The 72,089-nt window shown below is 43.6% G+C and overlaps 3 protein-coding genes across 3 annotated transcripts; 1 reads left to right on the forward strand and 2 right to left on the reverse strand.

Moving 5' to 3' along the window:
- Positions 1 to 1,322: 1,322 nt before the first annotated feature.
- LOC310953443 (uncharacterized protein) lies at positions 1,323 to 13,927 on the reverse strand (the record flags this gene model as incomplete). The annotated part of the gene is made up of 11 exons (XM_083922481.1): positions 13,619 to 13,927; positions 12,858 to 13,085; positions 12,296 to 12,778; positions 11,637 to 12,216; positions 10,896 to 11,134; positions 4,447 to 4,674; positions 3,836 to 4,367; positions 3,100 to 3,338; positions 1,797 to 2,048; positions 1,623 to 1,692; positions 1,323 to 1,525 (listed from the first exon to the last, which is right to left on the reverse strand). The coding sequence occupies exons 1-11, from the start codon at positions 13,622 to 13,624 to the stop codon at positions 1,323 to 1,325; spliced, it is 3,060 nt and encodes a 1,019-aa protein (XP_083778607.1). The 5' UTR covers positions 13,625 to 13,927.
- A 21,052-nt stretch (positions 13,928 to 34,979) lies between these two features.
- On the reverse strand, positions 34,980 to 37,934 carry LOC310953444 (uncharacterized protein; the record flags this gene model as incomplete). Its single annotated transcript, XM_083922482.1, has 6 exons — positions 34,980 to 35,254; positions 35,587 to 35,825; positions 36,328 to 36,835; positions 36,915 to 37,397; positions 37,477 to 37,704; positions 37,929 to 37,934. 6 exons carry the CDS (start codon positions 37,932 to 37,934, stop codon positions 35,249 to 35,251), a joined length of 1,470 nt encoding a protein of 489 aa, XP_083778608.1. The 3' UTR covers positions 34,980 to 35,248.
- A 2,380-nt stretch (positions 37,935 to 40,314) lies between these two features.
- On the forward strand, positions 40,315 to 47,626 carry LOC310953445 (zinc finger protein SNAI3-like; the record flags this gene model as incomplete). The annotated part of the gene is made up of 3 exons (XM_083922483.1): positions 40,315 to 40,393; positions 45,613 to 46,167; positions 47,448 to 47,626. The coding sequence occupies 3 exons, from the start codon at positions 40,315 to 40,317 to the stop codon at positions 47,624 to 47,626; spliced, it is 813 nt and encodes a 270-aa protein (XP_083778609.1).
- Between the last annotated feature and the right edge of the window lie 24,463 nt (positions 47,627 to 72,089).

The raw sequence follows: 72,089 nt of genomic DNA on the forward strand, positions 1-72,089 counted from the left end.
TTTATAGCCCGACGTTTGGCCTTCGCCAATAGCCCCGACAAGCGCTTCCCCTGTGGCTTGAGCATTATATTATTGAATGAAAATGGAAGAAAGAACACAGGTTATGTTTTGCACCGATTTGTATCGTACCGGTCTATGGCCATGGGTAGCGATGAGGTGCTTATCCAGCCGGACATATGCTTTCTGGCCCTGGCACCCCTCGATGGGACAACGGAGCTTCCCTCCGTATCGCAGTGTTCTCAAGCTGATTATTAGCCGGCGCTGTTCAGAGTCCTGGACCCCGTGTTGGTCACGGATGTGCCGGGAGAGGCTGGCATACCGGTTGCGGGAAGAGAAATTAAATTAATATTCCGGAAAACAACAAATAATTCAAACCATTAAAAAGTATTCCTACGTTCCGGAAAAAATACGTCTAATTCCATGAATTTAACACGTTGAAAACAACAAATAATTGATATCATTAAAAAGTATTCCTACGTTCCGGAAAAAATACGTCCGATTCCAGGAATTAAAATTGTACCTGAGAGAAAGAGTGTTGTGTCTCACCTTCATCGTCGCTAGATTGTGACATACAGATTTGGCGATAACCCAACCCTCTTATACCCTTGTAGTAAAAAAAAAAAAAAAGAGGCCACTCCCTCTCATTAATTATGCATCAGCAAGGTCATATTCCGGAAAAATTACCTATGATTCCAGGAATTAAACCCGTTAAAATCAATTCCTTTACATTAAGTATAATTTTAGGAAGGGGACCACCGTACGGTAAATATCTAGGACACATGCCTGGGGACAGGTGCATGAGTCGGGGGAAGGTCTCAATGAACACCAAGGGTAAAGTATAACTCCTGGTAGTGGACCACTACACGGTACATACCTCAGACATGTGCCCGCGGACAGGTGCTTGACTCAGGGGAAGGTTGAGATGAGAACCGGGGGTAAAGTATAATTCCTGGAAGTGGACCTCCATAGGGTACATACCTCAGACACATGCCCGGGAACAGGCGCTACACTGGGGGGAAGGTTTCAATGAGAACCGGGGGTAAAGTATAACTCCTGGAAGTGGACCTCCATAGGGTACATACCTCAGACACATGCCCGGGAACAGGCGCTACACTGGGGGGAAGGTTTCAATGAGAACCGGGGGTAAAGTATAACACCTGGAAGTCGAACTCCATGATAATGAATGAAACATTATTGTTTAAACAGTCTTTTATTTGCATAATTACAGAACTTAGATTAAATACAAATAATTTTCAACAAGACTTATTAGACAATCATTATTACACACTATTATTACACACTATTCACATATTTTTCAAATATTATTCGTCATTGGATTTGGACGACGACGACGATGTTCCCGAAGATGCCGACGAGGTGGAGGAGTCCGAGTCCAAGTCCAAGTCCGAATCAGTGAGCGTCGAAATTTTGGAACGCCCAGGTTGTGGCTCTGGCTCTACCTCTATCGCCTCTGCCGGAGCCTGGCTCTCCTCCTTCTCCTCCTCCCGCATTGCCTGGCTCTCCTCTTTATTATGATTTTAGAAGAAATGGATTTGGGTTAGGGCTGGAAAACAAGAATGTGCATTGGCTACAGAGCTGTCATTACACATTGAAAGGCTCACCAGTATTTCCATCAGGATCCGTCCAGTCCAGGCGGCCACGCATGATGGAGAGTCGGACCATTCTGTCCGCCTGTAGGAGAGTAGGTGAACATTTTTTCATTTTATGCATATGACGGTACATTATAGCCTCACGTCGTTATTCCGGAATAGACACTATTGATAAGACTGACATACGGCCACGGACGTGCGGATGTCCCGCAGCTTGGGGGCTCCTGGCAGCCTAAGGTCGGTCCAGCTGCGGGTGAAGTACTCCCCCAGCTGGTGCATCTCTGCCCCGTCCCGGTTAAAGAAGAAGGTTTCTGGCTGCATGTAGAAGCCGGGGAGGAACTTCCTCAGTTTTGAGAACCGGAGGAGCTGCAACATTTCCTTCTCCGAAATCGCGACCACGGCCGGCCGGAACGCCCCGACGGTCTTGTGTTCCATGAGCTGGGAAAGTAAGAAGCAGAACAATTTTACTGTAAAGCAAGTTACGGTAGATTGACTTCCAGGAATAGTACCACCATGCGGTAAGTATCTAAGAGCGTGATCACACTATCCTTTTGGCCGCGGCCAAAACCGGTTTTTCAGCTAAAGTCTAGTACCTTTAAGTAGTGTGAGCGCACCCGCTCCGCGCTCAACTGGGGCCAGCTGGCCCTCCACGGCCCGCTTGAAATAGGTGGGCTTTAGCGGAGCCGTTTGCACATGTACGAGCACGAGCGTGCGCACGTGTACGCGCACGAGCACGAGCCCTACGGCAGTAGCGTTATGTCCGCCTGTTCGGACATGTAAATAGAAGGACGGACCATGCGCGGACATTTAACAACAACAACAATGGCGGTGAAAGGTTCATGTTGGTGTGATGCGGAGGTGGAGTGTTTACTGCAGATTTGGTCGGATGAAAATATTCAAAAACAGTCGACAAGACGCACAAAAACTCCGAGGTCTATGGAAAGATTTGTAAACAAAGCCACACACACGCGATCAATGCGTGTGACGTGTTACGGCTTGAAGGCGTATGGACAGCAAGAAGTATTGGCCGAGGCCCTGGTAGTGTGAGTACAAACGGGGCTGGGGCGCGGGGGGGAGAGGGAGGGGGGACAAGTACCCTAAAGTCCGGGTCTCGGTCCGGGAGGATAGTGTGAGCGCGACCTAAGATAAATGCCTGGAATATGTGCTTCTATGCCCGCTATGTTTTTAGAGTGAACCGTGGATGTGATCACCTTCCAGGAATAATACCACTATGCGTTAAGTATCTAAGATAAATGCCCGGGATAGGTGCATGACCTGGGGGAAAGAGTTTGACCTCCATGCAAAGTTAAATTCTAGGAATTAGACCCCCATGCGATACTTACCAGAACCACATGCCGAGAACAGTCGCCTGACTGAGGACAAAGATTGTGAGTGAACAGTGGGTAAGTTCAAGTTCCGGAAAAGGGACTATGGATTCCAGGTATTCTACTTCACCAAACTGTCATCATCAATAACTAAACAAACTCACCCTGATTGTGTACGTCTTCCCGTACAGCCGGGCCTGCCGGACCTCCTCTTCCGTCATTGAAAGGAACACGCCCTTCCGGCAGCCCGTCGACACCGTCATCATGCCGACCATCATCCCTACCACTGCGCCCAGCTTGGCGGAGCTGTTATAGTTCCCCTCCAAGGCGGTGAAGGCCTTCGGGATTCTCTTCCTGGCCGCCCTGAGGTATGCCAGGATTTGGCCATGTGTCACCAGAGAATCTTTAGGGGAAAAAAACACCACATAAATGACACAGTGACAACAGAATTATCAGAGTATCAACCTTTGAAACCTGCATTGGAACGCACCTGATTTTCTACGTTTGTATTCCAACCTTTGGACTACAACCTGCACACCCAACCCCTTTTTCCACCTCCGCAACCTCTCTAGAATCGAGCCGAGGATTTTGCCAGTTACGCGAACCTTAAGTATGGAGGAGGCCATGATAAACCTCAGAAACGCTTTTATGTCAATGAGGACATGTTTCTGGCTCGAGGGCTTCAATTTTGTCCTCAGGTGATTTAAGTAGCTGATGGTCGAAAAAATGGAAGTCATGAGCAAATATGGAAATGAATTCCATCACTTGGATTTGGAAAAGAAAAGAAAAGAAAATTCCGGAAAAACAACGTCATATTCCTGGCAGAGTATGCATTTGTCCAGGAATTGAACAATTTCATATTACGGACAAACATCATCTGATTCCAGGAATTCAACTCACCCAGGTTGGGGCTGAGGCTGCCGGACTTGGAGGAGGAGGAACCAGGTAGGGGAGTTGATGCTGCTGCGGGTGGGGATGAGACTCTGCGGGTAGGAGAATCCTCTGGACTGGCAACAGGAGGTGGGGGAGGAAACCCTGGGCTCTCAGGAGCAGAAGGCGGAGGAGACTCTGGGCTCTCAGGAGAAGGGGGCGGAGGAGGAGGTGCTGGACCGGCGGGATGAGTACTAGTAGACACTGGAGAGGGAGAAGGAGGTGCAGGCGCTCCTGGAGGAGGGAGACGGGGCAGGTTTTTGACCATACCCTGCACTATGTCCATCTCCCCCACAAGCAACCCCATGACCATCTTTGCCCTCTCCAGGCGTATTACGATTTCCTCCGCCGATGGAGACGCCGGGGTGTGCGTTGGTGGAGCCGCCACCGGCGGTGTCGCCGGGACCGCCGGGGGTGGTGTCGGCGCGGCCGCCTTCTCACTGAGGTTATCATTTATAGCCCGACGTTTGGCCTTCGCCAATAGCCCCGACAAGCGCTTCCCCTGTGGGTTGAGCATTATATTATTGAATGAAAATGGAAGAAAGAACACAGGTTATGTTTTGCACCGATTTGTATCATACCGGTCTATGGCCATGGGTAGCGATGAGGTGCTTATCCAGCCGGACATATGCTTTCCGGCCCTGGCACCCCTCGATGGGACAACGGAGCTTCCCTCCGTATCGCAGTGTCCTCTGGCTGATTATTAGCCGGCGCTGTTCAGAGTCCTGGACCCCGTGTTGGTCACGGATGTGCCGGGAGAGGCTGGCATACCGGTTGCCGCATACGGGGCACTTTTTCTTCTTTTGTTTCTAAGGCAGAGAAATAAAATCAATATTCCGGAAAAAATACGTCTAATTCCATGAATTTAACACGTTGAAAACAACAAATAATTGATATCATTAAAAAGTATTCCTACGTTCCGGAAAAAATACGTCCGATTCCAGGAATTAAAATTGTACCTGAAAGAAAGAGTGTTGTGTCTCACCTTCATCGTCGCTAGATAGTGACATACAGATTTGGCGATAACCCAACCCTCTTATACCCTTGTAGTAAAAAAAAAAAAAAGAGGCCACTCCCTCTCATTAATTATGCATTAGCAAGGTCATATTCCGGAAAAATGACCTATGATTCCAGGGAATTAAACCCGAAGTCGAACTCCATGATAATGAATGAAACTACCGAACTGCTGCATCTCTTGGATCCCGCCTCCTGCTCTGGTACGTGCTGACGTGTTACGGTGACGTATTACGTTATTTCCGGTGCTTGTGTGTTGGTCACTCGTTGTTGTTTCACTGTCAGCTGCTCTCGCTAAATTCAACTGTTTTTGCTATAATATTCACCACAGCGGCTAACTACCGCTTAACATTTAAACATCCACTAGTTCTACACAAGCACTCACAGCTCTCCTTCTTTCAGCCGCTTTCTGGCTAATTAATCGTTACACGCTGTTAGCCACTTTAGCTTAGCAGTTAGCTTCACGGCTGGTGATGGCTTCCCCCGCTCTCTCTCCTGCTCTCTCTTGCTCGGAGTGTCGTATGTTTAGCTACTCCTCTGCCTCCTTTAGTGATAATGGTAAGTGTAATAGGTGTAGTGTATTTGTAGTGCTGGAGGCGAGGCTCAGTGAGTTAGAGGCACGGCTCTGCACCATGGAAGCTCAGTCTTACGCTACAGTAGCTAGCCAGCCACCTACAACTTTAGCCGGTGCGAAGCCACATAGTGTAGCGTTAGCTCCTGCTTGCCCTCCCCCGGCAATCCCTGAGCAGCCAGGGTCCTCCTGGGTGACTGTGAGAGGAAAGCATAGTTCTAAATCGAAGCCCATGGTTAACCATCCGCCCGTTCACGTTTCAAACAAGTTTTCTCCACTCAGTGACACGCCTGCTGAGAAAACAACACTGGTTATTGGCAGCTCCATTTTGAGAAACGTGAACTTAGTGACACCAGGGACAATAGTAAAATGCATCCCAGGGGCCAGAGCGGGCGACATTGAATCCTATTTGAAACTTCTGGCTAGGGATAAACGTAAATATGGTAGGATTGTTATTCACGTCGGCGGTAATGACACCCGATTACGTCAATCGGAGGTCACTAAAATTAATGTGGAGTCGGTGTGTGCTTATGCAAAAACTATGTCGGACTCCGTAATTTTCTCTGGTCCCCTGCCCAACTTGACTTGCGATGACATGTATAGCCGCATGTCATCATTCCGTCGCTGGCTGTCTGGATGGTGCCCGGTAAATAATGTGGGCTTCGTAGATAATTGGCAGTCTTTCTGGGGAAAACCTGGTCTTATTAGGAGAGATGGTATTCATCCTACTTTGGAGGGTGCTGCTCTCATATCTAAGAACCTGGACGCAGTTGTTAGCGGTCTAAAACCATGACAACCCAGTGTTGGGATCAGGAAGCAGAGTCGCAGTTTAATACACCTCTCTGCGCTGCCCTTATCGCAGGTGCCCAGGAAGCAGAGTGGCAGTCTTACACACCTCTCTGCGCTCCCTGTGAAGCATTTTCCAGCTCAGTTTAGTATACAAACACTGTCTGCCCCACGATCATTTAAATTAAACAGATCAAAAATGAACAGAAGAGGAGCTATAAAGAAAAACTTGATACAAATCAACGCAAAATCTGCGACAATGCAACAATATCAGAAAATAAAATGTGGACTTTTAAACATTAGATCTCTCTCATCTAAAGCTGTATTAGTAAACGATCTGATATCAGACAACCATATTGATTTACTCTGTCTGACCGAAACCTGGCTGCGTCCCGAAGAATATGTTAGCCTAAATGAATCCACTCCTCCCAGTCATATTAATACTCATATTTCTCGAGGCAGTGGTCGAGGAGGAGGCGTTGCAGCTATTTATAATTCAGGCCTATTAATAAACCCTAAACCTAAACTAAATTATAATTCATTTGAAAGTCTTGTTCTTAGTCTTTCACATTCAACCTGGAAAACTGTGCAGCCAATTATATTTGTTATAGTGTACCGTGCTCCTGGTCCGTACTCTGAATTTCTGTCCGAATTCTCAGAGTTTCTGTCAAATTTAGTCCTTAAATCCGACAAAGTAATAATTGTAGGTGATTTTAATATTCACGTGGACAGCGATAATAATAGTCTCAGTATCGCGTTTATCTCTCTATTAGATTCGATTGGTTTTAGTCAGAGTGTACATAAACCTACTCACTGTTTTAATCACACCCTCGACCTTGTTTTGGTTTATGGTGTGGAAATTGATGACTTAATAGTCTTTCCACAGAATCCTATTTTATCAGACCATTATTTAATAACTTTTGAATTCATATTACAGGACTACTCACCACTGGGTAAAAGTGTCTACACCAGATGTTTATCTGATAGTGCTATAACTAAATTTAAGGAAGCGATTCCATCTGCATTTACTTTAATGCCTTATCCTAATATTCAAGATTCCTGCACTAACGTTAGTTTCTCTGAAATTGATCACCTTGTTGAAAGTGTTGCAGGCTCTCTAAGAACAACACTTGACTCTGTTGCTCCTTTAAAAAAGAAGATAATGAAACAGAGGAAGTTAGCTCCGTGGTATAACTCACAAACCCGTGAATTAAAACAAATATCGCGAAAGTTGGAAAGTAAATGGCGCTCCACTAAACTGGAGGAATCTCACTTAGTTTGGCAAGAAAGTCTTAAAACCTATAGGAAGGACCTCCGTAATGCCAGAGCAGCATATTACTCATCTTTAATAGAGGAGAATAAGAACAATCCTAGATTTCTTTTCAGCACTGTAGCCAGGCTGACAGAGAGCCACAGCTCTATTGAGCCATGTATTCCTATAACCCTCAGTAGTAACGACTTCATGACCTTCTTTAATGACAAAATTATAACTATTCGAGACAAAATCAACTCGCTTGGCACTATTTTTTCATCAAACCCAGGAACCTTACAAACTGTACGACCTGATATATTCTTGGACTGCTTTTCTACAGTCGACCTTAACAAATTAACCTCTACTATTTCAGCATCAAAACCTTCTACTTGTCTTCTAGACTCTATTCCAACTAGGTTACTCAAAGAAGTGTTACCTTTAGTTGACACTCCTGTATTAGATAAGATTAACATGTCTTTATCAGCAGGTTATGTACCAATGTCTTTTAAAGTAGCTGTAATTAAACCTCTTCTTAAAAAGCCCAGTCTTGATCCTGAGGTACTAGCCAACTATAGACCTATATCTAACCTTCCTTTTCTCTCTTAGATCCTCGAGAAATTAGTTGCCAATCAGTTGTGTGACTTTTTACATAATAATGAGTCATTTGAGGATTTCCAGTCAGGATTTAGAGCAAATCATAGCACTGAGACAGCACTGGTGAAAATTACTAACGACCTTCTAATAGCTTCAGACAAAGGACTTGTCTCTGTACTTGTCTTACTAGATCTTAGTGCTGCCTTCGACACTATTGACCATCACATCCTGCTACACAGACTAGAGCATCTGATCGGCATTAAAGGAACCGCACTGAGCTGGTTTAAGTCATATTTATCAGATAGATCTCAGTTTGTACATGTTAATGACAAATCCTCCATGCACACTAAAGTTAGTCACGGAGTCCCACAGGGTTCTGTCCTTGGACCGATTCTTTTCACCTTATATATGCTTCCCTTAGGAAATATTATAAGGAAGCACTCCATAAATTTTCATTGTTATGCTGATGATACACAATTATATTTGTCGATCAAACCAGAAGAAACCCATCAGTTAGATAAACTTCAAATGTGCATTAAGGAAATAAAAAGCTGGATGACCTGCAATTTCCTGATGTTAAACTCAGACAAAACTGAAATTATTGTACTTGGCCCCAAAGGCCTCCGAAATTCAATAGCTAAAGACATTGTTACTCTGGATGATGTTGTGTTGTCCTCCAGCACCACAGTAAGGAATCTGGGTGTTATTTTTGATCAGGATATGTCCTTCGATTCTCACATAAAACTAACAACAAGGACTGCATATTTTCACCTGCGTAATATTGTGAAAATTAGGAACATTGTGTCTCAGAAAGATGCAGAGAAACTTGTTCATGCATTTGTTACTTCTAGGCTGGACTACTGCAACTCCTTATTATCAGGCTGCTCCAATAAGTCTGTTAAGAGTCTCCAGTTGGTCCAAAATGCTGAAGCTCGTGTACTAACTAAAACAAATCAAAGAGAACATATTTCTCCTGTATTAGCTTCTCTGCACTGGCTACCTGTAAAATCTAGAATAGAATTTAAAATCCTTCTCCTTACCTATAAAGCTCTTATTGGTCAGGCTCCGTCGTATCTTAAAGAGCTCATAGTACCGTATCACCCAACTAGATCTCTGCGCTCTGAGAATGCAGGGCTACTTGTCGTTCCTAGAGTCTCCAAAAGTAGAATGGGAGGCAGAGCCTTCAGCTACCAAGCTCCTCTCCTGTGGAACAAACTCCCAAATGTTATTCGGGAGGAAGACACTGTCCCCTTATTTAAAAGTAAACTTAAAACTTTCCTTTTTGATAAAGCTTACAGCTAGGGCTTACGATGAGACTTTATTCTGCTTAATTATGCTGCTATAGGCCTAGTCTGCCGGGGTATAATACTTTTCCTGATACTCTGAGCTTCTGTCCTCTCCGTCTGAATCATTCATGTCCCATCAATGCATGTTACTAATTCAGCTTCTTCCCCGGAGCTGTTTGTGCTTTGTCGTCTCGCAGGTCTCTGCTGATCGTGGTGGTGCTTGCTGCCGTGGTCCTACATGACGCTTCCTGCTGCTATTGTCACTGTTACTCATATATACTATCACTAGTTTAATAAACTATAAAATGTGTAGCTGTATCGTAGCTGCTATTGCCACTACTCATCATTGATCATGTTTGCCACCATAATTATTATCATTTTCATGTTCTGTCACCTTAGCTGTGCTTGTTTCTACTATTCTGTTGTATTAACTGCCTTAACATATACGTTATATTCACATTACTTTAAATATTATAGTTACTGTTAGGCTTTGCTTGCATCTCTGGAAGTGTGTCTGTCTGTCTCTCCCTGTCCATCTGTGTGTCTTTTCTCTCTTTCTCTCTCCTTTTCTTCCTCCCCAACCGGTGCAGACAGATGTCCGTCCTCCACAGAGCTGGGTCTGTCTGACGTTCCTGCCTGTAATAGGGAAGGTTTTCGTTGCCACCGTACTCTACAGAGGAATTGTTGGGTCTATTTAAATCATAAATAAGTCATTGAGTGTGGTCTTTACCTACTCTGTAAAGTGTCCTGAGATAACTTTTGTTATGATTTGACACTATAAATAAAATTGAATTGAATTTAATTGAAACATTATTGTTTAAACAGTCTTTTATTTGCTTAATTACAGAACTTAGATTAAATACAAATATTTTTCAACAAGACTTATTAGACAATCATTATTACACACTATTATTACACACTATTCACATATTATTCAAATATTATTCGTCATTGGATTTGGACGACGACGACGATGTTCCCAAAGACGCCGACGAGGTTTAGGAGTCCGAGTCCGAGTCCAAGTCCGAGTCCGAATCAGTGAGCGTCGAATTTTTGGAACGCCCAGGTTGTTGCTCTGGCTCTGGCTCTACCTCTATCGCCTCTGCCGGAGCCTGGCTCTCCTCCTTCTCCTCCTCCCGCATTGCCTGGCTCTCCTCTTTATGATTATTTTAGAAGAAATGAATTTGGGGTAGGGCTGGAAAACAAGAATGTGCATTGGCTACAGAGCTGTCATTACACATTGAAAGGCTCACCAGTATAGGTGATAGGTGCATGACCTGTGGGAAAGTTTCGATGAGAACCGGGGGCAAAGTCTCATTCCAGGAGTTTGACCTCCATGCAAAGTTAAATTCTAGGAATTAGACCCCCATGCGATACTTACCAGAACCACATGCCGAGAACAGTCGCCTGACTGAGGACAAAGATTGTGAGTGAACAGTGGGTAAGTTCAAGTTCCGGAAAAGGGACTATGGATTCCAGGTATTCTACTTCACCAAACTGTCATCATCAATAACTAAACAAACTCACCCTGATTGTGTACGTCTTCCCGTACAGCCGAGCCTGCCGGACCTCCTCTTCCGTCATTGAAAGGAACAAGCCCTTCCGGCAGCCCGTCGACACCGTCATCATGCCGACCATCATCCCTACCACTGCGCCCAGCTTGGCGGAGCTGTTATAGTTCCCCTCCAAGGCGGTGAAGGCCTTTGGGATTCTCTTCCTGGCCGCCCTGAGGTATGCCAGGATTTGGCCATGTGTCACCAGAGAATCTTTAGGGGAAAAAAACACCACATAAATGACACAGTGACAACAGAATTATCAGAGTATCAACCTTTGAAACCTGCATTGGAACGCACCTGATTTTCTACGTTTGTATTCCAACCTTTGGACTACAACCTGCGCACCCAACCCCTTTTTCCACCCCCGCAACCTCTCTAGAATCGAGCCGAGGATTTTGCCAGTTACGCAAACCTTAATTATGGAGGAGGCCATGATAAACCTCAGAAACGCTTTTATGTCAATGAGGACATGTTTCTGGCTCGAGGGCTTCAATTTTGTCCTCAGGTGATTTAAGTAGCTGATGGTCGAAAAAACGGAAGTCATGAGCTCCGCAAATATGGAAATGAATTCCATCACTTGGATTTGGAAAAGAAAAGAAAAGAAAATTCCGGAAAAACAACGTCATATTCCTGGCAGAGTATGCATTTGTCTAGGAATTGGACAATTTCATATTACGGACAAACATCATCTGATTCCAGGAATTCAACTCACCCAGGTTGGGGCTGAGGCTGCCGGACTTGGAGGAGGAGGAACCAGGTAGGGGAGTGGATGCTGCTGCGGGTGGGGATGAGACTCTGCGGGTAGGAGAATCCTCTGGACTGGTGGCAGGAGGTGGGGGAGGAAACCCTGGGCTCTCAGGAGCAGAAGGCGGAGGAGACTCTGGGCTCTCAGGAGAAGGAGGCGGAGGAGGAGGTGCTGGACCGGCGGGATGAGTACTAGTAGACACTGGAGAGGGAGAAGGAGGTGCAGGCGCTCCTGGAGGAGGGAGACGGGGCAGGTTTTTGACCATACCCTGCACTATGTCCATCTCCCCCACAAGCAACCCCATGACCATCTTTGCCCTCTCCAGGCGTATTACGATTTCCTCCGCCGATGTTGACGCCGGGGTGTGCGTCGGCGGAGCCGCCACCGGCGGTGTCGGTGGAGCCGCCACCGGCGGTGTCGGTGGAGCCGCCACCGGCGGTGTCGCCGGGACCACCGGGGGTGGTGTCGGCGCGGCCGCCTTCTCACTGAGGTTATCATTTATAGCCCGACGTTTGGCCTTCGCCAATAGCCCCGACAAGCACTTCCCCTGTGGGTTGAGCATTATATTATTGAATGAAAATGGAAGAAAGAACACAGGTTATGTTTTGCACCGATTTGTATCGTACCGGTCTATGGCCATGGGTAGCGATGAGGTGCTTATCCAGCCGGACATATGCTTTCCGGCCCTGGCACCCCTCGATGGGACAAGGCGGAGGAGACTCTGGGCTCTCAGGAGAAGGAGGCGGAGGAGGAGGTGCTGGACCGGCGGGATGAGTACTAGTAGACACTGGAGAGGGAGAAGGAGGTGCAGGCGCTCCTGGAGGAGGGAGACGGGGCAGGTTTTTGACCATACCCTGCACTATGTCCATCTCCCCCACAAGCAACCCCATGACCATCTTTGCCCTCTCCAGGCGTATTACCATTTCCTCCGCCGATGGAGACGCCGGGGTGTGCGTTGGTGGAGCCGCCACCGGCGGTGTCGCCGGGGCCGCCGGGGGTGGTGTCGGCGCGGCCGCCGGCGGCGCTGTCGGCGGGTCCGCCTTCTCACTGAGGTTATCATTTATAGCCCGACGTTTGGCCTTCGCCAATAGCCCCGACAAGCACTTCCCCTGTGGGTTGAGCATTATATTATTGAATGAAAATGGAAGAAAGAACACAGGTTATGTTTTGCACCGATTTGTATCGTACCGGTCTATGGCCATGGGTAGCGATGAGGTGCTTATCCAGCCGGACATATGCTTTCCGGCCCTGGCACCCCTCGATGGGACAACGGAGCTTCCCTCCGTATCGCAGTGTCCTCTGGCTGATTATTAGCCGGCGCTGTTCAGAGTCCTGGACCCCGTGTTGGTCACGGATGTGCCGGGAGAGGCTGGCATACCGGTTGCCGCATACGGGGCACTTTTTCTTCTTTTGTTTCTAAGGCAGAGAAATTAAATTAATATTCCGGAAAAAATACGTCTAATTCCATGAATTTAACACGTTGAAAACAACAAATAATTAGGGATGCTCGATATTGGCTTTTCTGCCGATATCCGATATTGTCCAACCCTTAATTTCCGATACCGATATCACCTGATACCGATATATGCAGCCTTTTTACACCAAAATTCATCACATATCACCTTTTATGGAATTAACACATTATGCCTAATTTTATTGTGATGCCCCACTGGATGCATACATAAATGCAACACGGCTTTTCAAAAGTAAACACAGTCTGTACAAAATAAGTTATTGAAAAAAGTGCCATTCATTTAATTGTTTGTGTTTTTAGAGAGAATATTTAGCCTCAAACACACTACAGACATTATCAACACAAGGAAGATGCATAGCTTCAGTCCAGAGTAGTAAACAAACATAGTTCTCTTTTCCCAGACTGAGTAACGACTGAGCCGGAACTTGGCAAATAATACAATCAATAAATTAGCAGTTAAGCTCAACATGCTAACCTGCATTGGATCTAACGGATACAGCACCAGAAATTAGCTTCTCGACGTGACTGTAAACAATGCTGTACAGTTCGGGTACAAGCACTGGTCTGAGAAATACTTGTGACTGGGCGTTATACAGACATAACGGGGCTCGAGAAACTCCACACGTTTGGTGAATCCGGCATCCTGAACGATAGCAAAAGTCTGTTTCTCAGTGTCGGCTGTTGCTTCTTTTCATCACTTTGCTGCACAGATGTAGCGTTTAACTCCGCATGATTCTTCTTGGACCACGGACATCTCATGCACCGGGAGAGCTGAAGCTTGTTAGCCACGGTTAGCAACCTACAAGTGAAGCGTGTTGTTGTGTTATACGTCATCAAGCACGCGCCTGTAAACGGCCCGTGTTGCATTCAGGTACACTCGGAAATGCTGAAGCCTACAGAACTAACATCGGATGTAAAAACCTGATACCGATAATTCCCGATATTACATTTTTAACTCAATATCATATCCCTACAAATAATTCAAACCATTAAAAAGTATTCCTACGTTCCGGAAAAAATACGTCTAATTCCATGAATTTAACACGTTGAAAACAACAAATAATTCATGTCATTAAAAAGTATTCCTACGTTCCGGAAAAAATACGTCCGATTCCAGGAATTAAAATTGTACCTGAAAGAAAGAGTGTTGTGTCTCACCTTCATCGTCGCTAGATTGTGACATACAGATTTTGCGATAACCCAACCCTCTTATACCCTTGTAGTAAAAAAAAAAAAAAGAGGCCACTCCCTCTCATTAATTATGCATCAGCAAGTGTAGCAGGACGCAGTCATTTGGCCTGTGACATCACGCAGGAGGCGGCCCCAGCCAATTGCGGTGGGTAAAGGCCGCATAAAAGGGGGGTGGAGAGTACCTGTCTTCCTCTTGCTTGCCTGGGGCCAGGCCACGTCATTTCCTGGTGTCCGTCACTTCCGCCCCTCTGTTAGTAGAGGCTAGCTTGGGTGTTGCTGCTGGCTGCATGCTGCTCACCGCTTCGTACTGCTCCGTACGCTGCTCGCTGCTGGTTGTTTTCGTGTAGCGCCGAACTCTCCCCGCGCTGCGTTGGCCGCGACTGCCTGACCGGCTAAAGATGTCTATGTAGCGGCTTAGCGCCGGCTAATCTGACCACTAAACCACTGCTGCTTTGCCTGGTTTGAGCTGTGTGCCTGGCTGGAGCTGCTTGCCTCGCTGGAGCTGCTTTGCCTTGCTGGAGTTAACGTGTCTCGCCGAACCTCCTTGGCGTTTAGACACCGCTTATTGCTGCAGATCGATTGCTTGCTGTACCACCTTTTGCTGCTGTGCTTGAGCCCCCATTGCCGCCTCGGCCGTCTCGGCCCCCGTCTGCTCTGTTTGGCTTTGACTGTTGGGCTGGCTGGGTGTCTTCGGTGCTGCCCGTCGCTGCCTGGGCGTACCTGTGGTTCAGCAACGCTGTCGCTTCATTTATTCTTGTGTGTGTGTGTGTGTGTGTGTGTACACTCCTGGAAGTGGACCTCGGTACATACCTCGGACATGTGCCCGCGGACAGGTGCTTGACTCGGGGGAAGGTCGAGATGAGAACCGGGGGTAAAGTATAATTCCTGGAAGTGGACCTCCATGGGGTACTTACCTCAGACACATGCCCGGGGACAGGTGCTTGACTCGGGGGAAGGTTGAGATGAGAACCGGGGGTAAAGTATAATTCCTGGAAGTGGACCTCCATGGGGTACTTACCTCAGACACATGCCCGGGGACAGGTGCTTGACTTGGGTGAAAGTTTCAATGAGAACCGGGGGTAAAGTATAACTCCTGGAAGTGGACCTCCATAGGGTACATACCTCAGACACATGCCCGGGAACAGGTGCTTCACTGGGGGGAAGGATGAGATGAGAACCGGGGGTGAAGTATAACTCCTGGAAGTGGACCTCCATGGGGTACACACCTCAGACACATGCCCGGGAACCGGCGCTACACTGGGGGTAAGGTTTCAATGAGAACCGGGGGTAAAGTATAACACCTGGAAGTCGAACTCCATGGTAATGAATGAAACATTATTGTTTAAACAGTCTTTTATTTGCTTAATTACAGAACTTAGATTAAATACAAATAATTTTCAACAAGACTTATTAGACAATCATTATTACACACTATTATTACACACTATTCACATATTATTCAAATATTATTCGTCATTGGATTTGGACGACGACGACGATGTTCCCAAAGACGCCGACGAGGTTTAGGAGTCCGAGTCCGAGTCCAAGTCCGAATCAGTGAGCGTCGAAATTTTGGCACGCCCAGGTTGTTGCTCTGGCTCTGGCTCTACCTCTATCGCCTCTGCCGGAGCCTGGCTCTCCTCCTTCTCCTCCTCCCGCATTGCCTGGCTCTCCTCTTTATGATTATTTTAGAAGAAATGAATTTGGGTTAGGGCTGGAAAACAAGAATGTGCATTGGCTACAGAGCTGTCATTACACATTGAAAGGCTCACCAGTATAGGTGATAGGTGCATGACCTGTGGGAAAGTTTCGATGAGAACCGGGGGCAAAGTCTCATTCCAGGAGTTTGACCTCCATGCAAAGTTACATTCTAGGAATTAGACCCCCATGCGATACTTACCAGAACCACATGCCGAGAACAGTCGCCTGACTGAGGACAAAGATTGTGAGTGAACAGTGGGTAAGTTCAAGTTCCGGAAAAGGGACTATGGATTCCAGGTATTCTACTTCACCAAACTGTCATCATCAATAACTAAACAAACTCACCCTGATTGTGTACGTCTTCCCGTACAGCCGGGCCTGCCGGACCTCCTCTTCCGTCATTGAAAGGAACACGCCCTTCCGGCAGCCCGTCGACACCGTCATCATGCCGACCATCATCCCTACCACTACGCCCAGCTTGGCGGAGCTGTTATAGTTCCCCTCCAAGGCGGTGAAGGCCTTCGGGATTCTCTTCCTGGCCGCCCTGAGGTATGCCAGGATTTGGCCATGTGTCACCAGAGAATCTTTAGGGGAAAAAAACACCACATAAATGACACAGTGACAACAGAATTATCAGAGTATCAACCTTTGAAACCTGCATTGGAACGCACCTGATTTTCTACGTTTGTATTCCAACCTTTGGACTACAACCTGCGCACCCAACCCCTTTTTCCACCCCCGCAACCTCTCTAGAATCGAGCCGAGGATTTTGCCAGTTACGCAAACCTTAAGTATGGAGGAGGCCATGATAAACCTCAGAAACGCTTTTATGTCAATGAGGACATGTTTCTGGCTCGAGGGCTTCAATTTTGTCCTCAGGTGATTTAAGTAGCTGATGGTCGAAAAAATGGAAGTCGCGGCCGCCGGCGGCGCTGTCGGCGGGTCCGCCTTCTCACTGAGGTTATCATTTATAGCCCGACGTTTGGCCTTCGCCAATAGCCCCGACAAGCGCTTCCCCTGTGGGTTGAGCATTATATTATTGAATGAAAATGGAAGAAAGAACACAGGTTATGTTTTGCACCGATTTGTATCATACCGGTCTATGGCCATGGGTAGCGATGAGGTGCTTATCCAGCCGGACATATGCTTTCCGGCCCTAGCACCCCTCGATGGGACAACGGAGCTTCCCTCCGTATCGCAGTGTCCTCTGGCTGATTATTAGCCGGCGCTGTTCAGAGTCCTGGACCCCGTGTTGGTCACGGATGTGCCGGGAGAGGCTGGCATACCGGTGGCCGCATACGGGGCACTTTTTCTTCTTTTGTTTCTAAGGCAGAGAAATTAAATTAATATTCCGGAAAAAATACGTCTAATTCCATGAATTTAACACGTTGAAAACAACAAATAATTAGGGATGCTCGATATTGGCTTTTCTGCCGATATCCGATATTGTCCAACCCTTAATTTCCGATACCGATATCACCCGATACCGATATATGCAGCCTTTTTACACCAAAATTCATCACATATCACCTATTATGGAATTAACACATTATGCCTAATTTTATGTGATGCCCTACTGGATGCATACATAAATGCAACACGGCTTTTCAAATGTAAACACAGTCTGTACAAAATAAGTTATTGAAAAAAGTGCCATTCATTTATTTGTTTGTGTTTTTAGAGAGAATATTTTGCCTCAAACAACACTACAGACATTATCAACACAAGGAAGATGCATAGCTTCAGTCCAGAGTAGTAAACAAACATAGTTCTCTTTTCCCAGACTGAGTAACGACTGAGCCGGAACTTGGCAAATAATACAATCAATAAATTATCAGTTAAGCTCAACATGCTAACCTGCATTGGATCTAACGGATACAGCACCAGAAATTAGCTTCTCGACGTGACGGTAAACAACGCTGTACAGTTCGGGTACAAGCACTGGTCTGAGAAATACTTGTGACTGGGCGTTAAACAGACATAACGGGGCTCGAGGAACTCCACACGTTTGGTGAATCCGGCATCCTGAACGATAGAAAAAGTTTGTTTCTCGGTGTCGGCTGTTGCTTCTTTCCATCACTGTGCTGCACAGATGTAGCGTTTAACTCCGCATGATTCTTCTTGAGGTGAGTGATCAAATGTGATGTTTTAAAGGAAGACGCCTTGTTTCCTCCTCTCATAACTAACGCCTTGCAGTCATTGCAAAGCGCACATTCACTGTTAGTAGATGACACTTGGAAATACTTCCAAACCACGGACATCTCATGCACCGGGAGAGCTGAAGCATGTTAGCCACGGTTAGCAACCTACGAGTGAAGCGTGTTGTTGTTGTTATACGTCTTCTTCTTCTTCTTTGTGGTTTTACGGCAGCCGGCAACCAAAAGTTGCATTGCTGCCACCTATGGGACTAGTACCTTAGTGCTCTATATTCTACTATACAGCCCAGTGTCTTTTAAGAATCTGAAAAAACTGCTTTTTCCCTTCCTGCTTGATCCCACTTCCAAAATACTTTTAAGAGATACTTCTTTTAATCCAATTTCTTGCAATTCTCTAAGAAGGTCTTGTCTCTGGCGATCATGTTTTCTGCAAGACATCAAAACATGTTGTACTGTCTCAGGTTCCAGACAGGAACACAAGCCACTCTGGTGTTTCCCTAAAATAAACAAGGTGCTGTTCAGATATGTGTGCCCAATTCTCAATCTAGAAATAGTAACCTGTTCCTTACGTCTTAACCCCCCCTCTTTTGCAGATGTTAACTGAGTCAGTTACCCTACTAGATAATGAGAACAGGTGCCTGCCTTTGTGTTCTTGCTCCCAGAGCTGCTGCCATTTTAAAATGGTTTCCTGCCAAACTATACTTTTACCCTCTGCCTTTGATAAATGTATGTTGATATCTACAGTTTCCTTAAGAGCAGCTTCCTTGGCCAACTTATCAACCTTTTCATTTGTCGCAATACCGACATGAGCTGGGACCCATAGAAACGATATTTCTACCCCTCTCCTTTTCACATCTCTTATGGCCAGAAGAATGTCATATACTAGATCTTGCCGACTCTTTGACAATCCTCTCCCAACACTATTGATCGCTGACACAGAGTCACTGCATATCAACACCTTATGGTTCTGGATCTGCTCTGTCCATTGCACTGCCATCAGGATTGCGTATAATTCCACAGTGAACACGCTTAGGTAATTTGAGGTTCTCTTAAAAGCTTGAGCATTCCATCCCTGCACAATAAATGCTGCTCCTGTAACACCTGTTTCTGGATCCTTTGAGCCATCAGTGAAAATTAATATGTGATCTTGATATTGTCCTACTACATGACACTGGAAGTGATGCACCAAATTTGAGTCAGGATTATGTGATTTAATCTCAAGTACCTCTAAGTCGATCTTTGGTACCTCCAGTTCCCATAAAGGTACTGATGGCCACAGTACTCCTGTACAAAAGTTTTTATCATATATGGACATTTCCTGTGCCACTGCCTTCCCGGTCCATCCAAAACTTGGGAATCTTGCCACCTCTCTCTCCCAGCTTTCCTGTATTGTTATTTTAACTGGGTGGTCATCCCTTTGACCCATCAAGCTGACCCAATAGTTAGCCTGAAGCTGCTTTCTCCTTAGACAGAGTGGCATTTCTCCTGTTTCTACCTGCAAAGAGCATACTGGAGAGGATCGCACTGCTCCTGTACATATTCTCAGTGCCATAGCTTGGACTTTATCTAATCCAGCTAAAACTGATTTGGCTGCAGATCCATAAACCAAACACCCATATTCAATTCTTGCTCTGATTAAATAAACATAAATTTGCTTCAAAGAAGATATATCTGCTCCCCATACTGTTCCAGCAAGACATCTCATTAAATTCATTACTTTTTTACATTTATCTACTAATTTTGATACATGGTCCCTCCATGTAAGTCCTGCATCAAAAAACACACCAAGAAATTTAAAACTTTTAACCCTCTCCAAATTCCTACCATACAGCTCCAGTTTTATATTTTCATCTATTTTCTTTCGAGTAAAAACACAACCTTAGTCTTCTCAATAGAGAATATAAAGCCCCATTTCCTTCCCCAGTTCTCCACTAGTGTTAGAGCTTCCTGTACCTTCTTCAGGGTGTACTTTATATTTTTCCCCCTTTTCCATAAGCTACCATCGTCTGCAAATAGTGATTTTCCAATACCTGGCTGAACATTAGCGAAAATGTCATTAATCATGATGTTGAACAGTAATGGACTAATCACACTTCCTTGCGGTGTCCCGTTTTCTACCAAGCACCTTCTAGATGTTTCTTTCCCTATTTTCACCTGAATACTTCTATTATTTAAAAAGTCCATCACCCAGTTAAACATATTTCCTCCAATTCCTAACATATGCATTTTGATTAAAAGGCCCTCTACCCATAGCATATCATACGCTTTTTCCACATCTAAAAATACTGCCACAACAGTCTCTTTCTTTACCTGTGCTTTTCTGATTTCGTCCTCAAGACATATGACTGAATCAATAGTACTTCTCCCCTTTCTAAAACCACTCTGACAACTAGTCATACACCCCCCCCCCCCTCTTCAATAAAGTGCATTATCCTTCCATTCACCAACCTTTCCATTAATTTACCTAAGTGAGAAGTTAGAGCTATTGGCCTATAATTAGCTGGATTACTAGCATCTCTTCCTGGTTTTCTTATTGGAACAATAACTGCCTCCTTCCATCCTGTAGGGATCTTTCCTTCTTCCCATACTTTATTAAATACATTTAAAACCTTCTGAATTCCTGTTTCACTTAAATGTCTTAACATGCAATAACAGATTTCATCTTTACTAGGAGCAGAGTTCTTACACCTATCCAAAGCATTTCTTAACTCTCTCAGTGTGAATGGAACATTATATTTATCCTCTGTTTTGTCTTTCTTTTGAATAATCTCAGTATATAGACTCCTTGTTTCTTCCCTACCCCTTCTTTCTTCTTCTGATAAATTACTTGAACTATGTACCTTACTCAGTGTGTTCACCATCATGTCTGCTTTCTCTAGGTTTGATATAGCCAACTGTTCTCCATCTGACAGGATTGGATAATTCCATTCTCTTCTATTACCTTCCATTTTCTTGATCATTCCCCATACATCATTTATATTAATAGTTCTTCCAATTGAGGTACAATAATCTCTCCAGTATGTTCTTTTTCTTTGCCTTATAGACCTTCTCACTACTGCCTGTGCTTGTTTATAATCAATCAGATGTTGAAAGTTATGAGTTCTTTTTAACCTTCTAAATGCTCTGTTCCTTTTCCGAACTGCCTCTTCACATTTAGCATCCCACCATGGAACAACTTTTCTTTCTAGTTTTCCTGAACTTTTTGGTATTGAAGCCAGTGCAGCCATATAAATACTGTGTCGTAACTCACTTTCATTTCTTTCAACATCATTTGTTTCTTGGATTGAACTAATGTACAAATCACTTTCTTCCTTAAATTTCTTCCACTCTGCTTTTTTGAAAATCCACCTTCCATGGCGATCTTCTGAGCTCAACCTTACATCAATATCCAGTTTACATAGAATTGGATAGTGATCACTTCCAATAGTGCCTTTTCCGTGCACTTCCCATTCACATTTTGGAGCCATTCTACTGGACAGAATTGTGAGGTCTAGTACAGACTCTTTACCAGTTCTAATATCAATCCTAGTGCTTCTACCATCATTCAAACAAACTAAGTTCCTATCATTCATTAAATCTTCAATTACCTGCCCATTGTTGTCCGTCTTCCCCCCTCCCCACAGTGTATTATGGGCATTAAAATCTCCACACCATACAACATTATCTCTATCCTGACCTTCTATTTCCTCTAGTTCATTTAATGCTAGCTGTTAACAAGGGTTATAATAATGTATCACTACTATTTTCTTTTTATCTGCCCATACTTCCACTACCAAATATTCTTGTTCCTTCCCTGTACCCAACACCCTATAGGGAACACCCTTCCTTACAAAGGTAGCACATCCCCCACCACTTCCTTGTTCTCTGTCGTGTCTGATGACAGTATAGTCAGATATAACAAAATCAAATCTAGGTTTTAACCATGTTTCTTGAACACACATTATTTCTGGTTTGATACTCCTACTATCTATAAACTTTTTAAAATCTTGACCATTTGCCAACAGACTCCTTGCGTTCCATTGTAAAATTAACATATCATCCTTTCCCTACTTCCTGGTTTGAGTGCACAGCAAGACAGTCCCTTACTTCTTCCCATTTTAAGTCTACCATGCCCAAATGTTGAGTTGCTGCCTTTGTAATGATTTGAATCCTTTCAGTTTTAGATTTAACCTCAGCTGTTGCATTGATTACTCCAGCAATAAAGATAACCAAGTCCCTCTTTTCCTCCCTCTGCTTTTCCTCCTTCTCTCTGAATTGTTCTTGCCTCTGTATCCACACATTTCCTGTCGGTGTTTCCCCTCTATCATTACCTTCATTCTTATTCTTTGTTTGTTCCACTCTTTTAACTGCTTCGGCATAAGAAACTCTATCCTTCCTTTTCACACTCTGAATCTCAGTCTCCTTTCTCATTACTTCGCACCCCCAGTAGGCCGCACTGTGTCCCCCTCCACAATTACAGCATTTAGGTCTTACCCCCTCTCCACATTCTCCATAGTCATGCTCCCCACCACATTTCGCACATCTTTTTGTCCCTTTACACAGTTTAGCTACATGACCAAACTTCTGGCACTTGTAGCATCTTATTGGCTTATGAGTGAACTCTCTTACCCTGTACCTCATGAATCCAAAGTATAGCTCAGTGGGCAACTCTTTTATACTAAACTGTATCAGAACTGATTCAGATTCTTTTTTCTCAGCTCCCTTGGTTAAGCGCTTTGCACTCTGAACTGCATCACACTTTATTTTTAAGTTCTTTACCAGCTCTTTCATCTCAGTTGCCAACGGAATCCCATAAATCACTCCTTTACTCCCTTGTTCACCCACTTTTACCACCTTTACTACCACTGCCCTCCCAATAGCTTGCAGCTTTAGAGCTCTTCCAATCTGCTCTTCAGAGTTGCATCCTATTAACAAATTTCCATCATTTAGAATTCTAGCGTATTTTACCTCGCCAACCTGATTCTTAATTATTTTTGTCAGTTTTATTGGATCTAAACTCTTCACTCCTGGCTCTTCAAACCTCACCACGACATTCAATTTATCCTCACTCTCTTTCACTTCCCTAGTCCGTTTTGCTTTATTTATCCTCCTTGTCTGCCAGTGCCCATCGTCTTGATCCACTTCATCCATACTGCAACAACTATCTTCCTGATTTTCTGCCATGGTAGAGAATATGTACAAGCGTATCGTATACCGGACCTATACAGGTCGTCGGCCGATACTCCCGCAAAATACTCTCTCCACTAAATCTATTCTACTTCTAACTATCCTTGAAAAATTATTGTGACTTTTATTTATACAAACAAAGCAAAGCAATGCAAACTTCTTCTAATCGCCGAACTCAAACGCATACACCGCTCCTCCCGGAAGTCTCCGTCGTGTCCCTGTGTTATACGTCATCAAGCACGCGCCTGTAAACGGCCCGTGTTGCATTCAGGTACACTCGGAAATGCTGCAGCCTACAGACTAACATCGGATGTAAAAACCCGATACCGATAATTCCCGATATTACATTTTTAACTCAATATCATATCCCTACAAATAATTCAAACCATTAAAAAGTATTCCTACGTTCCGGAAAAAATACGTCTAATTCCATGAATTTAACACGTTGAAAACAACAAATAATTCATATCATTAAAAAGTATTCCTACGTTCCGGAAAAAATACGTCCGATTCCAGGAATTAAAATTGTACCTGAAAGAAAGAGTGTTGTGTCTCACCTTCATCGTCGCTAGATTGTGACATACAGATTTGGCGATAACCCAACCCTCTTATACCCTTGTAGTAAAAAAAAAAAAAAGAGGCCACTCCCTCTCATTAATTATGCATCAGCATGGTCATATTCCGGAAAAATGACCTCTGATTCCAGGAACTAAACCCGTTAAAATCAATTCCTTTACATTAAGTATAATTTTAGGAAGGGGACCACCGTACGGTAAATATCTAGGACACATGCTCGGGGACAGGTGCATGAGTCGGGGGAAGGTCTCAATGAACACCAAGGGTAAAGTATAACTCCTGGAAGTGGACCACTACACGGTACATACCTCAGACATGTGCCCGCGGACAGGTGCTTGACTCCGGGGAAGGTTGAGATGAGAACCGGGGGTAAAGTATAATTGCTGGAAGTGGACCTCCATGGGGTACAAACCTCAGACACATGCCCGGGGACAGGTGCTTGACTCTGGGGAAGGTTTCAATGAGAACCGGGGGTAAAGTATAACTCCTGGAAGTGGACCTCCATAGGGTACATACCTCAGACACATGCCCAGGAACAGGCGCTTCACTGGGGGGAAGGATGAGATGAGAACTGGGGGTGAAGTATAACTCCTGGAAGTGGACCTCCATGGGGTACACACCTCAGACACATGCCCGGGAACAGGCGCTACACTGGGGGTAAGGTTTCAATGAGAACCGGGGGTAAAGTATAACACCTGGAAGTCGAACTCCATGATAATGAATGAAACATTATTGTTTAAACAGTCTTTTATTTGCTTAATTACAGAACTTAGATTAAATACAAATAATTTTCAACAAGACTTATTAGACAATCATTATTACACACTATTATTACACACTATTCACATATTATTCAAATATTATTCGTCATTGGATTTGGACGACGACGACGATGTTCCCGAAGACGCCGACTAGGTGGAGGAGTCCGAGTCCAAGTCCGAATCAGTGAGCGTCGAAATTTTGGCACGCCCAGGTTGTGGCTCTGGCTCTGGCTCTACCTCTATCGCCTCTGCCGGAGCCTGGCTCTCCTCCTTCTCCTCCTCCCGCATTGCCTGGCTCTCCTCTTTATGATGATTTTAGAAGAAATGAATTTTGGTTAGGGCTGGAAAACAAGAATGTGCATTGGCTACAGAGCTGTCATTACACATTGAAAGGCTCACCAGTATTTCCATCAGGATCTGTCCAGTCCAGGCGGCCGCGCATGATGGAGAGTCGGACCATTCTGTCCGCCTGTAGGAGAGTAGGTGAACATTTTTTCATTTTATGCATATGACGGTACATTATAGCCTCACGTCGTTATTCCGGAATAGACACTATTGATAAGACTGACATACGGCCACGGACGTGCGGATGTCCCGCAGCTTGGGGGCTCCTGGCAGCCTAAGGTCGGTCCAGCTGCGGGTGAAGTACTCCCCAAGCTTGTGCATCTCTGCCCCGTCCCGGTTAAAGAAGAAGGTTTCTGGCTGCATGTAGAAGCCGGGGAGGAACTTCCTCAGTTTTGAGAACCGGAGGAGCTGCAACATTTCCTTCTCCGAAATCGCGACCACGGCCGGCCGGAACGCCCCGACGGTCTTGTGTTCCATGAGCTGGGAAAGTAAGAAGCAGAAAAATTTTACTGTAAAGCAAGTTACGGTAGATTGACTTCCAGGAATAGTACCACCATGCGGTAAGTATCTAAGATAAATGCCCAGCATATGTGCTTCTATGCCCGCTATGTTTTTAGAGTGAACCGTGGATGTGATCACCTTCCAGGAATAATACCACTATGCGTTAAGTATCTAAGATAAATGCCCGGGATAGGTGCATGACCTGTGGGAAAGTTTCGATGAGAACCAGGGGCAAAGTCTCATTCCAGGAGTTTGACCTCCATGCAAAGTTACATTCTAGGAATTAGACCCCCATGCGATACTTACCAGAACCACATGCCGAGAACAGTCGCCTGACTGAGGACAAAGATTGTGAGTGAACAGTGGGTAAGTTCAAGTTCCAGAAAAGGGACTATGGATTCCAGGTATTCTACTTCACGAAACTGTCATCATCAATTATTAAACAAACTCACCCTGATTGTGTACGTCTTCCCGTACAGCCGGGCCTGCCGGACCTCCTCTTCCGTCATTGAAAGGAACACGCCCTTCCGGCAGCCCGTCGACACCGTCATCATGCCGACCATCATCCCTACCACTGCGCCCAGCTTGGCGGAGCTGTTATAGTTCCCCTCCAAGGCGGTGAAGGCCTTCGGGATTCTCTTCCTGGCCGCCCTGAGGTATGCCAGGATTTGGCCATGTGTCACCAGAGAATCTTTAGGGGAAAAAAACACCACATAAATGACACAGTGACAACAGAATTATCAGAGTATCAACCTTTGAAACCTGCATTGGAACGCACCTGATTTTCTACGTTTGTATTCCAACCTTTGGACTACAACCTGCGCACCCAACCCCTTTTTCCACCCCCGCAACCTCTCTAGAATCGAGCCGAGGATTTTGCCAGTTACGCGAACCTTAATTATGGAGGAGGCCATGATAAACCTCAGAAACGCTTTTATGTCAATGAGGACATGTTTCTGGCTCGAGGGCTTCAATTTTGTCCTGGCCCAGTATTTCAAAATTTGTAATCTGGATCAGAATAATCCGGATAATGAAATCCTCCTTTTCTCAGTCATGGATCACGGTGATCCTGCTGACTTTATCTGAGTATTTCAAAACACAGATCACCGTGATCCCTACCTGGCCGGATACGGATTTCCCAATCTCAAGTCTCCGCCTCCGGGATCTGAAACATGGTGGACTACTTCATGAAAGGAGTAGCAGAGAGCCGACTTTCACGTCAAAAGTGTAAGTTAACCGTCGTCTATTGTGTAGCGGTTTTAATACCATACGAACGGCAACCAACACATCATGCAAGCCAACTATTTGAATTGTCACCTTATTAAAAGCAGGCCGTGGCGATCTCTAATTGAGACGCGGCCGTGCTAACGGGAGCTAACGCGGCTCCATTGACTTGTGTGTTAAGCAGCTAGCGGGCTATCATTAGCGGCTATCATTAGCGTCACGGCAGATTTACAGTATAAGCAGGCTGCATTGTGTACAGACCTGCTCAGTGCTTAGAAAACACAACGCAACACAGTTTGAGTATTAACTACAAGGTTTGTTCAGAAGGTTCAGAATGCTACAGTAGCCTAATGCTGGTGATGATATCATGTTTTTGTGTAGGCTACATAAACACAATTTGGGATTGTGGATTAAGATACTCATACACCTTCTACCTTCAGAGTCCACTCACAGCCATGGACCACTCAGCTACAACAGGGTGAGTGCTGGAAATCCTTGAAAATGCTTTAATTGTATTGATACATTTAAGACTTTCAAGTAATTGGAGTTTGAATAAAGTGCTTGAAACTGCTTAAATTTGTAATGGCATTACTTTCATGGTATTGGTCAGTGACACAATTAGAAACATTTCTTCATCCTAATTCCTCTCCAACATTGGTGAGAGCTTGTTTTTTTTTGCATTTCACTACACTGTTTTTAAACCTTGGTTTTAGCTTTGCATGTGACTAATAAACTTATCTATCTACCACATCGGGCACGGGGGCGAGAGCCAGCGCCAGCGCCAGTGCCAGAGCGACGGCGACGGAAGAGGCATGCCGGGGATGAGGAAGCCTATGAGAGGCTCCTCAAAATGGTGACCGAAAGGGCAGTCAAACAGACTGAACTGGCCAAACGGCAAATTAAGCTGACGCTGCTTCAGCAAAAAGAGACAGAATTAACAATCAAGCTGTTAGAGAAACAGCTTGACATTTGAAATAGCATGGTCCTTAGTGGTCACATTATTTTTTGTTGGAATAAAACTTTGTTTGGACCCTGCATTCCTTTGTCTTTCTCTGTTTTGGTACATGCAAGTTACAATGTTTGGTGAACTAGAATTTGAGAAATAATTGTAATTTTATTAACAGCAGTTTTACAGTGTGGTCAAAAATTTTACTATGCTTTACATTTTTTGATATTACTTAAATTACTTGTTAGAAGTACAACACTAACACTTAAGTGTAACAAACATCTTGAGTAACAATATCTAGGAGAAGTATGCGCTGAGAGTTTGTCAATCCAAGTCAAATCCACCTCTGAGGTGGGATTCAAATGATCCTGAAATTTTGGTATCAAGTTGATCCAGATATCTGACTTAACTTTTGAAATACCCAAATCAGCCTTTTATCTGGATTCAGGGGAGGATTGGATTACCAGAGCTGAAACCCTGATCTTCAGGATCAGGATTCTCCTGATCTGTGTTGAAATACCCAGTTTTCAGATCAGATCTAGATTTAATCCAATCCGACCAGGATAATCCTGTCAGATCACGTTTGAAATACTGGGCCCCGTGATTTAAGTAGCTGATGGTCGAAAAAACGGAAGTCATGAGCTCCGCAAATATGGAAATGAATTCCATCACTTGGATTTGGAAAAGAAAAGAAAAGAAAATTCCGGAAAAACAACGTCATATTCCTGGCAGAGTATGCATTTGTCTAGGAATTGAACAATTTCATATTACGGACAAACATCATCTGATTCCAGGAATTCAACTCACCCAGGTTGGGGCTGAGGCTGCCGGACTTGGAGGAGGAGGAACCAGGTAGGGGAGTGGATGCTGCTGCGGGTGGGGATGAGACTCCGCGGGGAGGAGACTCCTCTGGACTGGCAACAGGAGGTGGGGGAGGAAACCCTGGGCTCTCAGGAGCAGAAGGCGGAGGAGACTCTGGGCTCTCAGGAGAAGGAGGCGGAGGAGGAGGTGCTGGACCGGCGGGATGAGTACTAGTAGACACTGGAGAGGGAGAAGGAGGTGCAGGCGCTCCTGGAGGAGGGAGACGGGGCAGGTTTTTGACCATACCCTGCACTATGTCCATCTCCCCCACAAGCAACCCCATGACCATCTTTGCCCTCTCCAGTCGTATTACCATTTCCTCCGCCGATGGAGACGCCGGGGTGTGCGTCGGTGGAGCCGCCACCGGCGGTGTCGCCGGGGCCGCCGGGGGTGGTGTCGGCGCGGCCGCCGGTGGCGCTGTCGGCGGGTCCGCCTTCTCACTGAGGTTATCATTTATAGCCCGACGTTTGGCCTTCGCCAATAGCCCCGACAAGCGCTTCCCCTGTGGGTTGAGCATTATATTATTGAATGAAAATGGAAGAAAGAACACAGGTTATGTTTTGCACCGATTTGTATCGTACCGGTCTATGGCCATGGGTAGCGATGAGGTGCTTATCCAGCCGGACATATGCTTTCCGGCCCTGGCACCCCTCGATGGGACAACGGAGCTTCCCTCCGTATCGCAGTGTCCTCTGGCTGATTATTAGCCGGCGCTGTTCAGAGTCCTGGACCCCGTGTTGGTCACGGATGTGCCGGGAGAGGCTGGCATACCGGTTGCCGCATACGGGGCACTCTTTCTTCTTGTGTTTCTAAGGCAGAGAAATAAAATCAATATTCCGGAAAAAATACGTCTAATTCCATGAATTTAACACGTTGAAAACAACAAATAATTGATATCATTAAAAAGTATTCCTACGTTCCGGAAAAAATACGTCCGATTCCAGGAATTAAAATTGTACCTGAAAGAAAGAGTGTTGTGTCTCACCTTCATCGTCGCTAGATTGTGACATACAGATTTGGCGATAACCCAACCCTCTTATACCCTTGTAGTAAAAAAAAAAAAAAGAGGCCACTCCCTCTCATTAATTATGCATTAGCAAGGTCATATTCCGGAAAAATGACCTATGATTCCAGGAATTAAACCCGAAGTCGAACTCCATGGTAATGAATGAAACTACCGAACTGCTGCATCTCTTGGATCCCGCCTCCTGCTCTGGTACGTGCTGACGTGTTACGGTGACGTATTACGTTATTTCCGGTGCTTGTGTGTTGGTCACTCGTTGTTGTTTCACTGTCAGCTGCTCTCGCTAAATTCAACTGTTTTTGCTATAATATTCACCACAGCGGCTAACTACCGCTTAACATTTAAACATCCACTAGTTCTACACAAGCACTCACAGCTCTCCTTCTTTCAGCCGCTTTCTGGCTAATTAATCGTTACACGCTGTTAGCCACTTTAGCTTAGCAGTTAGCTTCACGGCTGGTGATGGCTTCCCCCGCTCTCTCTCCTGCTCTCTCTTGCTCGGAGTGTCGTATGTTTAGCTACTCCTCTGCCTCCTTTAGTGATATTGGTAAGTGTAATAGGTGTAGTGTATTTGTAGCGCTGGAGGCGAGGCTCAGTGAGTTAGAGGCACGGCTCCGCACCATGGAAGCTTAGTCTTACGCTACAGTAGCTAGCCAGCCACCTACAACTTTAGCCGGTGCGAAGCCACATAGTGTAGCGTTAGCTCCTGCTAGCCCTCCCCCGGCAATCCCTGAGCAGCCAGGGTCCTCCTGGGTGACTGTGAGAGGAAAGCATAGTTCTAAATCGAAGCCCATGGTTAACCATCCGCACGTTCACGTTTCAAACAAGTTTTCTCCACTCAGTGACACGCCTGCTGAGAAAACAACACTGGTTATTGGCAGCTCCATTTTGAGAAACGTGAACTTAGTGACACCAGGGACAATAGTAAAATGCATCCCAGGGGCCAGAGCGGGCGACATTGAATCCTATTTGAAACTTCTGGCTAGGGATAAACGTAAATATGGTAGGATTGTTATTCACGTCGGCGGTAATGACACCCGATTACGTCAATCGGAGGTCACTAAAATGAATGTGGAGTCGGTGTGTTCTTATGCAAAAACTATGTCGGACTGTAATTTTCTCTGGTCCCCTGCCCAACTTGACTTGCGATGACATGTATAGCCGCATGTCATCATTCCGTCGCTGGCTGTCTGGATGGTGCCCGGTAAATAATGTGGGCTTCGTAGATAATTGGCAGTCTTTCTGGGGAAAACCTGGTCTTATTAGGAGAGATGGTATTCATCCTACTTTGGAGGGTGCTGCTCTCATATCTAAGAACCTGGACGCAGTTGTTAGCGGTCTAAAACCATGACAACCCAGTGTTGGGATCAGGAAGCAGAGTCGCAGTTTAATACACCTCTCTGCGCTGCCCTTATCGCAGGTGCCCAGGAAGCAGAGTGGCAGTCTTACACACCTCTCTGCGCTCCCTGTGGAGCATTTTCCAGCTCAGTTTAGTATAGAAACACTGTCTGCCCCACGATCATTTAAATTAAACAGATCAAAAATGAACAGAAGAGGAGCTATAAAGAAAAACTTGATACAAATCAACGCAAAATCTGCGACAATGCAACAATATCATAAAATAAAATGTGGACTTTTAAACATTAGATCTCTCTCATCTAAAGCTGTATTAGTAAACGATCTGATATCAGACAACCATATTGATTTACTCTGTCTGACCGAAACCTGGCTGCGTCCCGAAGAATATGTTAGCCTAAATGAATCCACTCCTCCCAGTCATATTAATACTCATATTCCTCGAGGCAGTGGTCGAGGAGGAGGCGTTGCAGCTATTTATAATTCAGGCCTATTAATAAACCCTAAACCTAAACTAAATTATAATTCATTTGAAAGTCTTGTTCTTAGTCTTTCACATTCAACCTGGAAAACTGTGCAGCCAATTATATTTGTTATAGTGTACCGTGCTCCTGGTCCGTACTCTGAATTTCTGTCCGAATTCTCAGAGTTTCTGTCAAATTTAGTCCTTAAATCCGACAAAGTAATCATCGTAGGTGATTTTAATATTCATGTGGACAGCGATAATAATAGTCTCAGTATCGCGTTTATCTCTCTATTAGATTCGATTGGTTTTAGTCAGAGTGTACATAAACCTACTCACTGTTTTAATCACACCCTCGACCTTGTTTTGGTTTATGGTGTGGAAATTGATGACTTAATAGTCTTTCCACAGAATCCTATTTTATCAGACCATTATTTAATAACTTTTGAATTCATATTACAGGACTACTCACCACTGGGTTAAAGTGTCTACACCAGATGTTTATCTGATAGTGCTATAACTAAATTTAAGGAAGCGATTCCATCTGCATTTACTTTAATGCCTCATCCTAATATTCAAGACTCCTGCACTAACGTTTGTCTCTCTGAAATTGATCACCTTGTTGAAAGTGTTGCAGGCTCTCTAAGAACAACACTTGACTCTGTTGCTCCTTTAAAAAAGAAGATAATAAAACAGAGGAAGTTAGCTCCGTGGTATAACTCACAAACCCGTGAATTAAAACAAATATCGCGAAAGTTGGAAAGTAAATGGCGCTCCACTAAACTGGAGGAATCTCACTTAGTTTGGCAAGAAAGTCTTAAAACCTATAGGAAGGACCTCCGTAATGCCAGAGCAGCCTATTACTCATCTTTAATAGAGGAGAATAAGAACAATCCTAGATTTCTTTTCAGCACTGTAGCCAGGCTGACAGAGAGCCACAGCTCTATTGAGCCATGTATTCCTATAACCCTCAGTAGTAACGACTTCATGACCTTCTTTAATGACAAAATTATAACTATTCGATACAAAATCAACTCGCTTGGCACTATTTTTTCATCAAACCCAGGAACCTTACAAACTGTACGACCTGATATATTCTTGGACTGCTTTTCTACAGTCGACCTTAACAAAGTAACCTCTACTATTTCAGCATCAAAACCTTCTACTTGTCTTCTAGACTCTATTCCAACTAGGTTACTCAAAGAAGTGTTACCTTTAATTAGCACTCCTGTATTAGATATGATTAACATGTCTTTATCAGCAGGTTATGTACCACAGTCTTTTAAAGTAGCTGTAATTAAACCTCTTCTTAAAAAGCCCAGTCTTGATCCTGAGGTACTAGCCAACTATAGACCTATATCTAACCTTCCTTTTCTCTCTAAGATCCTCGAGAAATTAGTTGCCAATCAGTTGTGTGACTTTTTACATAATAATGAGTTATTTGAGGACTTCCAGTCAGGATTTAGAGCAAATCATAGCACTGAGACAGCACTGGTGAAAATTACTAACGACCTTCTAATAGCTTCAGACAAAGGACTTGTCTCTGTACTTGTCTTACTAGATCTTAGTGCTGCCTTCGACACTATTGACCATCACATCCTGCTACACAGACTAGAGCATCTGATCGGCATTAAAGGAACCGCACTGAGCTGGTTTAAGTCATATCTATCAGATAGATCTCAGTTTGTACATGTTAATGACAAATCCTCCATGCACACTAAAGTTAGTCACGGAGTCCCACAGGGTTCTGTCCTTGGACCAATTCTTTTCACCTTATATATGCTTCCCTCAGGAAATATTATAAGGAAGCACTCCATAAATTTTCATTGTTATGCTGATGATACACAATTATATTTGTCGATCAAACCAGAAGAAACCCATCAGTTAGCTAAACTTCAAATGTGCATTAAGGAAATAAAAAGCTGGATGACCTGCAATTTCCTGATGTTAAACTCAGACAAAACTGAAATTATTGTACTTGGCCCCAAAGGCCTCCGAAATTCAATATCTAAAGACATTGTTACTCTGGATGATGTTGTGTTGTCCTCCAGCACCACAGTAAGGAATCTGGGTGTTATTTTTGATCAGGATATGTCCTTCGATTCTCACATAAAACTAACAACAAGGACTGCATATTTTCACCTGCGTAATATTGTGAAAATTAGGAACATTGTGTCTCAGAAAGATGCAGAGAAACTTGTCCATGCATTTGTTACTTCTAGGCTGGACTATTGCAACTCCTTATCATCAGGCTGCTCCAATAAGTCTGTTAAAAGTCTCCAGTTGGTCCAAAATGCTGCAGCTCGTGTACTAACTAAAACAAATAGAAGAGAACATATTTCTCCTGTATTAGCTTCTCTGCATTGGCTACCTGTAAAATCTAGAATAGAATTTAAAATCCTTCTCCTTACCTTTAAAGCTCTTATTGGTCAGGCTCCGTCGTATCTTAAAGAGCTCATAGTACCGTATCACCCAACTAGATCTCTGCGCTCTGAGAATGCAGGGCTACTTGTCGTTCCTAGAGTCTCCAAAAGTAGAATGGGAGGCAGAGCCTTCAGCTACCAAGCTCCTCTCCTGTGGAACAAACTCCCAAATGTTATTCGGGAGGCAGACACTGTCCCCTTATTTAAAAGTAAACTTAAAACTTTCCTTTTTGATAAAGCTTACAGCTAGGGCTTACGATGAGACTTTATTCTGCTTAATTATGCTGCTATAGGCCTAGTCTGCCGGGGTATAATACTTTTCCTGATACTCTGAGCTTCTCTCCTCTCCGTCTGAATCATTCATGTCCCATCAATGCACTTTACTAATTCAGCTTCTTCCCCGGAGCTGTTTGTGCTTTGTCGTCTCGCAGGTCTCTGCTGATCGTGGTGGTGCTTGCTGCCGTGGTCCTACATGACGCTTCCTGCTGCTATTGTCACTGTTACTCATATATACTATCACTAGTTTAATAAACTATAAAATGTGTAGCTGTATCGTAGCTGCTATTGCCACTACTCATCATTGATCATGTTTGCCACCATAATTATTATCATTTTCATGTTCTATCACCTTAGCTGTGCTTGTTTCTACTATTCTGTTGTATTAACTGCCTTAACATATACGTTATATTCACATTACTTTAAATATTATAGTTACTGTTAGGCTTTGCTTGCATCTCTGGAAGTGTGTCTGTCTGTCTCTCTCTGTCCATCTGTGTGTCTTTTCTCTCTTTCTCTCTCCTTTACTTCCTCCCCAACCGGTGCAGACAGATGTCCGTCCTCCACAGAGCTGGGTCTGTCTGACGTTCCTGCCTGTAATAGGGAAGGTTGTCGTTGCCACTGTACTCTACAGAGGAATTGTTGGGTCTATGTAAATCATAAATAAGTCATTGAGTGTGGTCTTTACCTACTCTGTAAAGTGTCCTGAGATAACTTTTGTTATGATTTGACACTATAAATAAAATTGAATTGAATTGAATTGAAACATTATTGTTTAAACAGTCTTTTATTTGCATAATTACAGAACTTAGATTAAATACAAATAATTTTCAACAAGACTTATTAGACAATCATTATTACACACTATTATTACACACTATTCACATATTATTCAAATATTATTCGTCATTGGATTTGGACGACGACGACGATGTTCCCAAAGACGCCGACGAGGTTTAGGAGTCCGAGTCCGAGTCCAAGTCCGAATCAGTGAGCGTCGAAATTTTGGAACGCCCAGGTTGTGGCTCTGGCTCTGGCTCTACCTCTATCGCCTCTGCCGGAGCCTGGCTCTCCTCCTTCTCCCGCATTGCCTGGCTCTCCTCTTTATGATTATTTTAGAAGAAATTAATTTGGGTTAGGGCTGGAAAACAAGAATGTGCATTGGCTACAGAGCTGTCATTACACATTGAAAGGCTCACCAGTATAGGTGATAGGTGCATGACCTGTGGGAAAGTTTCGATGAGAACCGGGGGCAAAGTCTCATTCCAGGAGTTTGACCTCCATGCAAAGTTACATTCTAGGAATTAGACCCCCATGCGATACTTACCAGAACCACATGCCGAGAACAGTCGCCTGACTGAGGACAAAGATTGTGAGTGAACAGTGGGTAAGTTCAAGTTCCGGAAAAGGGACTATGGATTCCAGGTATTCTACTTCACCAAACTGTCATCATCAATAACTAAACAAACTCACCCTGATTGTGTACGTCTTCCCGTACAGCCGGGCCTGCCGGACCTCCTCTTCCGTCATTGAAAGGAACACGCCCTTCCGGCAGCCCGTCGACACCGGCATCATGCCGACCATCATCCCTACCACTGCGCCCAACTTGGCGGAGCTGTTATAGTTCCCCTCCAAGGCGGTGAAGGCCTTCGGGATTCTCTTCCTGGCCGCCCTGAGGTATGCCAGGATTTGGCCATGTGTCACCAGAGAATCTTTAGGGGAAAAAAACACCACATAAATGACACAGTGACAACAGAATTATCAGAGTATCAACCTTTGAAACCTGCATTGGAACGCACCTGATTTTCTACGTTTGTATTCCAACCTTTGGACTACAACCTGTGCACCCAACCCCTTTTTCCACCCCCGCAACCTCTCCAGAATCGAGCCGAGGATTTTGCCAGTTACGCGAACCTTAAGTATGGAGGAGGCCATGATAAACCTCAGAAACGCTTTCATGTCAATGAGGACATGTTTCTGGCTCGAGGGCTTCAATTTTGTCCTCAGGTGATTTAAGTAGCTGATGGTCGAAAAAATGGAAGTCATGAGCTCCGCAAATATGGAAATGAATTCCATCACTTGGATTTGGAAAAGAAAAGAAAAGAAAATTCCGGAAAAACAACGTCATATTCCTGGCAGAGTATGCATTTGTCCAGGAATTGAACAATTTCATATTACGGACAAACATCATCTGATTCCAGGAATTCAACTCACCCAGGTTGGGGCTGAGGCTGCCGGACTTGGAGGAGGAGGAACCAGGTAGGGGAGTGGATGCTGCTGCGGGTGGAGATGAGACTCCGCAGGGAGGAGAATCCTCTGGACTGGCAACAGGAGGTGGGGGAGGAAACCCTGGGCTCTCAGGAGCAGAAGGCGGAGGAGACTCTGGGCTCTCAGGAGAAGGGGGCGGAGGAGGAGGTGCTGGACCGGCGGGATGAGTACTAGTAGACACTGGAGAGGGAGAAGGAGGTGCAGGCGCTCCTGGAGGAGGGAGACGGGGCAGGTTTTTGACCATACCCTGCACTATGTCCATCTCCCCCACAAGCAACCCCATGACCATCTTTGCCCTCTCCAGGCGTATTACGATTTCCTCCGCCGATGGAGACGCCGGGGGTGGTGTCGGCGCGGCCGCCGGTGGCGCTGTCGGCGGGTCCGCCTTCTCACTGAGGTTATCATTTATAGCCCGACGTTTGGCCTTCGCCAATAGCCCCGACAAGCGCTTCCCCTGTGGGTTGAGCATTATATTATTGAATGAAAATGGAAGAAAGAACACAGGTTATGTTTTGCACCGATTTGTATCGTACCGGTCTATGGCCATGGGTAGCGATGAGGTGCTTATCCAGCCGGACATATGCTTTCCGGCCCTGGCACCCCTCGATGGGACAAGGCGGAGGAGACTCTGGGCTCTCAGGAGAAGGAGGCGGAGGAGGAGGTGCTGGACCGGCGGGATGAGTACTAGTAGACACTGGAGAGGGAGAAGGAGGTGCAGGCGCTCCTGGAGGAGGGAGACGGGGCAGGTTTTTGACCATACCCTGCACTATGTCCATCTCCCCCACAAGCAACCCCATGACCATCTTTGCCCTCTCCAGGCGTATTACCATTTCCTCCGCCGATGGAGACGCCGGGGTGTGCGTCGGTGGAGCCGCCACCGGCGGTGTCGCCGGGGCCGCCGGGGGTGGTGTCGGCGCGGCCGCCGGCGGCGCTGTCGGCGGGTCCGCCTTCTCACTGAGGTTATCATTTATAGCCCGACGTTTGGCCTTCGCCAATAGCCCCGACAAGCACTTCCCCTGTGGGTTGAGCATTATATTATTGAATGAAAATGGAAGAAAGAACACAGGTTATGTTTTGCACCGATTTGTATCATACCGGTCTATGGCCATGGGTAGCGATGAGGTGCTTATCCAGCCGGACATATGCTTTCCGGCCCTGGCACCCCTCGATGGGACAACGGAGCTTCCCTCCGTATCGCAGTGTCCTCTGGCTGATTATTAGCCGGCGCTGTTCAGAGTCCTGGACCCCGTGTTGGTCACGGATGTGCCGGGAGAGGCTGGCATACCGGTTGCCGCATACGGGGCACTTTTTCTTCTTTTGTTTCTAAGGCAGAGAAATTAAATTAATATTCCGGAAAACAACAAATAATTCAAACCATTAAAAAGTATTCCTAAGTTTCCGGAAAAAATACGTCTAATTCCATGAATTTAACACGTTGAAAACAACAAATAATTGATATCATTAAAAAGTATTCCTACGTTCCGGAAAAAATACGTCCGATTCCAGGAATTAAAATTGTACCTGAAAGAAAGAGTGTTGTGTCTCACCTTCATCGTCGCTAGATTGTGACATACAGATTTGGCGATAACCCAACCCTCTTATACCCTTGTAGTAAAAAAAAAAAAAAAGAGGCCACTCCCTCTCATTAATTATGCATCAGCAAGGTCATATTCCGGAAAAATGACCTATGATTCCAGGAACTAAACCCGTTAAAATCATTTCCTTTACATTAAGTATAATTTCAGGAAGGGGACCAGCGTATGGTAAATATCTAGGACGCATGCCTGGGGACAGGTGCATGAGTCGGGGGAAGGTCTCAATGAACACCAAGGGTAAAGTATAACTCCTGGAAGTGGACCACTACACGGTACATACCTCAGACATGTGCCCGCGGACAGGTGCTTGACTCCGGGGAAGGTTTCAATGAGAATCAAGGGTAAAGTATAACTCCTGGAAGTGGACCACTATACGGTACATACCTCAGACACATGCCCGCGGACAGGTGCTTGAGTCGGGGGAAGGTTTCAATGAGAATCAAGGGTAAAGTATAACTCCTGGAAACATACTGAACTGTTGAATTTGACCCTAGTAGTAGGGTAAGTTGGAATTCAAGTAGTTCAAAATCGAAATTTAGCAGTAAAATTATTTGATGGTCTCTTGCTGCCATCTAGTGGTAGAAAACGTCAACGCAGAATCGAGTTTTTAAAAAAGTCATTATTTCTCGAAAAAATTCAAATTTAACGGCATTAAAACAGTTTGTTAATTATCTTTGAATTTCGAGACATGCATTTTGGTGATTTTTACACATTTTTATCATTTAATGTGACTGATATGAACGTCCACAATATGGAAATTCCATATGCAATGCATAGATAAGCATCTGTCCCTTTGATACTCGTTCATGTGATCTGCGCGGTGCTGTTGTGTTTCATCCTGAAACAGTTCAGATATGCTAAGACAAGGCGTATACGCTGCTCTCATACTTATTTTTTCATTTCATATTTTATAGCAAAATCATAAAGCCCCATGAATACAGATGACAACAAAAAACAACTGAGTGAACAATATCAATTAAAAAAGGGACTTACAATACAGAAGCTATCATTTCTTTCTTTTTTTAAAAGTATTTTCATTGACATATTCAAACAAAAATCAACACTCAAAACCAAAACATACACATGGGTTTGCACAAGCACGCAGAAGTAATCATTTCTTTCTCTTTTTAGTGGTCAATCAGGAATTAAGGTACATATATAAATACAGATGTACGTTGATATAGTAGCCTATTATTTCATTAAAATATGCAGCAAATCTAGACATGCTTTTGAAAAAACTACTTTGGTGTTTAAAATATTTTGCCAAAAAGATATATCTCTGCTTTCTTGACCTCCAGTTGGAGACCAAACTCTATATTTTCATATGTAAAACATCAATATAAGTGTTGAAAAAAATCCCCAAAAGGTCTTAGTTAATCCACAGCTGTTTCCATAAAGCCAGGGGTGTGTGAGTGCGTGTGTGCGCGCGCGCGCGTGTGTGTGAAGTGTTTCTGCGCCTCTATAGTGAGCAGCTATCACCATTCATACACCTGTTTTGTTGCGCGTGTGTGTGCGCGCGCGCGTGTGCGTGTCTGTGTGAGTGTGTGTGCGTGTTTGGTGTGTGTGTGTTAGTGTGTGTTTGTTTGTGTGAAGTGTTTCTGTGTGTGTTTCTGTGCTTGTGTGTGTGTGTGTGTGTGCGCGTGTGTGTGTGTTCGTGTGTGTGTGAAGTGTTTCTGCGTCTCTATAGTGAGCAGCTATCACCATTCATACACCTGTTTTGTTGCGTGTGTGCGCGCACGTGCGTGTTTGTGCGTGTACGCGCGTGTGTGTGTGTTTGTGCGTGCGTGTGCGTGTCTATGTCAGTGTGTGTGCATGTTTGGTGTGTGTGTGCGCGCGTGTGTGTTTGTGTGTGTGAAGTGTTTCTGTGCGTGTGCGCGCGTGTGTGTGTGTGTGTGTGTGTGTTTGTGTGTGTGAAGTGTTTCTGTGCGTGTGCGCGCGTGTGTGTGTGTGTGTTTGTGTGTGTGTGTGTGTGTGTGTGTGTGTGTGTGTGTGTGTGAAGTGTTTCTGCGCCTCTATAGTGAGCAGCTATCGCCATTCATACACCTGTTTTGTTGGGGTATGCTGATTGACACGCAGAGCCCGCCCCCTGCACTTGTCCTTTCATTGTAATTGGTTCAACACTGGTGTGTATGGAAATTCCCCCGCGCGACCCTTGGCTCGCACCTGACCAGAGGGAGAATGCGCGAGGCCGCAGGCGGACAGACACACAGCCGCCTGCCAGACACCGTGAATCCCACTCGGGCTCTCACTGCGCCGCTGGCAGCTGCCCCCGTTCACCGACGGCTGACGGCTGTAGACCACCGTCCCTCCACACCAAGTCCCGGGAAGAGGCGACAACATGCCCCGGTCTTTCCTGGTAAAGAAACTTCCCAGCGCCAAGAGAGCAGACTATGGAAGACTGCAGTCAAGCACTGAGGGTAAGACTTTCTGCTGGGCACATCACAGGAGGACAGTCACAAAGTAGTCCGTTACCAGAGTACTTTTAAGGCAAGGACGCTTCACTATTTTAATTTTTTTTTTTTTTTACTACTTATTGTAATTAATTTTTCAGAGGGAAAAGACTGCTTTGTAGATAAAATGTGTCCATAACACAAGTTAGCCCAAAGTTACAAGCACACACCTGCCAGCCCGCGTAAAATCAATATACTCTTTTATATTTTAAAATGAAATTAATATGTCAATAACGAAACATGCCAAGCTTCAGGATGAGTCATTTCATTTAGATCTTTAATAGAACAGAATAGAATTGTCTTTATCGTCATTGTACCAGTACAACGACACTTATAGTACAATCCCTCAAAGTGCAGTAATAATTTAACAATAAAATCATCAAAACGAAAAGGCTAGACTTTTAAAAGACACATTTAAAACGACAAGCTTAGACACACACACACACACACACACACACACACACACACACACACACACACACACACACACACACACACACACACACCGTAGCAGCTTAAGGAGACAAAACAAAAAACAGTAGATTGCAGAGACCCTGAGCATCATGTACCATCATAGGTAAAGGTATTTGCGGTGTTCAGCACTGTTATAGCTTTTGGATAAAAACTGATCTTAAGTCTGTTAGTCCGAGCATTCAGAGACCTGAAATAATTCAATAACTCAAAGTGTTGGTGGCCTGGGTGGGACGAATCCCTCAGAATGTTTTTAGCTCTACTAAGACAGCGACAGTACTTTTTACTACTTGTAAGCGCTTGACTTTGACTTCACACATTTCTAGTAAAGCATTTGAGCGTTCCCCCAGATAATAATAATGTGTTATCCATATATAAGTATTATATAAAGTAGCCCCTCCGTTTTTTTTTTAGGTTAAAAACATCCTCTTTTACCAAACTGGTTGTTTAGAAGACGATTCCAGAACTTTATTGTCACTGTGCAGGCACAAGGAAATTGCAACAGGACTTCGGAGGAGTCATATTTATCCTGCTAAAATGTTTAAAACCAGCACAACCTTTTCTGTTTTAGCTCTTTACAAAACGATGTAAGGAGAATAATGCTGCTTAGGACAAGGGACATGACAGTTTTGTGTGGCCACAAACAAAATGTAGTTTTGTGTTTAGCAGGTGCAAAATCCCCAGGTCCTTGAGAGACCAGAAGGGCCCCATTAAGCAGCCTCAAGAGCCTATGTAGCGGCCTTCCAGGCTCCTCCTGACGAATCCCTCCTTCAACCTTTGTATTTGTTCCAATACAGCCCTTAAAGCGACCTCCAACCCCCCCCCCCTCCCCCCGCCTCCCACTGTATTGATGAACTCCCATTACTGCCATCAGAATTGAGCCAAGGAAGAAGAGCTAGTCATCTGACTGAAATATAGATTTAATTACAGGGACAACATACAGTGATGAAAGATGGACAAATGTGCTCTCATTTTTCTTTTGAAATGCCCACAGACATTTTCACAGATTGTTATAATATCCTATTATTGCGTGTGTGTGTGTTTTAAACTCCCGTCTGTACGAAACATAGTTTGAGCTTGGGATTTTTTGGAGTAAAGAGTAAGATTAGAATTAAAGCGCCTGAAAATCTGAAGTTTTCTCTTCAACATTAAATATTCCTGAACTTTTTTGGCCACCAGCCACTGTGGCAGGTAGAATTTGAAATCCACCTGCCACAGTGTTTTTTTTACCAGCCAATCTTTTTGAATTGGTTCTTGAACTTGTGCATAATTCACATTAAAGTGCTGTTGAGTTTTTAACCAACTTAATCTCATTAATGACTAGAATGACTTCCAGCTGTGTCTGAGCTGGTGTGGCAGCATTTAGAATAGAAACTAACAGAAATAAAAACAGCCAACCTCTCATTTATTTAGTTAACACCCAACAGCAGTCCATTAGTCACTGTTTCTTTGTCACTGTGGTGTCATTAGATACCCAGGTTCAACAGTTTTTTAATTTTATATTAGCAATAAACATTACATTTATAACAAATGACTTATGCGTTTATGTTGCTTTTCAAGATAAGACATATTTGGACTATTTTGACTTAATAACATTCAGATAAACAACAATAAGAATCATAATAACTAACAGAAACCAAACTGCATTGTGCTGTAATGTGGAGGTCAGACACTGATTAAAAACCCTTTCCCAGAGCACAGACTGATGCTTCTATTTCTCTTTTTACATTTTTTTTTTTAATTGTCCTCCCCATCCTCTTTTTATTCTGTTGCAGCCAGCGGCCTCTTCACACAGCAATATGCCGCCACATTTTTTATTTATATTATTATTATTTTATACTTCTTCTCGTTTTTTATTTTGAAAGTCCAAGAAAACGGCAGGGCTTGCTTAGCAACATTAGGCTACCTGATTGGTCAACAACACATACTTGATCAGTGTTGTGCTGTCTTATTGGCTACACGGCAACATGGCAGGTAGATTGATAGTCTCACCCGCCAATCACAGAAGTTTGCATTATGCGTGCCAATATCATGACCTGTTCCTTATTAAATAAGCAACAGTAAATGATAAAAGTCTAAAACTAAGTGTTGTAAATATATCTAGCATTAATGGGATCTCACATTTGATCCTGTTCTCTTACTAGGGATGGGAATTGATAAGAATTTATTGGTACCAATGCCAGTATCAGTTCTGCGTATCGGTCCAATTCTTCAATGATTCCCTTATTAATTCCTGATCAGTTTTCTATGTGGAAAAAAGTCAACCTACACAGGATTTATGTGTAAACGCAGTGTGCCTATATAAAAAGAGAGAATATTTCTACAGCTTTCTTTCTTATTTAGGTTTTCAGGTTTTTCAAATAAAGAATCTACTCAATCTGCCTGCTCCCTGCTAATATTATTATAACATCATAAATGTGTTTGTTTATTTATATGTAAATTCGACCCTTCGCTCCTTTTCAAGAAAATGATCTGTGACATTGTCGTACCAACTAGGCGTCTTTTCCAGGGACTTGACCAGTGTCCTCTCAATGGCAGCAGAGCTAGGCTGCTTAAACAGCCTTGGCGCATTGTGTTGTGAGTGTAAGACTTGAGCCGCTTTAAACAGGAGAAGCTCCTCTCTACACCTGCAGATGTAACTCCAACTGTTGCTACTATTGACAACAGTTTGTACAGCTGAGGCATTGCACTGTCAAACTCCATGCAAGAGGTATCTGCTCTGAAAGATTGTCTAGGATGGCCCTGTACAGATTTCTGTAGCGATCCTTAGGATCCTGCACTTTCTTTCTCAGGAGCTCAGTCTGCAGGTCCGATGTGAGATCTGCTGCTTTGGCATGGACAGCGTGGAAAGCCCCCTCTGACCTCTTCTCTTTGACATAAGCAAGAAGAGACTCAGTTATTTTCTTACAGTACAGAACATCCAGAGATCTCTGTTGGACAATGTCAAACACCATGTCAGTCTCAACAAAGATTTGTTCATGTGTGTACAACATGAACACATTCTCAAAATCCTCCAGTTTCATCCATGGTCTTATCTGCAATGATCTTCTCAAAAGTCTCCAGGAGGGCATCCTAACTGTTTGCCACAGTGCTTACTATCCGTGATGTAAAATTCCAGCGTTTCTGGGCAACCTTGAGCAGCCTGCACCCTCAAGAAAAGACGTCCTTTTAGTGGATTTTGAGAAAAATGTGGCAAACCCGGAGAGAGAGAGATCAAAAAAATCTGCACTCAGATAAGCATTTAGCCCCTTAAGACAGCACCATATTCAATCTGTGTCCATAGCAAAGCACAAACATTGCACTGGGGGCTATTTTTTCTCCCTGAAATTATAGCCTTGCATATTTCACCACTTTTTTTTTTTTTATGTGACATTTTAGGGGAAGCTGAGCTTCCCTTGCAGTCTTAGAGCAATTGCCACTGCTCTCCACCATGACTCTTTCTTGTTTTCAGCATTGTATGAGATTGATGTCACACTTTTGCAATGGCCAAGTGTCAGAAAAACATGCTGGCATCGGGTTTTATTTCCAATTTGTAACCAGTTCCCAAACACCTCTTCAGTGATGCGTAGAGGTCAGGGACAGTACCTGAGGAGTGACAGACTGGGGTGGGGGTTTCCAATTTTCAAAAGGGAGACCGAAAGTTGTGCTCCAGTTTAACGGGGTTTACACTGCCCAGCCTCCATGTAAAAGCTTATACCATGGTGCTGGACCGGAATGGAAAGCACCATATCAACCTAAAATATAATCATTTGTCAATTTTGTGCTTGCAACTTGTTTCTGCTGCCCTCTGTGGCCACAGCCAGTGTAATTGCGCTCTACAGAGTGTTCTCTTTATAAGGCTCGTTTCTGCTCCCATTTGGTGCGTAAATAGAGACGTACGTTATCTACGTTCTAAACGTCACTGCCTCGTGCTTTAATGCGTCCTTTACAGTGGAATGGACGTCGAGCAAAACATCCTCTAGAGGGAGTCGCTCGAAGTCGTTTGAAAAACAAAAAGTTTATGACAACAACAAACATGGCAGCAACGGAGGAGATACCGATCCTGCGTCTGTTGAGAAGGAGGCAAAATGGCCGGCAGCGTTGTAGACAGTGGAGGACTGTGAGACACAAAAGACGTCCCAGAGTGTGGAAGGAGAATTCCACACATTGGTTTGACAGAGGAGACAAACTGACGACCAACGTAGCTGTCAGTATTTCAGGATGCTCGTTGGGGCTTTTAATGACTCACTCGCTCCTGATTTTCACGGCACTTTTGGTTTCCAGTGCCTGACACTTCCCCCATGATTTCTGATGGTACTGCAACGTTTGGTCCGTATCAGTACGCATGCGTTAGTATGCAGGTTACGTGCAGAAATAGGGAGGAAATGTACGCAGAGTAAGGACAGAAGGCTGCATCCGTATCCATATGCATATGTAACGTAGAGCATAAATGATCCGATAGCCAGTATAGAAAGGAGGACTGACAGTTACCCATACCTTTCATCGTTTATGTTTGGCATGTGAGTGTTAGAAAAGAACAAATCTGAACCTAACCTTTAAAAGTACAAATCAGGGCTGTCCTCAATAAAGAATCGTAGTCGACTAACACTCATACGATTTTGTCAACTAATTGTGTGTGTGTGTGTGTGTGTGTGTGTGTTCCACAGAGGCCTCCTGCAGCACCCACAAGGACTCTCTGCTGCACAATGACACCCCCAGTCCCCATCATTGTCCAGTCCCGAGCCCATGGCTACAGCAGAGAGCCCAGTCTCTCTCCTCCTCCTGCCCTCTTTCTCTCAGAGCAGAGCGACTGCATCTTCCAAGGTCTCCAAACAGCTCCCCTCACTGCTTTTTGGGCCACTCTTCAGAGGCTTACAGCAGAGGCTCTGCAGTTGACTACAAACCAGCTGAATCCTGTACTCAAGTGAACCTGGAAATCCAGTGTGTGACAGGAGACAACAGGAGGGGACAGAGCCTCGTCCCTTCATCCCTTCCCCTCCTGACCATCTTTCCAGCCATCCCTGTGGGCGGCAGCAGCCAGCAGAGCTTTGCGTGTTTGGACTGTCACAAAGAGTACTTCAGCTTGTCGGGCCTGGCCAAACACAAGCAGGTCCGGTGTGAGTGGAGCAGTAAGAAGTACTTCAGCTGTAAGTACTGTGAGAAGGAGTACATCAGCCTGGGAGCACTCAAGATGCACATCAGGACACACACACTGCCCTGTGTGTGTAAACTCTGTGGCAAGGCATTCTCCAGACCATGGCTGCTCCAGGGACACATACGAACACACACAGGTCAGTGAAACACACACATTCACACCTGAAAAATCTTTTTATTAAAGGAGCACTGGGTACATGGGTAGTCATGGTGAGTAGTATTGTCCTCTGTTTTTCTGGAGGAGGTCCGTTGAGCCAGAGGTAATAACCCTGATGATGCCATAATGATGTCATCAGTCTGCCCCAGGGCAGCTGTGACTACTATCGCAGTTTACCACCACCGTGTACTGTACGTCTGTGTGAATGAATGAAACCTGGACTCGCCTTGAGTACTGAGAAAGGAGGATTATTAGGACTACAAAGTTAGATCACAAAACAAACTGCATGTGTGATGCTGTAAAAGATGTGTCCATTTATGAGGAAATTTAGGATCCCCTGTTTAAATCTCTAATCATACCAGGGACTCAAAGTGAGGTTATCTCTGCTGCTTATCACATTTTTAAAAAATATATCTATCTCTTATGACTCCCTTAACTTTATGGAAGTGGGATTCTAAAACAATGGATCATTGGGGGGCTTCAGAGGGAAGTTTTTAAACCCTACTTTCTCACCCTCCACACACCCAGCTAATGATGATGTAAAGTGGGCTCAATAGTTCGCCTGTTTTGGAGGATTTAAAAAATACTGGATACTGCCATAATGAAGATATTGTAGGGGTGGGCAATATTGCAAAAATATCCATCCATCTTCGACCAATTGTCCCTATCGGGGTTGCGGAGGCTGGAGCCAATCCCAGCTGACATCGGGCGTGAGGTGGGGTCCACCCTGGACAGGACGCCAGTCTATCACAGGACAAGACACATAGAGACAAACAGAGACAGACAACCACTCACACTCACACCTACGGCACACCTGAACAGTGCAACCAAGAGTATTCCCTCTGTAAAAGCATTTAGGCCAAAGAACCTTTCTGAACAAATTTGAAGTCGATCAGTGTGTCTTTAGGGCGGTGCATGAGGCGGACTAGCCAACAGTGTGATTTGGCTGAGGAAAAAAAACCTGATGCGTCCGTGCAGAGCATAGAACAGCAAAAGATAGAGTGTGCCCTACAGACGATACTACGGTCTCCCTTCTTTGGCAGCTCATCAACACGTTCTAATCCTTTACCATCTAATATCGTCACATGGCACACCCCTATACTGTACGCTCAACAAACAGGTTAGACATTGGGCTCATCTTCTAAGGATCAAGTCAAGGTATCCTTCTGGGTGTGATTGGTTAGAGGCTTCATGGATTACCAGAAACAGGAACCTACGCTCCCCTCATCACTGACAAGCATCTCTGTGTTCCTTCCGCAGGAGAGAAACCGTTCTCGTGCCTCCACTGCAGCAGAGCTTTTGCTGACAGATCCAACCTGCGAGCTCACCTGCAAACCCACTCTGAAGTGAAAAAGTACCAGTGTGCAGGCTGCTTCAAGACCTTCTCCAGGATCTCACTGTTAGCCAAGCACCAAGAGGCTGGCTGCCCACTGTCCTGACAGCCTGAAACTTCAACCTGCGCCGGAATACTCTTCTGTAGACTCTCACTGTGGGCTGAACAACAATGTCTAAGGAACAGTCTCCAAAGACCAGCTAGGATGTTTGCACAACTCGGTGTATGGATCACTAAAGTCCCATTCCTGAGCAGTGGAAAACAGCTGTGTCATGTGATGACCTTTTTTTTTTTCATCAAATCTATTATTTCACAGAAATAAGGGGTTGACATCTGTGACTTCCTGTTAGAAATCACTTAGTTGCTTAAGTGTATGTGTGTTTTAAGTGTTTACAGTGCTTTCAGTGCCAATGCTACTGACCTCATCTGAGACCCCCTGATTGTTATCTAACTTGATGTTTTAAGCTGGAATGACACTCCTGTCTCCAGTAAAGGTTTTTGATTTACAGTTAGGTGTTGGATTTCAATTGTTGATATCCCCACTACAATAATAACATTAGATGTGTCGTCTATCATCAGGCTGCATCGCGCTTTAAACAGAGCTAACACTAATTGTTTATGTTGCCAGAGCTGTGGTTGCAGTGAGCTGTCTGTGTCTCATTTGGGTTACTGAAGGAACATGAGTGTTTCTTTAGCTTGCTTCATGTTGTCCTCATTCTCAATCATCTCCGCTGTCATTAGAAACAGACCAATCACAGTTCTTGAAATTCCCAAGTGGTATGTCTGTAGGTTGTCTCTGGCAGAATTTTGAATTTTCAATGTATTCAAACAGCTGAAAGGAGGTTTACATTGCCTTAATGATTTAGACTTTGTAAATCAAATGAGGAATAATCCAAAGATACAGCGTAAATTAACACCCAACTTAAGTGGTGGACATGTTACATTTATTCAGCATGGGTCAGGCCTCCATCCCTTCTTTCAGCTCTCTCTCCATCAGTAAGAAGCATACTAAGTATTCAGTTACACTGAGTCAGTATTGATTGAGATTATTATGTATACTGCATAATGAAGTTGGTTTTCTTTTGCATAAAACTGCATTTTCTTTGAAATGATGTCATGAGTGAGTACAACTTTAAGTACTGAAATAAATGTGTGTTTGCTCTGTTAAAATGCTGCATTGTTCTCAGAAACAGAATAAAGTTTTACAAAGTTTTCACTAACAAGGAATTTGGTGTTGGGTGCACACAATACAAATATTAAGAGGAAATAAAAGAAACAGTCAAGAGCACACATCTAGAATATAAATTACAATACAGTTAAGAAAAGGATAGAATTAATATGTACAATATAACTCTTAGAGTACAGTTTAGTGCACAATGTGCAAAAGTAATGAAGCTGACAGGGAATATGTGCAATGTACTGCATAGGGCTGATAGTGCGAGATGCACAGAGACAGATGTGTCTGGGATTAGAGTCCATATGAGTGGGGTCCCGGGCCTTGTTGCTCCTGCTGCTGATGAGGGAGCTGATGTTCATCTTAAAAGCCGGGTGATGTATGTGTTATGTTTCTATTTAAAACGCCTGTTGACTTGATGTGAATTTCAGCGTGTGACAACATGAGGGAGCAAATGAAAGACAAAGGCCATCTTTACACATTGGAAGTAATCGATGTGAACAGAATTTCACTGCACACTAATATAGTTTCACATTCATTCTCAAGTCTCAACAAATCAAAAGTCAACTTTATTGTCGATTCTGCAATGTGTGCCAGACATACAGGGGAATTGAAAGTGCGTTTCTCCCCGACCAACAGGCAAACATAAGAATGCGTTTCATATAAATATTTCTTGCTTGTAACAAAACAGTGGCCACTCATTAAAACTTAAATCTCCTCCAAGTTGAGCCTTGTGTCAGTTTAGAAACACATTAAAGGTTACTCCTATTTACAGACTAGTCCACTGTCTAAATTCTGATGGCTCTGTCCCTCCATTCTGTCTTCGTAACTTTAGCTTGTAATGGTGAGTCGGTTTTAAGACGCAACAGTCCAGCCTTGAACAGTAAAAGAGGCTAATGAGAATGCATAAAGGTAACAAATACAGATAGAATCAAGCCCCAACCACAGCGATTTGCTGTTCATTAAGTGACCACCAGGGGCAGGTTTCATAATAGAGCAATTTCTCATTGACCCCTCATCTTAAAGCTGCAGTCGGCCAGTCTGGCAGATGGCGTTGACTCAAATTTCGAATATTTACCACTCTCACGCCCCTCCCCCTCTCCTATTTAAGACCTGCTACAAAAAAACATTCTAGTCTATATGTTTAGCTCATATCTCAATGACAACACTGAGGGGTTTAGGGTTCATTTTTTATACATTCTACAGCATGAGTGGCCCGAGGATGCTGCTTTGAAGGAATACTGAAATCTCTATTTAAAGGCCCCCTCTACTAAAAAGAGGGGGCCTTTCCTGTTTCTGTCCTCTAAGGGTACGTGCACACGATATCAAACAATCTGTTTTATCTCCAAAGTTCTTAAAATGTTTTTCGTCCACACGGCCTTGACTCAAGAAATGTCTGCGTCCACAGGAAACCAGTGAAAGTGACTCCAAACACTGTAGTGAACATGCCAGGCCTGGATGTGGAGCTGTAACTGCCACAGAAATACACCAACAACAGAGAAGAAGAGACGTGGAGACGCTGGATTTGACTTTTTCACTAAATCTGGCGACTTTCCAAATCTTCTTGCCGACTTTTTTTTTCAATAGCGACTAGAGACAAATCTAGGGACTGTTTCTGGTCTTATTGGAGACTGGAGATGTGAAAGCATGAATCACTCTGTAGTTACTGTCACACTTTTTTAGACCTTCTTAGCAACTTTATTCATGAAAAGAGTCTAGAGAGCAGTTTAGCTCCTTATTCAGAGCATCAGGGAAAAGCAGAAATCTGTGCTGGGCCTCATTCAGTCCCATGCATGTGGCTCAGAGTCCAGTTCAGTAAACAGTCTCTGGGTCTGTCTCTGTCCTCTCACGCAGCAGCACTGTTGTTGTTATGTAACGCTGCTGGGGGTTAGGGTTAGAGGTCGCTGGGGCGCTGACATCATCCTTTAACAAAGTATGAGGTTTCACCGTCCAGACGACAACGCCATGGAGGGCGAGTTCAAATCTTCCCACTGTGGGACCTGGTTTCAAAAGATCCCGTTTTCAGGCTCCGATAACGCCGGCTGTGTGTGGATGGTCGACTAAACCAGACTACAATTGTGCTGCTACAGGAAAACGTGTCTCCATGTGGATGTCTGACACTATGTCTGGCCCTAAAATGTCCGACACTGATTATAGTGACTTCTAAACTATCTAAACAAATTTTCTCACTAGAGAGGTGTTTTCTGAGTCTGGGTCTGACTGACACCGGGTTCAGGACACTTAAATCATAACTTAGTTGCAGATTGCAAACTTAAGCTTCATGGAGAGGCAGCTTGGGCTCCGTGTCGGCCCATCAGCCTGTGGGGCTCCAGGAGCTGCACCTGCCATACCGTGAGTCTGTGATCCTCCCAAGAGGCTGCTCTGCCCTGCCACCTCCTGTCTGAAGCTCTAACACGTAGGCCTATGGCTGATTGACTCCAATGTGTTTAGTCATCTTGATGACCTTGATCTTGATGGTTTGTGCACTACTCTTTCACTTGCTTATAAACCTCCGGTAGAAGCTACCACAAGTACACATGCGCATGTGCACGAGCAGCGGGGTGCGTGGCAATCAGATGCTGAGTTCCTCAATGAGGGAGAAACAGTGGAAGTGTCTTCAGCTCCATCTGGCTGGGTTTTTTTTTACTTTCTATGTGGGAAATCCATATTAAACAGAACAATAGTCACAGCAGAGTCGTTTTTAAATACTTTAACAGGGGTCTGGAGTGGGACCTTTAAATTATCAGTCAGCACAGTCTAGGAATATACAGTACAGTGCCTTGCAAAAGTATTCACCCCCCTGGGGTTTTTCTTGTTTTGTTGCCTTACGACCTGGAATCAACATGGATGTATGAGGATTGCATCATTTAATTTACTTAACATGCCGACAACTTTGAAGATTTTTTTTTATTATTATTGTGAAGCAAACAACAAATAGGACAAAAAAACAGAAAAAAGTCAATGTGCATAAGTATTCACCCCCTTAAAGTCAAGACTTTGTAGAGCCCCCTTTTGTGGCAATCACAGCTGCAAGTTGCTTTGGATAAGTCTCTATGAGCTCTCCTCATATCACCACTGGGATTTTTGCCCATTTTTTCTTGCAAAACTGCTCCAGCTCCTTCAAGTTGCAGGGTTTACACTTGTGAACAGCAATCTTTAAGTCTGACCACAGATTTTCTATCCGATTGAGGCCTGGGCTTTGACTAGGCAATTCCAATGAATTTACACGTTTCCCCTTAAACCACTCAAGTGTTGCCTTAGCAGTGTGTTTGGAGTCATTGTCCTGTTGGAAGGTGAACCTCTGCCCTAGCCTCAAAGCACGCACAGAGTGGTACAGGCTTTACTCAAGAATAGCCCTGTATTTAGCACCATCCTTCTTTCCCTCAACACTGACCAGTTTCCCAGTCCCAGCTGCTGACAAACATGCCCACAGCATGATGCTGCCACTACCATGTTTCACTGTGGGTCTGGTGTTCTGTGGGTGATGTGATGTGTTGGGTTTGTCAAAGACGTTTTCTATTATGGCCGAAAAGTTCAATTTTAGACTCGTCAGACCAGAGCACCGTCCCCCATACATTTTGGGAGTCAAACTCAAAACGAGCCATTTTGTTTTTTGCTGAATGTAATGGCTTTCTCCTGGCCACCCAACTCTATGGAGCGTATGGCTTATTGTCGTCCTATGTACGGATACTCCAGTCTCTGCTGTGGAACTCTGCAGCTCCTCCAGGGTTACCTTAGGTCTCTGTGCTGCCTTTCTGATTAATGCCCCCCTTGCCCGGTCCATGAGTTTTGCTGGGCGGCCGTCTCTTTGCAGGTTTGCTGTTGTGCCATGTTCTTTCCATTTGGTTTTGATAGATTGGATGGTGCTCCTGGGGATCATCAAAGACTTGGATATTTTCTTATAACCTAGCCCTGACTTGTACTTCTCAAAAACATTATCCTTTACTTGTTGGAGAGTTCCTTGGTCTTCATGGCAGTGTTTGTTTAGTGGTGCCTCTTGCTTAGGTGTTGCAGCCTCTGGTCACTAATTATGTGACTTCTGAAGGTATTTGGTTGCACCAGAGCTTTTTATGGGCTTCATAACAACGGGGGTGAATAAATATGCACATGCTAATTTTCAGTTTTTTATTCCTAAAAAAAGTTTTATGTGTGTATTTTTTTTTCATTTCACTTCACCAACTTAAGACTATTGTGTTCTGATCCCTCACATAAAATTCAGATTAAAAAAAAAACATCAAACTAAAGGCTGTAATGTAACAAAATAGGTAAAAGGCCAAGGGGGTGACTACTTTTGCAAGGCACTGTATAATGTGTTGAGCAACAATGTGCAGTTTAATGAAGAGATGGTCCAAGTTTTTCCACAAACAGCAAAGATCCTTGACTTGCTATCACAGCGCTGCAAACACTTGCCCTGCCCTACACCTGTAGCATGAGTATGAGCACCTGTTGTTTGCCAGGGTGGCTCTGTAATGATGTAATGGAATGCTATGAACAGAAACTGTCTGTGGAACAAGGTCTAAATATTCCCAACCAGTCAGCCAGGTTCATTTTCAATACACACAAATGCTATTCTGACTCCCTGCAGGCCTATAAATACATGGAAAGCTGTTATATTCGGCATGAGGGCAGCTCTCCATCTCACAGTGTGTCAGTAATACAAGACAGCGCTGCCGGATTTAGCTGCTGTCAAGACATGGGGCCTATATTTAGGCCACATTATAAGGCCAACGGATACAGTAAAAATGTGTGTGTGTGTGTGTGTGTGTGTGTGTGTGTGTGTGATTGTGTGTGTGTGTGTGTGTGTGTGTGTGTGTGTGTGTGTGTGTGTGTGTGTGTGTGTGTGTGTGTGTGTGTGTGTGTGTGTGTGTGTGTGTGTGTGTGTGTGCTAGGAAGGAGAAGTAATAAACACAATGGCATCAGATTATGTTGGTATTTTCCACAGTGAGTGTGTGAGTGTTTCCATAAAGTCTCTCGCCACTGATACCCTGCATACGACACAGTGTTACACTTGTTACCAAGACATCTGACATCAGTGGAATAGTGTGTGTATGAGAATTTGTGTGTGCTAATTAGGGTTGAAGGTTGAAGGTCAGGCGCTGTGGTGAAGTCAGATGAGGGGAAGCAGAGGGAACATTTGAGGCGTTCAATTTTTCACAGTGAGTCAAAGTGACATGAAAGCTGACCATTAAAGTGACATTTGAATTTCAAATCAATTTTATTTATAGTGCCAAATCATAACCAAAGTTATCTCAGGACACTTTACAGAGTAGGTAAAGACCACGCTCTATGACTTATTTATGATTTACATAGACCCAACAATTGCCCCGTAGAGTACGGTGGCGTTGAAAACCTTCCCTATAACAGACAGGAACGTCAGACAGACCCAGCTCTGTGGAGGACGGACATCTGTCTGCACCGGAGAGAGGAAGAAAAGGAGAGAGAAAGAGAGAAAGAGAGACATATGGACAGAGAGAGACAAAGACAGACACAAAGACAGAGACACTCCCAGTAACTATAATAATATCTATAGTAATGTGAATATGACTTATATGTTATGGCAGTTAATACAGCAGAATAGTAGAAACAAGCCTCAACTCTACAGCGCTACTGGACACACAAACTCTCAAAAAGTCCTGCGACAATAAATCTTCAAAAACATATACAATGCAAATCTATACTGCTCAAAAAAAATGAAAGGAGACACTTAAATCACACATCACATATTGATGAGCAAACAATTCAAGTTGGAAATCTTTACTGGTGTACACTGTATGATTTGTTGGGAACAAAATGACGTCACAACAGTCAAAAGAAACCAAAGTCATCAACCCACTGAGGGAGGATTCAAAATCACAGGCTGGTCCAACTTCTACAACTCATAATGTGACTCGGTCGTGTGTATGGCCCAACCTGCTTGTATGACTCCACCATCTGGGCATGCTCCTGATGGTGGAGCAGATGGTGTCCTGGGGGATCTCCTCCCAGACCTGGATCGGGACATCAGACAGCTCCTGGACAGTCTGTGGTGGTACTTAGCAGTGTCGGATGCACCGATACAGAACATATATATATATATATATATATACATAACGTCCCATAGGTGCTGGGTTTGATTTAGGTCAGGGGAACGACAAGGCCAGCCAATGGCATCAATGTCTTTGTCATAAACTGCTCACACACTCTGGTCAAATGAGGCCAGTCACTGTCCTGCACCAGGAGGAACCGAGGGCCTACTGGTCCTGATGATGGGTTCTTGTCCACCTTTCCTTGTGTAACGTCCGGTCTCCATGTATCTCCTATGTGCCCTTGAGACTGTGTTGGGGAACCCATCAAACATTATGATTGCTTGTATGGATGTGCCATCCTGATGCTGGACTACTTGTGCAACCTGATTGGGCTGAAGGTACCCCCTTCTGCTACCAGTTGTGACAAGGACACTAGCAGAACACAAAACTAGACGAGACATAAACTAACTAGAAGAATCAGTCAGGAAGGATGAAGAGAGAGCAAGTGTCTGTGGCCAACACATCAAAAACCATTCCCTTGATTTGGGTTGGCTTCTTTTGCCTCCCTGTTTCACCTGTTCTCACGTTTATTTGCACCAAAGCAGCTGAAACTGATTCACTAGTGTGTATGTCCTGATTCATGTCACTAGGTACTGTTTCAATATATAACTATAGACTGTATAAAAGAGATGGACCTAGCTACTGTGAAATCACTTATTTGTTTGTGGACTACCGATTTGAACCGTCAAGTTTGGCTTTTTGGCTGAAGCCATCTTAGTTTTTGAAACCGAACGCCGCCATACTTGGCTATAACAGTAGAGTTGAGTGCTAAGCCAATGAGGATTTAATGGCGCTGCAATAAGCTAAACAAACATGATTTTCATCCAGCTAACTAAGCTAAGTTATCCTGCAGACTATTGCCAGTGCTAACACTAGCTGGTTAACATTGTCTTCATTAGTAAGGTGCAACCAAACACCAAACAAGACATTTTTAGGCAACCAAAACATTACAATGTTTAATGAAGTGAAAACACACAGTGAGAGGATCAAAGTCTCGAGACTTTAACACTGACAAACACCACAAGTTCACTGCTATTTTAATGTACACAATGCGGTGAATATGCAATGCTAAGTCTCCATCCTGTCGCTAGCATGTTGACCGGTCAATCAAAAAGTAGCCATGCCCTAAAGCCTCACCTGCGATATCATCTACTTGTCTCTAAATGGAACCATGATTTACTAATTGAACATCATGCTGTATTAAAGATGACTTGATCTAACGATTGAGACCATCAGCGTTGTGCCTGAAAGCGTTCATTGTGCCATAGTTCAAAAACTCGTTCATATTTTGGGCAAACATGAACTGAATGTACTGATTATTAAAGTTAAAAATTTCTGATTCTGATTCTAAACGTTAGTTTGAACGCGTTCATTCTGGTGTCTGTGAACGACACGCTCTCTCTGTTTAACTTTGTTCAGTAGGGCCCCACATTTCTATAGAGCCTTCCAGGTGAAACCCAGGCTAAAACACACTGTAAACAGGCTTTAATATGGAGCGGAAAACACACCCAATCTGGCAACACCAGCCACCTGTGTCACACTGCCGCATACGTCATCAAAACAGAAAACAGCACGGAAGTGACAGCAACGTGTAGGGGACAAAGCAGCAAGGAGGCATCAGATCCTCTGTTTTTCTGGTGGTGCAGTTTACTGACGGAGTCCTGCAGCCTTTGAGTAAAGCCCAGCTTTCATAAACTTAATTTCAGGTTGAACCTTCATTTCCTACCTCAGCCTGGCTCATGGTTTTACCATTCATGTAGCTTGTTTGTTGAACCAGGATTCTAGTTTTCCTTTTTAATATGTAGTGAAATAGAAAATTATTAAAATGAATAAACATTTGCACCTTAAGGATCACTGTCCTGTTTTTCTCTTTATAATTCCTCATTAAAAAAGAGTTTTTCCTCCTGGTTTTGAGAATATACTGTAGCTGTGAAAGCTGCAGCTGCTCTTAGTGTGTGGACTGAATGGACAGCAGCAAAGTGTTAAAGCAACAATGTGGAAATGCTGTCCCCTACATTCTAATGTAAACCCTGGTTGGATAAGGATTCAGAACTGGATATGAAGATGAAACCTGACGCACAGTTTTAGTGTTGAAACTGATAAAGTAACTGCTGTCTGTGGTTCTATATGGGCTGCTGTATTTTAAATTAGTGTCTCTGTTTGATAACTGGTCCGGCCGCCTGTGCATGTGAGTGGTAACAGTGGTATTTCACGTATTGGGAAAGGGTTTGTGAGAGCCGTGTGGAGGCAACCCCAGTACTTCAAGTACAGTACCTTTAAGGCACTTGAGTATTGACTTCACTTTTTAGACCTGGACGCTGCATCCATCTATATTATACAGTCAATGTATTTAACTCAGGGGAAAAAATCCTACAGAACAATACAGTACATCAATAATTATCGCATACTCAATAATGCAATCATCAGGGATTTGTTTTGGTGGTGGTGGTGGACAGACAGGAGAGATGGAGCTGGATATATCTGTTCACTCACTGTGGAACAGCAGCTCAGTGAGGTGCTAACATTTCCAACTATGCCAAACCAAGCCATTACAGCCCTGCCTCTTTTTCCAACACGACTGGAAGTGTGTGTGTGTGTGTGTATTCCTGACTAAGGCCACCTTCTGGGATACATTTCAGACTAAAGATCAGTTAATTGGGGACAGCTTGTCGAGTTGTGGGCAAAAGCTGTGCCCCTGATTGGGAAAAAAGTAATTTAGATATTGGGAATCCTGTCCAAAGATCAAAAGTATTTAACCACCTGAAACAACCTAATGCAGATGCAGCATTTTTACAGGAAACCCACTTAAAAAATAAAGGCCAAGCTAGGCCAAAAACATATCATTTGGATTTTAATTTTAAAGCCAAAGGCATAGCTATACTGATTAATAAAAGGTTATGGTAAATGGACTTGTACTTCTATAGCACCTTTGTAGTCTTCTGACTACTCAAGGTTCTTCCACAGTATTTGTCACCATCACACAGACGGCAGTGGGCATCTACAGCCCATCTAATCTAATCATTCACACCACATTTACACACCCATGCGCAGCACGGGGAGCAACTAAGGGTTCAGTGTCTTGCTGAAGAAGACTTGGACATGTGGACCGGGGGAGCTGGGGATCGAACCACCGATCTCGAAGATGGAGGACGACCCACACAGTAGAGTGGGTAAGTCTTCTTCTACTGAAGGGTTCAGTCTTCTTCTCCTAAGGTAATCACAGATAATGGTTGATAGTTGCTTATTGTAGGCATGCTAATACAAAAGCAGTCCTGGTAAATACGCCCCGAATTTGGACGAGCCCCGCTTCTTGGATAGGCTGTCCAAGAATCTCCCTTCCTCGAGTGACCTTCGACTGATTTTTGGTGGGGACCTTATCACCTGTCGTTGATCCATCACTAGATTGCTCGGATTTATTAAAATCCTCCATGGCCAAAGTAGTCTCAGAGTTTATCTTGAGACACTAGATGGCGGTGTTCTGCTCATTCTTCATTCAAACTTCCCGTGTGGTATCAGAAAAGCCAACAGGTTTTATCACACTAAAAGCATTTGCTTTCCAATCAACAACCACTACAACTCCATCAACACAAACAATATGTAAGAACTGTAAGAAGAAGGTGTCGTCAGCACCATAACACAAACACGTGGGCCCCCGCAGCTTCTTTAAGATCAGGCTACAAGTTATAAGCACAGTGCCAGCACCTGAGGGACCCGAAACCTCCGTATGTGACGAGGAGAGAGACGTGCTGGCAGCTCCTGAGCCGAGTGAAAGCGCCTCCATAACATGCCTTCACCAGCTGATTGACAAAATTGTACTAAACCAAAACAGTTTTCATGTCGGCTCCATGGGAAGAAACTTTATTTCTCCCTCCAGCGCAGCACGTGAGGCAGCAGGTGACACACACAGACTGAGCTGATCAGTCAACGTAGATACGGTTCATACGTTTATATGGGGGGGGTACTTAGTACTGCAGGCTACTCCATGGCTAACATGAGCTCTATTCAAAGACACCTGCAGCACCACCACAGCTCTCTGCTAAAATTAGCAACGCCTGTAGAGAAAATCCTGAAAATGAAAATATGGTCTCGTTCTCGTGGACTCAATATCCACGGAAGGATTAACTCTGTGAAAATGAACATCCTTACCAAATTTTTGTTTTAATGTATTCCAAAAAAATCTTTTGACAAGGTTGTCATGTTCGGAACAAAAAGCCCCCTAAATTCGTAAAAAAAATGGTTGCAAAAATGTAAATTCAATGGTGGTCTTAAGTTACCTCATTTTCAATTATACAGGTCAACACACATCCATAAGATAACTTATTGGCTTTAGTCTTCAGATACTCCATGGTGTAGAGTGGAGGCACAATCTTGCAAGTTATCCTCTCTTAAAGCACCACTTGCCTCTTCTCTCGCGCTCCACCCCTCTGGCTTTAGGAATACTCCGGCAGTGAGATCCACCCTTCGAATCTGGTAATTATCCAGACGCCACTTCAAATTCCTAGCAGCTTCTTCTAGAGCACCTCTAACTAAGAACCATTTATTCCCTCCATCACAACAAATGTGTGGAGTGTTTTCAGGACCTACATAAAGACCATGTCTTTAGTTTCGTTTATTTTATATTTGATATTGTCACCTCACAGCAAGAGGGTTCATGGTTCGAATCCCGCCTGGGGCCCTTCTGTGTGGAGTTTGCATGTTCTCCCCGTGTCTGCGTGGGTTTTCTCCAGGTTCTCTGGTTTCCTCCCACAGTCCAAAGACATGCAGGTGTTCGGTTCATTGATGACTCTAAATTGTCCGTAGGTGTGAATGTGAGTGTGAATGGTTGTCTGTCTCTGTTTGTCCCTATGTGCCCTGTGATAGACTGTACCAGTACCAGTAACACTGTGGCCTTCACATCTCTACTGGCTTGACGGCTTTATTTTTTACTTCACTGGAAATCTGATTGTGCTCCATCCATCTCTCAATGGCTTCAGGATGTCATGTTTTTTCTAAAAGTGTTAAGCATGAACTAATGGGTAACTGAGACATTTTGGGAAATGGCAACCCTTTGTAACCCCACACACACACTTTTTTCTCCTTCTTTCTTAATGTCTTTATTTCTTTTCATGGCACTCTATTTATGGTTGTTCATTTAAATTTGCTCCCAACTAAATAAATAGTAATATTTCTATGGGACATAACAACAACTCAATCAAAACCTGATAACTGTCTCAATATGAAGATTGTAATATTCCCAGTCATTTGTAATTTTATTTCATTTCTTTATGTATCAAAGTGTTTTTGTGTGTTAAATTGTGTTGTTACTGCTGTACTGCTCGGTTTATATTTTTGCAAACACTCAATAAAAACGTATGTTAAAGAAGAAACAGAATTAGAGCCATCACTGAACAAAACATTGTTCTATTAAACAGTGTCTAATATGCCACCTAATTTTATAACATTATTATTTCATGCTGTATTATCAACACTGTTTTTCTGCATGTCAGGTGCATGTACAGTATTTGGTGTTTGAGTGGGGGAGCATGTGTGGTTTGTTAATGCCTCAAGAGATGCAAAGTAAATGTCATTGTGCAATGACAATAAAAGCTATTCTTTTATTCAGTTCAGTTCAGTTCAGTTTATTTTCAGACAATTCAGACAAAGACATTTCATGACAAACACAAAAAAATGTATAAGGTCTGAAAAAAGGGAATAGGCAGAAGCTAAAGCTTATAACGCCTACCCTTTAAAGTACATAAACCTAGGTAGCTGCTTCACACAGGTCAAAAAGAAAATGTCTGATCATTCATACATTGCTGCTATCAGCAAACACAATCAACATATGTTTGAATAATGTTCCTGTTGAGAAGAGTTTTAAAGTAAATGAATGTTCTGCAGACTTTTAAATCTATGGCCAAATCATTCCAAACATTCACTCCAACAACAGAAACACATGTTTGCATTTGTTCTAACACTGGGCTTTTTTAGCACATCTTTCCCTTCCCTGGAACAGGTTCTGAATCAGAATGGGGAATTCATTAATCTTTATTTTAAACATCAATTGTGCCGTTCGAAATTAAACCAAGTCCTTGAATTTCAAGGCAAAAGTGTATTTGTGTGTTCCCTATATCCAGCTTTATTTATAAGTCGCATTGGCCTTTTCTGGATCAAAGTGATTGGTTTTGTGTTAGTTTGGTATGTGTTTCCCCACACCTCAGGACCATAGGTCAATACAACACATATAATGTTTGATCATTGAAATATTCTTTAACCTTACTAATGACTGCTAGAGCTTTGCAAACATTTGCCTTTATATAATTTATGGGATTTTTCCAACTTAGCTTATTTTGCAATATTATTCCTAAAAACTTAATTTAATTTACTTGTTCAATCTCTGCATCATTTATGATTAAATTTGTTTCCACATTGATTGGAGGATTTGCAAATATTATAAATTTAGTTTTCTTTAAGTTCAGAGTTAATTTATTTGAGTCGAACCAATGCTTCAATATTTTCAATTCATTTTCTATAGCTTCAAATAATGCCTTTAAATCTCTACCACAACAAAGTATGTTTGTATCATCTGCAAATAATATAAAGTGCATTGTTTCTGAAACCAAACATAAATCATTAATGATGATGATGATGATGATGAAGCCCTTTATTTGTCACTAGTCACAAGTACCAGCGAAATTGCAGCGCCACCTGTCCAAACATACATGTACATACAATGTGACAGAGGGGTAGACAGGACAGGAGGCAGGAATTGGATTGAGAAAGTTACAGCATAACATGAGGAGAGGGAGGAGAGAAAAAAAGGCAACCCCCAGACTGTACTCCAGAGGGAGTGCAGTGTGGGAACAGGAAAAAAAACACCTCAGCAACAAAAGCACATAATCACTCTTACAACAGAAAAACTCAAGACTAGCAACAGGGAGGGGGTGAGGGTGGGGGGTGTAACCCCAAGAGACAGCACCCACCCGGACCTGCAGCCATATTCGGCGCTGGTCACGGACCCGTCTGTCTCACTGGGGGGGTACAAAGCTGCAGAGACGTGGGAGAGGGGGAGGAGGGTGGGTGCATATCTGTATAAATGTATAATGTCACTGTATGTGTGAGCCTGGGTCGTCACCCCGCCCGGCGTCACAGCCTCGGTGCCTCAGTCTGATCCAACGGAGACGGCCTTGATCATGACCCAGGCAGAGTCAACAATCAGCAGGTGTCTGTGGGAGGTGGGGGAAGGAATGAAGAGCGTCTCACTGCAGTGTTCTCCAGGGGAGATGTTGTTCCAGCAGCAGCCTTGGCCAAGGCCACTGCTGGTTGGGGAGGCCGAAAAGGATAAGATTGGGGTTGTTTGGGTTTGGGACGAGCAGCCACATTCCAATGTCGCGGCTACTCTCTTTGTCCATTCTGGTCAGCAATACGATCCACTTTCCTTTGCAAAGCCATGAGCGTCTCCTTGATGGTACCCACATCGCGGCTCAAGTTGTCCACGTTACGGTGCAAAGCCACAGTCTGAGTGCCCATGACTCGCACCGCCTCAATCATTCCAGGCAGCCATGTGGGGCTCTTGGCAGCTGCCATGGATTCCCGAATTCTCTGATAAACCAGGCCCGTGCCTATTCCAATCAGCAGGGAAGTTGTTATCACGGTTCCGAATAGGTAGATGTCTTCGGCGTCCTCCACAGAAAGAGCCGCCAGGCACACGACCCGCCACCTCTCCCACGCGTCCATCGTGTAGCCAGCTGCAAACGTTCAGGCAGGACAGTCAGGTTCCCCCGCACCCGGGCTTCTCGTCGAGAAGATGGTGTCAATAGCGTGCAGAGACCAGTTGATCAATTCCATAATTCTTTAGGTTCGGAGAGCAGTGCGGAGAGAGTCTCTCAAAAAGAAATACATAAGACAGAAGACTAGACGAGACAAGAGAAGCAAAGCAGGGAAAGAGAAGGGAGAGGAGGGAAGGAAAAATGCGACCGCCTCCGCTGAGAGCCAAAAGAGAAAATGTAAATGTAAATGTAAATTATGAACAACAAAGGACTTAACACTGACCCCTGGGGGAGTCCACAGGTCACTGACATGGTCTCTGAGTCGGTGCCATCAAAGTGGACATATTGGGATCTGTTGCTCAAATAACTTTGGATCCAGGAAAGGGCCACACCCCTGATCCCATATCTATTAAGTTTTTTCAGCAAGAGATCATGGTTCACGGTGTCGAAAGCTTTGGTAAGATCCAAGAATAAACCAACAACATATTGCTTATGTTCTATTGCATTTGTTATATTTTCAACTAGGTCCACCAAAGCTAAGGTTGTGGTTCGGTCAGGTCTAAAGCCATATTGCTGTTCACAGAGTATGTTATATTTTTCTAAGCTTCTCCAATATTTCAGAAAATTGGGATAGTATGGAGATAGGTCTATAATTTGTGAATGTGTGTACATCACCAGACTTGTAAATCGGGTTGACTTTTGCCATCTTCATCTGGGAATACCCCTGTTTGCAGGGACAGGTTAAATAAAAAGGTGATTGGAATTATTACATAATCAATTATTTCTTTTAATATTGACATGTCCAATCCATCAGAGTCTGATGACTTCTTACTTTTAAACTTTTTCACAATGGAAAGAATTTCGTTTTCATCTGTAAGATGTAGAAATATACTGTTTTCCTGCTTTGGAAGTTTGCTGAGGAGATCCTCCTCATTATGGTAGTTTGGTAACCTATTTTACTAAAGTAGTTATTAAATTCATTAGCAATTTCCTTTGGCTGGGTGATCAAACGTCCATCATTTATTTCAAAGTGAGAAGGGAAGTGGGACTCCTTATTTCCTCTTTTAATTCATTTGTTCAAAATGCTCCATGTCATTTTTGCTTCTTTTCAAAATATCACTATAATAATCTGTTTTACATGCTCTCATGATGTTTGTTAGTCTGTTCTTATATGTTTTTTAGGTTCTCTCTGCTTCTTCTGTCCTTTTTTTAAGGAATTCTTTATACAGTTTGTTCTCTTTCTTACATGCCTTTTGAATACTCTTTGTTAACCATGGTTTTCCAGAAAATTTGTGAGTGATTACTTTACTAATCATGGGACAATGTGTGTTATAAAGGGTAAAAAAACAAGTTCAAAAAGGCTTCATAAGCAGTATTTACATTATCTGAATATACATTGTCCCAGTTTTGTTCCATTAGAGCATTCTTAAGTCTATTAATTACCTCAGTGTTTTTTTTGTCTGGTCATTATAACCATTTTCTTTTTTGTTTTGATTGTTTCAAAAAGTCTAGAATTTTAGAGAAATCTGAGTTAAGACTTCTACAATTGAAATCTATAATAGAAAGTGAATCTTTTATGGTTATGTGCTTCTCAAGTTGCTCATGTGTATAATATTCACTATTGTTCTGTATTTTTGCAAGCACATTGTTCTCTGGGTCCAAATCATTCTGTCTATCATGCGGTTTAAACTCTGTGTAATCAAACCTTTTGACATGACAAGAGTGATCTTACTGCACTATAAAGTGAGTCATGGGTGCTTATTTCTATACTTTAATATGAATGAAAACTGCTAGGCCTAAGCTACCTTTCATTTTTTAACTCTGAAATATATATAATAATCATGATAATAATAAATTATATGAAAATAAAATGAATTGTTTGATTGATTGTAACACAGCACAAACTTTTTCTTGGTCACTTATTTTAAAACTTCCGGCATAAGAAGCCAAAAGCAAGTGTTTCCATTTTTAATCAGCTTTTGCGGTTGAAATGACAAAAATCACTTAAAAACTTCATCAGATGTAGAGATAGTTTAAAAACAAAACAAAATGGAGGCCACTCCATTTTGTGAGTGGCCGTTACCAGGCAACGGCTGCACTGTGAGTGGGAGGGGCTTGCATAATTAGCTTTGATGATGTCAGATTCTAAAGTGCTTTAATGACACAGCCTCTTTATATATTGGGTTCCATCAGCATACAGACACTTTCTCCAAACCTCACAGGCTGCAGCATACGAAACACATAGTTACAGACAGAAGTAAGAGAAGGAGATAATAACATACATTACAAACATTGTACAAACATTTGGGACAGAACGCATTAAGAGGTAAGAGCTTACACATTGTACTGGACTGATTTTAACCAAGCTACACACAGTCTTTGAGTGTTAAACTAATACACCACTTTGAAGATTTACAAGGCTCATCAGCCATAATAACGCAGCCATAATCACCATGTCTAAACAAGTAACATCACAGACAGGGGAGATGCCGGAGGTTGATGGATGTACTTTTCTCCCACTGATTGAAAAGTATTTGAAAAGAATCCCAGAGGAACAGTGGCGACTGTTAAAATCAGGCACCCCTGATGAAGCTACTAAAGTGATGATAGCTGAACTGATTTTGGACATTTTGAAAGACATGTCAAAAGCCATGCTGACAGCTCTTGACAGTGGGGAAGTGTCTGAGGAGCTTGCTATGTCTAGTCTTTGCACCAAACTCTCTCAGAGTTTTTCCCAGGCTCTTGACGACGTCCAGAGTGACAGCTTAAAAAGCTTCATGAGTTTGATCAGAAAAGAGGTCTCAGCAAGTGTCAACGAGCTCATCGCCATTGATGAGGGCACTGTAGAAACTGTAATCAATCAACGCATCACTCCCGCCTATACACTGAATGGTATGGTTTTTGATGTCTGCAAAATGTTGAAGGCCTTCATAGCCAACATCAAAGTACCTCAAATACATTGGAAAAGAAGAAGGCAGACCACCTCCCAGAAAAGTACGGAGCCAGATTCAGAAAACCCAGACAATAAGGACCACAGGCAGGCACCTGCTACACCTTTGGAACCAGAATCCTCAGAGCCGGTCACATCAGAAAACACAACTGAAGCTGCCGAAGCAATCATCCGGAAAGAGGTCGTTCGGATCTTTCAACCTTTTGTGGTCGAAGACTCAGTGCCGCTGCTACCATCTGGAAGGTCTATGGAGATTTTGAGTATTGCAGAAGATATTGCTCAAGAAGGGAAGTATTTCGAGGGGACTGATTCCACAGGCCCAAATCCAAACTCCATAGAGAAGTGCAAGTCTCGGCAAAGAATAGCGAACAAGGCCAAGACCTTTTTTACAAAGTCCTTTACCAAAGTGTGGATACTCAGTTCACTGACTGGTCTGAAGATCAAATTCCACCTGAACTCTGATAAAGCTGAAAACAGGCGCTCAGCCATGTCACTCATGGAGAGTGTTCCTGCCCTGATGGCAGACGATGGAGATAAACCAAACAGTGAAAATGAGGCTTGGGGGTTTGCAAAGTTCAACTATATTTCCCCTAAAAAAGTCCTGTCATTCACAAAAAAATTCAGTGAACTCTTCTACAGTCACATCACACATGGAACCAAGGGTATCCCACAACCAGTAACAAGGACAGATACCTGCAGGACAGTGTCAGTTCCTCAGTCACATGCTGACATGTATGCTGAGATCCAGAACAAATCATGGAGTTACCTGGCACTGATTAATTGGTGGGTGACCACTCAGGTCGAAGCCCACAGCCAAAGGGTGACATGTGCTTTTGAGGCCATGAAGTCACCATCACCAAGACGGACACCAGAGGTCATGGAGGAGAGCGTGCCTGTAGAAGCTGCTGCAGCAACCGTCTCAGTACGTGAGGAGACATGTTCCAAAAAGACACCAGAGGTCATCGAGGAGACAGTGCTCATAAAAGCTGCTCCAGCAACTGTCTCAGTACAAAAGGAGACATGTTCCAAAAAGACACCAGAGGTCATCGAGGAGATGGTGGCTGTAGAAGCTGCTGCAGCAACTGTTTCAGTACATGAGGAGACATGTTCCAAAAAGACACCAGAGGACATCGAGGAGACAGTGCTCATAAAAGCTGCTCCAGCAACTGTCTCAGTACAAAAGGAGACATGTTCCAAAAAGACACCAGAGGACATCGAGGAGACAGTGCCCATAAAAGCTGCTGCAGCAACTGTCTCAGTACATGAGGGGACACGTTCCAAAAAGACACGAGAGGTCATCGAGGAGACGGTGCCTGTAGAAGCTCCTGCAGCAACCGTCTCTGTTCGTGAGGAGACATGTTCCATAAAGACACCAAAGCACATCAAGGAGAGCGTTCCTGTAGAAACTGCTGCAGCAACTGTCTCAGTACGTAAGGAGGTACCTGCCAAACTTGCGGGGGATGCAGAGGAAGAAAAAAACAAAATAGCCGTCGAGACCTTTGTGGAGAAGCTGGTTGGACGGATATACAGGAAAGGAAAAGTGAACAGGACCATTTCAAACACTGAGGCCATCATTCAGCATCTGCATGAAATAGTATGGGCAGAAGTCGAGGACGTCAATTTTGATGTCACACCAAAAACTTTTCAAAACCTTGAAAAGAAGATTTTCAACGAGCTGTGTCAGAAGTGGGGCAATGCAGAAATGGTGCTGATCTCCCTCAGGCTAGGGGAACCAGCACTTGAAAGCTGTATTGCATCCGCTGTCAAGGATCACCTGATGACACCACCAAAAAAGTCGTGCAACATCGTTAGATTCTTCGCCTCTGCGCGCAAAGCCATTGCGCGCATCTGCAGATGGAACTGCGCATATACAAGTCCAGGGTGAACCGCTTGTTCACACTCAATGCCAGGTGATCTGGTTGTTCAATGCTAGGTGATCTGGTTGTTCATGCTAGGTGATCTGGTTGTTCAATGCCAGGTGATCTGGTTGTTCCACATTCAATGCTGGGTGAACCGGTTGTTCTAGATTCAATGCTGGGTGAACCGGTTGTTCCACATTCTGTGAATATGAACAAAAACCCCCAAAAATTAAAAATTAAAACAAACAAAATAATTCTGTTTATCCCTCTCATCATTTGCTGGAAGACCAAAGTCGAATTAATCTTTATTGTCATACAGAATGTACAGTGAAAATCTAAATAATAGAAAAAAGTTTTAATTCTTGATTCATTCTTAAAGGTTGAATATGAAGAATCTTAATTCATAGCTGTTTTTAAAAAAAAGAAAAAGAAAAAAGAATACACCCAAGGGGCGTTTTGAGGGGTACAGAATGAAAGTATTGCTTTTCCATTAAAAAAAAAATAATCTCAAATCTGAATTAATATCTAAAAACACTTTTGATGGGCTTGGAAAAAAAATTATTTTTATGTTCTGTTTACATCGAACCAGCCCATAACGTTGGGCATTGTGGGCATTGTGGGCATTGTGGGCTAACGCTAACTGTCAGTCAAACTCCTCTGTAATACTTTATTTTTTTATAGTGTGATTTGCTGGAGTTGATGGGTTCAAACAGGCTAAAACAGTGTAGGACCTCCATGAGGAAGTGCTGTTTAAGGAGTTTTTGTGTCTGGTTGTCTGCTCAGCGTCGCAGGAAGAAAATCGTAGATAAGACATTTGTGTGCTTGTTTTGATAAGAGATAAGGTGTGGTTTACAACCTCGGACCCTCCTGGGGTAATAAAACCTAGAACTCCAGGTCTCAGGACCCCCTTTTAACCTAAATCAACGTCAAATCTGACCGCACATCGAACTGGAGGAGCTGTCTCTGGGAGGCAGATTGTCAGGTTCAAGCAACCTAAAGCATCCAAAACTTAACAAAAGAGAGAAAGACAAGAATTATATGTTTTACTTGCAAGGAGAACGGACAGAGACGCGTTCAGTTACAATCTCCTACCGCTCTGAAGCACACTCTGCCGAGCCCTTTCTTTTTATTTCCTTTTGGTGGTTCCTAGTTACAATGTGAGTTACAGCACATAAGGTGAGGGGGCACACAACTGCAACTCGTCACATATAAACAATTCATTATCTTCACGAGTTACAACTCTAAGGGAGAGGGGGCACATGTTGCTCGTTCTTAAAACATGTCCTGCCTTTAATCAGATAAGCAGTGTCTGTTTTTGCACAGATACCTCTTTGGGTACTCATCAGCAGTCATGCTTATCTGATTTCTTCTACCTGTAAAACAACTCTACACAAATTAGCTGTTCACACACACCAAGTAAGGTTAGATTATATGTAAAGGCAATTTGAGTAAATATGAGATTACTTTATGCACAATTATTCCAACATTTCTGTTGGAATAAATGTGCATAAAGTAATCTCATATTTACTCAAATTGCCTTTACATTTTAACTAACATTACTTGTTGTGTGTGTATAGCCAAGTTGTGCAGAGGTGCTTTGCAGGTCAAGGAAATCAGATAAGCCTGATTGTTAATGTGTCACCAAAAGGGGGGTCTGTGGAAACACAGACCCTGCTCAACTGATCAAGGACAGGATATGTCTTGAGTTGCAGCTATGTGACCCTCACCTTAAGAATGGTAATTCATTGTATACATTGTAACCACCAAAAGCCAATAAAATCAAGGGTCCGGCAGAGATTACCTCAGAGCGGTAGGAGACTGTAGCTGAACACATCTCTGTCCGTTCCCCTTGCAAGTAAAATAACTCTTGTCTTTCTCTCTTTTGTTAAGTTTTGGGTGTTTTAGGTTGCTTAAACCTGACATTTATTTGGTCCTTCGAGCCGGATGCCAATACGCCTGAAGGATTCCAGCGGGTGTGGGGGACTCCAGGAAAGACCGTGGCCACGGCAGACTCCATAGAGTGAGTCTTTTAAGATCCTTTTCCAGGACTGGAAATCAGCTCACCCGCTGGGATCCGACGGCTGATGGTAATCTGTGAAGGGGAAAGACAACAGTGGTGCCACAGTGGTGAGTGAAGTTTCACTTAAAAAGATGACGAATGACTGAGGATCATTGCGTGTATAAAGCCCTGACAATTCTAGACACTATCAGGTAAAAGCGATCACTTAAATCCCGTAGAGGCAACGGAGGTCCGCAAAAAAATATTTAAAACTAAAAATAAAAATAAAAAATGATAATAAATGAAAATTAAAAACTCTGTGTAAAGGACGGCGGGGTCCTGTGATGCTAAACCCACTGGGAGACAGAGACCCGAAAGCTCTGTGTAAAAGGACAAGTGGGGTCCGGACGTCTTAAAAGTTCAGAAGAAAAAAACGGTAAAATTGTGTGAATGAAAGTGTGATTGTGAGTGAGATTGGAGATCAAAATACCACTAGGTATTTTACCTCATGCAAAACAGTAGGAATACAAGTAGCGAGCCTATTGTGGATGCAAAGGCAAGAATTCTCCACTCGAAAGAGTTGAAGTGAGAGTTACCACAAAAGGTTGTTTAATCTCTACCCTACTGACTAAAACCAGTTTTTAGAACACCCTATGTGTTAATAGGACTGGACCAAAATCTCAAAAATGGGAAAAGGGGGAAGCAAAATCGAACCAAAAGATGAACTGTTAATTAAAGATTGGAAGTTTATAGAAAAACAGGATCCTGATAAAATTAAATAAATAAATGGATAAAACCGTAAAAATTTGAAGGCCGGCCGAACACACGAAAAATAACTGCACTACAAGATGCAATTAAAAAAAAACAAAGACCAAAAAGAATCCCATAAAGATGAAACAAGAAGGGTATGAAGATACGGAGTATTGGATGAAGGCTGTGGAAAAAAGAAAAAGTAAAAGAACGTTAAAGCAAAAGAGGTGCTGTTTTATAGGATGAAAGGATGATGAGACAGGGCTAGTGACAGGAAGAAAGGAGAGACATAGGGATGAGGAAAGTGAAGAAAAAGGAGCTGCTGCAAAGCCAATGGTTGCTGCAGGGCCAAAGGTCGTAGTGCAGGGATTATGTTAGTATTTTCTTTCAGGACAGAAAGAGGAGATTTACTACCAAGGAGTTTTTCAGAGAGAGCAGAACAGACAGGGACACAGGGGAAGTGCTGTTAAATGATCAGGAGCTGCTCTATATGCATAGTATAAAACCAGAGGTCATTTTGTATGTGAACGGTAAACCTTTTACCTTTTTATGTGACATAGGTGCCTGCAGGACTACCTGCAGATAACTAATAGATAAATAAATAGATGAATAGATAGATAAATAAATAGATAGATAGATAACTTTATTTATCCCAGAGGGGAAATAAGGTCATCGTAGCAGCGGTACAGAGATAAAAAATAGAATAAAATACAATATAAAATACAAAATATGAACTATAATAAGAGTACTGTATCGCAGATACATACTATATTACAATATACTATGTGGATACCAGGGTTTAAAACAAATCAAACAAGTGTGATCTGCCAGTGGAAAGCTGACTCAGTTGCCAGAGACAGAACCCGTGTGGATAAGAGACCCAGATCCATCTGGACCGTCTTGTCAGCTGTCCATCTTAATGTTTGCAGAATGTCCAGTCAACCTTTTGGGCAGAGACGCTTGTTGTTGTTAGGACTAGCTCTAATACCTACACCTGGACCAGATAGAGAATACGAAGCTAAGCTAGAGAAAGACACTCCTGCTAAAATCACTACGTTACGTATTTGTATGGAGATTCAGAAAGTACAGCAGTCTGGTGAAAATTCCTACCTGTATCGGATGTGGACCCCACCTCACATCTCCCTGTATAAAAGAAAAAATCAACAATGGAAAGATTTGAGTAAAATAGTGCAAATGGGGGAGAGTGCAACAGACGGGGTTACCACATCAGTGAACACGTTGTATAGCTCAAATACAGGTCTGACCAGAAAAGCATTGTTTTGGACAGTACAAGTACAGGGAGGTACTCATCTGGATCAAAGAGCTCAGTGAAACATTATGTTAGTGGAAAATGAGGAAGAACTGCTAAAAAAGTGTTCCAGATAAATTATGGTCTAAAGGACCAACTGATGTGGGACAAGTAAAAGGAGCATTATCAGTGCAAATAAGACCTAAAACTGAGTACAGACCATGTGTGAAACAATATCCATTAAAACAGGATGCACAAGAGGGAATAAAACCTGTAATTGAGGATTGAATTGCTGCAGGACTAATAATTATATGCGAAGACAGACTCCCCCTGCAACACTCCTATTTTTCCAGTAAAAAAGCAAGCACCATCTGAAGGATGGCGCATGGTGCAAGATTTACAAGCAGTAAATAATGCTGTAATTCAGAGCGCTCCGTGTGTTCCTGACCCTCATACACTGCTAAATACTTTAAGACCAGATGCAAAAGTGTTCACTGTAGTAGATATCAGTAACGCATTCTTTTCGGTGCCAGTAAAAAAAAAAAAAAAAAAAAGGTCAATTCTGGTTCACTTTCACCTTTGGGGGGAAAAGATACACATATACCAGACTTTCCCAAGACTGAGGGTCCAACTATTTACTCTCAAGTGATGAGTGCAAGTAGGGGGAAGCCAAGTGCTCCTGTATGTAAATGATATTTTACAAGCCTCCCCTGATATGGAGACATGTAAAAAGACACTATAGCACTCCTAAAAAATTTAGCTGAAGAAGGTCACAAAG

This window comes from Echiichthys vipera, assembly GCF_963691815.1.
Source record: "Echiichthys vipera genome assembly, chromosome: 11".
NCBI classification, from domain to species: Eukaryota; Metazoa; Chordata; class Actinopteri; order Perciformes; family Trachinidae; genus Echiichthys; species Echiichthys vipera.